Here is a 72,089-nt window from a genome sequence, read left to right as displayed (position 1 = left end):
CCAACTATACCAAAGGGTATCAGCACATATATTATCGTATTGTTTATTTATTTGTACTATTTATATTTTTGTCAAATATATTAGATGATTCTATTAAAGACAATATGATTCCTTAAATGGTAATAATACGCTTATTAATATATTATGATGATTATTGTATGTTGTTGTTTGGTTTAATAATGTGTTTCAACAAAAAAAAACTTAAATATATTAATCAAAGTGAGATATTTTAATAGGCGGTCAAATTTAAAACTATTTCAATTGCACACCGTCATTCGCTAAGGGTTTGTTCTCTTTGCCTTATAAAAATAATTTTTAGGTCTAATAAGTTCAGATTAGTTCAGATAAGTTATAATAATGTCCAATAAGTTACATAAGGTCTAATAAGTTACATTAAGTTAAATAAGGTCTAATAAATTTCAATAAGTTCTAATCAAGTCTAATAATAAGGTCTAATAATAAGTAGGAGTGTCCATTCGGTTTTTGGTTTGAATTTAGCCCAAATCCAATCCGATCCGAAATAAATTTCGATTTTCAATTATCAAATCCAACCTGATCTGAATTCCTCACCAAATCCAATCCGATTCAAACATATTTAAAATTCAGTTAGTTGGACTCGTTACGAGAGTGCAAATTAAAATACGTTGCATATATTTTGGGCCTAATGCGATAATAAGAATTAAAATACAATGATATAAAAAGTTATTTATTAAAAGTATAGTTGTACATGATTAATAGAAGTATTGAAAACGTAAATAGTTTACATGATAAATAGTAATAATTATAATAATAGTTTAGCATGATTATATTAACAATACTTATTTTTAAACTAACGATTTCATATTTAATTTATTTCGGTTATTTGGATTCAAACAAGGTCAATTCAATCCCATTCGAACGTCTGAATTTTCAAAAAAATTCAAACCGATCCGATCTGATCCGATTCGATTTGAAGTTTGGATCCGATCTGAATTAATAATTCAGTTTTGATTTGATCTAAAGTTCTGGTATAGTGAAGAATCGAACACGAATCACTTGTATACAATAGTCATGGGGTATCAACAAAGTCATGGGGTATCAACAAGTGCACTTATAAATATTAAATTTATATATGTTATCCATTACTAAGTAAGTTTCAATTTATTAAATTGAGTTTGAAATCATACATGTATATATTAAATTTATCATATTAAAAAGCATCCACTAAAATGAACTATTTATATATATAAGTTATTTGGGAATTAATATAATCGTTTTTGTATGTTTCGCATCATATCCATCAACATAGGTTACATTTATTGTAAGTTGGGTATTAAATGAAGTGGTTATCTTTTAAAATTTCTTAAATTTGAAAAATTGTTACTTAAAAAATACTTTTTTTTTAGAAAAATAAAATACTTATTTAAGAGCACTGTGTAGATTTGATTTACTAAAAAATAAAAAATAAAGATTATTTATAGGTCCTTTTTTATTATATATAGAGAGTTACACATAAAAGTATAACTTTATTCCCTTAAAAGAAATTTTACAAAAATCTGACTTTGTTATTTTGATATATTAAAAACAAATATGATTACGTAAAATTGGAAAGTTATCAAACCAATGTACTGTCATAGAGTTCGAACAAATATGTTGGTTAATTTCGATTTTTGTAAAACATAAATGATTCGTTCATTTCTTTTGTTAGTTATGATTCTATAAAACCAAAAATGATTACGTACTTAACATTTAAAATTTTACTGAAAATAAAATGAGGGAAGATTTTCGCTAAACTCCCATTCAATGAACTCTTAATGGTGGTAAAATTTCATGTGGCACTGACATTTAGCTTTGGAAATAGTAATTAGGAGAGAAAAAGTAATTTCCCTTTTCACCATTAGCGCATACTTAAAGTTTCTTCATCTCCTTCAATATAATAAAATTTGATATATTTATTCGTCTACTGATACTAAACATATTCAGTGAATACTTTTATTAGTAACTTGATACCAAGAAATATAATTTAAAAACAAGTCTATGGCACCACTTGACTCTGCATCTTGTTTCATTCAATATCGACTACATACATTAAAAATATAAATAAAATGAATGTATTGAATATTTGATCTCATGACCATTATAGTTTATAAGACTAACAATGCAGAATTTATTATATTGTTGTTTGGGGTAAAAATACCCTAAACACGTGGCCCAATGGCCTAGTGACACGTGGCATCCAGCCGTTGGTCAGCAGTGCTCCAATCCTCTGCTGACACGTGTCCTCTAAACCCTAAAAGGGAAACCATCCCTTCCCCACTATAAATAGTGGAAGGACCCTCATTAATGGGGGGCTGGAACATTTGTTGTTCACATTGAATACTCTTAAAAAAGAAAAACACTTACCCCGAGCAATATTAATTGCAGAATTCTCCCATTACGCGAGAAGTAACTTCCACATTACGTGCATTCTACCTCCCGTATCTTTACTAACTTGATCGTCTGAGGCGGAGCTCCTACCCCCAGGAGTCTTCGTGATTTTGCAGGCACAGGCGTCGAAGGGCATTCTTGGAATTGTAACTCTCCCGCAGGACACATCAAAAAACCCCGAAACATTTGGCGCCGTCTGTGGGGAGAGTACTTCTAAGATGACTTCTGATACTGTGTCACCGAATCAGGGCAAACGGCCTGTGGTCGAGCCTGAGGTCCAGACGGACCATGAAAGTGGCGACGAAATTGAAACATATGTGGCCCCGGATGGGTCTTTCAGAACGAAGCACCCTCGTGCTAAAGATAGAAGAGAACGGGAAATCAGCCAAGCTGCTCCCAACAACCCAGCCGGGCAACCGGCTGGAATTGCCCTAACGGTGGAGGGCTCAGCCCCCGTCACAAGAAACGAACTCATGTCTTTCATGAATAGTTTCAAGGGTGAGATCAAGAGCCTCATCCGGTCAGCTACTCCAAAGAAGGGTCAGCCGGCCAAGAAGCCTTCTGGAAAGAAGGCGGTCAAAGAACGAGTTCCTACCCCTCACCCAAAGCCAAAGGAGGGGGAGGGCCTAAGGTTTGACCCGAGCAGACTCCGTTTTCCTCAAGGGGAGCTGCGAAAGGCCATCCGGCACGTACAGCCGGATGGCTCCAAGAAAACATTCTCAGACGCCCGCACATTTCTCCAAGAGAAGCGAGGTCAGGCGTCTGCGTCGGCCTCAACGTCGACCTTCCCGGACAGTTTCCATGACGTCTCACACAGGCGTACGGGAACGAACCTTAGGAGCCAGACGGGCGAAGCTTCTGCCCGGTCTGGACCCAAAGTGTTCCAGCCTGGCCTATTCGGCACACCGAATAGGTTGGGTGGATCCCCTTTCATGTCACCGGGTCTGTTCGGTGGGCAAGCGCAGCAGCCGTTCCAACCCACGGATTGGCAGCTGCGCCTGCTAAATTTGGGGGAACAGCCAACGGCGTTCTCACCAGAGATAACCCAGGCGGCACAGCCGCCTAAGATCAAGAATGTTTTGGTGGGGGCCTATGATGGCACCACCAACCCAGAAGACCATCTAATGGCCTACTCTAACCTCATGTACCTCCAGGGGTTAGATGATGCCGTCTGGTGTCGATGCTTCCCGGCTACCCTCAAGGGCATAGCCCAGCGGTGGTTTGGTAACCTACCAGCCGGTTGCATCAACAGCTTTCGAACTTTGGCGTACTTGTTTACGTCAAATTTCTCAATGAATATTCCTGCCAAAAAGACTAGCCTCGACCTAGGGGCAATACAGCAGGGCGACCGGGAGGGCCTCCGGTCGTACGTCAGACGGTTCAATCTGATGAGAATTCAGATTCCAGGACTATCAGACGAAGTGGCCTATACAGACTTCTTTCGAGGTCTGAAGGATGGGTCGACCTTTAAGTTTGACCTCGTCCGGAAGAGGGTTGCTACCCTCCAAGAGGCGTTAATTGAAGCTGAAGCCTATATACAGGCGACGGAGCTTTGTGCTGTCAAGCAGCCGTCAGATTATAAAAAGTCTGACAAAAAAGAGAGCCGGCAACAGCATCAGCCGGCAAGAAAGGACGAAAAGAGAAAAGGGGTCTGGGCAGCTGACCGATCAGGACAGCCGGCCCAGAAGATCAGGCGGAAGTCAGAACCGTATGTCCCCAAATACGAGTTCACAAAAGATTGCTCCACCATCCTCCTGGAAATCAAAGACCGGATGTCTCTCGACAAACCGGCTGAAATGAAAAGCCCCGTGAATAAACGGGACAAGAGCAAGTATTGCCAATACCACGAGGATGTTGGCCACGACACCAATGGCTGCTATAGCCTCAGGCGGCTATTGGACCGTCTGGCAGATGAGGGGGCCCTAAAATCCTATCTACCCAAGGCTAAGGGTAATACCCAGGCCAAGAAAGGGCAGGCGGCAAAAACCGGCCCAGTAAACTCCGAGACGGATGAAGAGACCATCTTCACCATAGCAGGCGGTTTTGCCGGAGGGGGTCCCACCATCCGGGGCACCAAAGACAACATCAGGAAGCTGGTCAACTCAGTGGATGAGGGCCAGGCGTCGAAAGACATCTTCCCTGAGGTCCTTATTTCTGAAAAGGACCGGGGCAAGGTCAGGCGGCCTCATGATGACCCCATCGTCATCGAATGCAAGGTTGCCAACCAGAAGGTTGGCCGGATCCTAATAGACACCGGGAGCTCGTCTGACCTAATCAGTTATCAGTGCTTGACCAAGCTCAAGTACACATCCGGTAACATGCACCAGGCTCCTCACCCACTAGTCGGTTTTGGGGGTGGAGTAGTGCATCCGGTCGGAAGCATAGATCTTCCGATCCGGCTGGGTGAAAAGGGGCAAGGACGCCACATGATAGTCAAGTTTTTAGTTGTGGAGGAGCTGTCCGCCTACAACATGATATTTGGCCGTCCTACCCTCAACGCATCTAAGGCTGTCATCATCCCGTCCCTCATGTTGGTCAAATTTCAAAAGGATGATGGTACAGTCGGTGCCCTAAGCGGGGACCAGAAGACGGCAAGAGAGTGCTATCTCTCTGACGTCAAGACAACTATGGGTGCAGCCGGCCAGGGCGAGCCCATAGATATTGATCGCTGCGACCCAGCAGTCCCGGCTCCAAGGGCAGCCGGTATGAAAAGAAAGGCGGACCAACTGGCACCCGTCAAAAAGGAGAAATAGCAATCACTAGCCGGGGAAAGGTCAGATGACCAACGACCTCAGCCGGCTGGTGACTGCCTTGATGTCATCCTAGATGACAGCCGTCCTGAAAGAACAGTCAAGGTCGGGACGATAGCCTTCGAACGGTTGGGAGAAGGTTTGCTCCAGCTGCTGAAGGAATTCAAAGACATCTTTGCCTTTGAAGTGGAAGAGATGCCAGGCGTCAGCCCGGATCTTGCTGTCCACAAGCTAGCCGTAGATCCCAAAAAGCAGCCGGTAAGGCAGAAAAAGAGGGATCATGGTGGAGAAAGATCTCAAGCGGCAGCGGCTGAGGTCAAAAAGCTGTTGGATGCTGGGTTCATTAGGCAATGCTACTACCCGGACTGGGTGGCAAATGTCGTTCTAGTAAAGAAGCCGAACGGTACTTGGCGGATGTGTGTGGATTACACAGATCTGAACAAAGCATGCCCAAAAGATAGCTACCCGCTTCCAAAGGTTGACAGCCTAGTCGACTCAACAGTCGGCCATGCGTTAATGAGCTTTATGGATGCTTATTCCGGCTTTCATCAAATACCTCTCTGGAAGAAAGATCAGGAGAAGACGGCTTTTGTCACTGATCAGGGGTTATTCTGCTATACGGTGATGCCGTTTGGGTTAAAGAATGCACCGGCTACATTCCAGCGCATGATAAACACCGTTTTTATCAACCAGATTGGCAGGAATGTAGAGGCGTATATCGATGACATGATAGTCAAATCCAAGCTACAGACGGATCACCTAGCAGACCTGCGAGAAACCTTCACCACACTCAGGCGGCACCGGGTCATGCTTAACCCAAAGAAATGCGTATTTGGTGTTGAGTCTGGGAAGTTTCTCGGATTCTTGATTGACCAAAGAGGCATCGAAGCTAATCCGGAAAAAAATACAGGAGGTAATTGACATGAAGTCTCCCCGCACTGTAAAAGAAGTCCAGAAGTTGACCGGTTGTCTGGCGGCATTGGGGAGGTTCCTCAGCCGGTCAGGTGACAAGTGCCTCTATTTCTTTCAGGCAATCAGGAAGAGGTCAAGGTTTGAATGGGGTGAAGAAGCAGAGGCGGCATTCCAGAGGCTTAAGCAGCACTTGCATTCTTTGCCAAGGCTAGTGAGCCCCCTACCCCGGGAGGTTCTGTACATGTACCTAGCCGTCTCTGATCACGCCCTTAGTGCCGTTCTCCTCGCTGAGAGAGACGGCATTCAGCTGCCGGTGTACTTCATCAGCCATGTCTTAAAAAATGCTGAGCTCCGGTACCCCATGATCGAAAAATTTGGGTTGGCCTTATTCGTAGCAGTCAAGCGGTTGAAGCCTTATTTTTTGGCACATCCGGTTGTGGTATACACAGATCAGCCGCTCAAGCGTACGATGACTGCTATAGAGTCATCCGGTAGAATGATCAAGTGGGCTGTTGAAATACAAGGCCTTGAGATAACTTTTGAACCCAGGAGGGCAGTGAAAGGTCAGGCGTTTGCCGACTTTATTGTCGAGATGACTAGGCCGGTGCGCCCGGAAAACCCTGATCAGGTCTGGAAGTTATTTGTAGACGGCAGCTCTACGGTGAACGGCTGTGGTGCAGGTGTTATCTGTCATTCCCCGGAAGGGGATAAGTTTGAATATGCACTACGGTTTAAGTTCCAAGCCTCCAACAATGAGGCAGAGTATGAAGCCCTGCTAGCCGGATTGCGCATGTGTAAGGCAGCCGGTGCAAGAAAGGTCGACGCCTGCTCAGATTCACAGCTGATCGTTAGCCAATACCTCGGTGACTACGAAGCCACCCATCCGGCTATGATCAAATATTTGCAGGCGGTCAAAGAGGAGGCTGGGTCCTTCGATGAATTTCATCTGCGACAGGTGCCCCGGTCTGAAAACAATCAGGCGGATGCCCTCTCAAAGTTAGCATCATCAGCCTCCGGTGATGCTCCTAGGACGGTCTTTTGGGAAGTCATTGAAAAACGAAGTATTCAGAATGATCCCATTGGAGTCTTGGACAGAACTGCTACCTGGATGGATCCCATCCGGTCCTTTTTGACGAATGGTACCTTGCCGGATGACCCTTCAGAAGCATCAGCGCTCAAGAAGCGTGCTTCAAGTTTTGTTATGCATCAAGGGGAACTCCTCCGGAAGGGATACCTGCAGCCGTTTTTGAAATGTGTAACCCCGGATAGGGGGAGAGAAGTTTTGGAAGATCTGCACGCAGGGTTTTGTGCCTCGCATATTGGCGGCAGGTCCCTGGCCAGAAGAACCAGACGGCAAGGGTACTTCTGGCCCACTCTTGAAGCGGATGCCATGGATCTAGTAAGGAGATGCGACAAGTGCCAAAAATTCGCAAAGTTGATACATCAACCGGCAACAGAACTCACGGCAATCCATAGTCCGGTTCTGTTTGCTAAGTGGGGCATGGACATTTTGGGGCCTTATACGCCTGCGTCAGGCGGCCGCCGCTACATTCTTGTAGCAGTAGACTACTTCACCAAATGGGTTGAGGCAGAGGCGGTAAAAGGGATTAAAATGAAAGACGTGATTTCTTTTATCTGGAGAAACGTCATCACCCGGTTCGGGGTTCCAATGTCCATGGTTTTCGACAACGGACCGCAGTTCGAAACGCTTGTCCTGAAGACCTGGTTGGGAGACCAAGGAATTTCCCATTGTTTTGCATCCGTTGGCCGTCCTCAGTCAAACGGTCAAGTTGAGGCTTTTAACAAGTTGATCTCAGACGGGATAAAGAAGAAAGTAGAAAGAGCCGGTGGACTATGGGCAGAGGAATTATCTCATGTCCTTTGGGCTATCCGGACAACCGAAAAGGGGGCAACCGGTGAGACCCCATTTCTCATGACATACGGCACTGAAGCAGTTCTTCCCATTGAACATTATGAGCCTACTCTACGCATTATGTTATATGATGAGGAGGCTAACTGGGAAGCCATGCGGTTGGCATTAGACGCTCTTCCAGAGCGAAGGGGGAATGCTGCCTTGCGTCATGAGATCTACCGTCTGCGTATGACTAGAGCCTACAACAAGCGGGTTCGTAAAAGACCTTTGAAAGAAGGAGATTTTGTGCTTCGCAAAATGGAGGCAACCGGTAGGGCCAATGAACAAGGCAAATTAACCCCAAATTGGGAGGGACCCTACCGGATCTTTGAAGAAGTACGAGACGGCACTTACCGCCTGGAAACTCCAGACGGAAGAAAGTTGCCTAGAACGTGGAATGTAGATAACCTCAAAAAATACTACTTCTAAGCATTGTACATCTTTTGAAAATTTTCAAATGATTAATGAGAATTACATTCAATTTTGTATACAGCCGCCATGTCTTGTGCCTACCACAAGCGGCACCAGTAACTAATTTTTTCATCCGGTGACACCCATACGGGTGAATTCATCGAAGAGAACATCTCCCATTTGGGTGGTAAATTGTTCTAAGCGATCACACAGGCGGACAAATCCGCCTGACGATCCTTCGTACCAAAAAAGGGCAGGCTAGCAACCCCAAACTTGCAGCCGGCTCACTCTTTGGAAGGACAGCCGGTACTCAGTACCGCCGCCTGACTCTCTAAGAGCAGGCCTAAAAACATTTGGTCTAGGCCATAATTCATTCAGGGGTATGCTTGCAAAAGCCCAACCGGTGAATGGACATCCTAATTTGGCGTGATTCTTTTGTGAAGTCCCGACCGGTAATTCAGTATAAACCGACTGGCTCCCGAATCTAATGTTGGCACTTAGTGTATATTCGGGCTATATCATATGGATAGTCGCCTGGCTTGCAAAGACCCAGACCGCTATCCAGGGGCAATAACCCAGACGCCATCCGGTTTGGTTTTGGGTCGAAATTTCTTCGCCTAGTTTGCGAAGACCCAGACGGTAGTGTTACCGGTGGGGTCTTCTTGGCAACCCTTGTAAATTTCTTCGCCTAGTTTGCGAAGACCCAGACGGCAGTGTTACCGGTGGGGTCTTCTTGGCAACCCTTGCAAATTTCTTCGCCTAGTTTGCGAAGACCCAGACGGTAGTGTTACCGGTGGGGTCTTCTTGGCCTAGTTTGCAAATTTCTTCGCCTAGTTTGCGAAGACCCAGACGGCAGTGTTACCGGTGGGGTCTTCTTGGCAACCCTTGCAAATTTCTTCGCCTAGTTTGCGAAGACCCAGACGGCAGTGTTCCCGGTGGGGTCTTCTTGGCAACCCTAGTAAATTTCTTCGCCTAGTTGGCGAAGACCCAAGCGGTAGTGTTACCGGCGGGGTTCTTTTGGTTATCCTCGCAGAAATATGTAAAAAAAATAATAACAAGAATTCTAGTATTGAAGTGCAGAAACATAAAAAGCATTCAAAAGCCGACTCAGCCGGTGAAAATGTTAATATTCAAAAAAAAATTATTACAGCTTAGCCCATCTCATCCGGTGCTATTACAAGATAATACAAGGCGCGCAGGCCGGGAAGTAGTTGCTACTCCAGGCGAACAGTGAACTGGTCCTATTCCGGTTGGTTCTGGGTTGGATCAGGGTGAACGGCTGCGTCGGCTTCAGGAACGACTTCCTCCACTTCAGCAGCCTCCGCCTGCCGTCGCGCAATCTCCTCCTTAACCCAAGCGTCATAAGGTCCGGGCCCCGGCTCATTCGCCTCCTCGGCCAAAATGGCAAGATCAGAATATTTGAAGGCGAGTTCCCAGACGGTGAAGTCCGCCTCCGGGTGGATGAGGGAAAACGCCCGTTGCATCCGGTTTGCACAGTCATGCTCATTCTCTTCAATGAGCCTCTCCTGCTCCGACTCCAAGGTGGCCTTGAAGTTCTCATTGGCAGCAGCCGCCTCCTTGCGCAGGCGCTCATTCTCTTTGGCAAGGCGGCCATTTTCAGTCTCCGCCTTGCTCAGCCGTTGGAGGGGCTCTGTCTGTTCCTCCAACTTTTTATTGGCAACATCCAGGGACGCCTGCAGTTGATCAACTTGGTTTTTCAGCTGATCAATCTGCTGTTGGAGGGCCTTGGTCTTCTCCGCCTGTTCCATGCGTATAGATTTAGATTCTAAGCCATGCATGTACAAAGAGTAGTCAGCAACATTATGGGCGTCATCAACAGCCCGTTTTCTTCTCCTTACCTCCTCAGACTTGCGGGTATAAGCTCGTTTGAGCCCCTCTACGCGCAGCATAGCCTGCAAAAATACAGCCGGTTAATACTGCATATTTAAAAATGCACGTCAAGAAAATTACCGCATGGTTGTTGGAGCATACGTCGGCCAGGTCGACCAGCACCCGGTCGGCATTAAAAGAGTTGATCCCAGGGATCGCCTCCTTCTCGTCCCTGGGGACGGCTTTCAGCATGGCCCGGGCATATTGTGCCCCGTCCGGCCAGCGGGGAGAAATTATCTGCACCAGAAACAGACGGTGAGAAACTCGCATATGCTCTGCCTATAGATTGCCGGCTGATTGGAGAATCCCCCGGCTGCGATCGAGACTGTGAGTAAGACTTGACCCGCATGGGCAGATCAAGCAGTGTAAGGTCGAAGTTACCTTGGCGGCCCGAACGGCCTTCAGAGGGACCGGTTGCGGTCCTCAATGGGATGGCAGAAAGCACATCCGCAGATCCAGGCCCGTATGGGACCTTTATTGATTTGCCGCCGGTAGTTTGCCGGTCGGCTGTCTTCTGCACCTTGGATGCAGACTCTTGTTGGGTCGGCGGAGGCCTGACCTGTTTTTGAAGGGACCGGGGCATCTGCTTCCCGTCCTGTAAACGAGAAAAATATAAGTTATGGGATAAAAGGATTGAAATAAACGAGAAGGATCAGACGGTTATACCTTCTTCGCCGCCTGGGCAGCAAGTTTTTTCTCGAGATTGGCTTTCCGGATGTCGGCAGCCGACCTAGCCGGTGTCTTCTCGGTGGGCAGCATTTTCTTGGCTTCTTCTGCAGAGGAAGGCACACGGTTAGAATAATAACTAAGCAAGGAAATAAAAGCATCCGGTTCGAAAGAAACCGGCTGAGTTCCGAATACATACGTTTTTTAAACATGCTGCTTAGACCACAAGCGGACAAGAAGCATTCGTCCCTAAAAAAATTCATGTTTGGGCACCCAGTTTCTAGGTACCCTTACTACCTCTCCGGATGAGAGGGTGTCAGGAACTAACTCAAAAAACCCGGAGTCAAGGATGGTCTCTCTATCATCCTCCGGGACAGGGGGCAGGCAGCACTTGGTCCCCAAGAGTTCTGGTTTCCGGTTGTAGATCCGGAATTCTCTGTTCTCTGCCGTAGTTGGGGCCTTAACCAAGTAGAACCGGTGCTTCCAGTCCGACCATTTGGATGGCTTGTCCAAGGTCATAAGGTATTTGGGCTGGGTGGTCAAGGTTATACCAGGCTCTCCAGCCGCCTGGGCTCCTACTCAAGTAATGCATGTGGGCAAACGCCTCCCAGCCGGGGTTGAGGCCCTGCATCTCGCAGGCGGCGATATACCCTAAAATATTTACCCATGAGTTGGGGGTTAATTGCCAGAGACCTAGGCCATACCCCCTAAGTATGGCTTTTATTGTGTCGTGGAGAGGGAAGCGGACTCCGGCCACGAAGGCCGCCTCGTAGCACCCGAACCAAGCGTTCGCGTTCGGTTGTCCATCCTCCCACCATATTGTTCCCAGAGCAGCCGGGATTTTTATTGAATAGTCACCCCCAGCGGCCGCCGTTTGATAAAATCTGGCAGCGCAGCCCGCATGAGCTCGCGGTCCCTAGAGGAGACGGCGATCATGAGAGGATCGTTCCTATTGTCCCAAGAAGGCCTCTCCGCCTCCTCGCTATCCTCAGATTCGGTTAAGTAGCTGCTACTGCTACTTTGAACGTGACCGGCATCAGAGCCGGCTGGGGAGTTGGAGACCTCCTCATCAGAGCCTACCTGCTCTCTGGTCTCCTGGAGGGGAGCACTCTCTTAGTTTAAAATGCTATCACCCGGGGTGCTAGGAGCGCCCCCGGGTGAGCCTCTCTGCTCTACCTCTCCATGCTCTACTTCACCGCCTGAAGCTGGGACCTCAGGCGGCTGCTCATCTGAGCTCCCACTTCTGTAGTTGGGATCTCTGGCAGTAGACCGGATTCTGGCCATTGTGTCCTGCACAGACACAGAGTCGGTCGATATGGGTGTTGAAAAAGGGTTGTCCCAAAGAACAGAGGCGGCAGACCCAGTTCTAGACTCAGCCGTACTAATAAACCGGCTGAGTTCACAGCTAGGTTCCAGGTATGGGTATAAGGGGTCCATCTACTTATGGGACCAATGAACAAAAATGCGAGTAAAAGACTCAAACGGAAATACATGAAAAAGCTAGAAAGAATAGAGACGGTACCTAGAAGAAAATCTGGAAATTCTCTGGGATGCTTGCGAAGACGCAGGCGGTTCAAAATCCGGCTGGGTTTCTCTGATTACCCTCTCGAAAAACTTTGGCTAGCTTGCAACGACCCAGACGGTTTGTAGACCGGTTGCTCTCAACGAATCTCAACTCCGAATGCTCTCAACTCTCAAATTGCCGGCTGCTCTCAAATCTTCAGAAATTTGGCAAAGTTTGTAAATGAGAGCTCGGGGACATCTTCTCCTATTTATAGAATTTGTCCCAGAAGGTGAAAAGTCGTGACTCTTCGCCTTCTGCTTTTCTATCCTTCAAAAGGAATCTGAAAAAAAAAAAAAAAAAAAAAAACCTTTCACCGGCGCCACGTGGCACCCTGCCACGTCAGCACCAGTGAGGGGCAAATGTTTGGGGTAAAAATACCCTAAACACGTGGCCCAATGGCCTAGTGACACGTGGCATCCAGCCGTTGGTCAGCAGTGCTCCAATCCTCTGCTGACACGTGTCCTCTAAACCCTAAAAGGGAAACCATCCCTTCCCACTATAAATAGTGGAAGGACCCTCATTAATGGGGGGCTGGAACATTTGTTGTTCACATTGAATACTCTTAAAAAGAAAAACACTTACCCCGAGCAATATTAATTGCAGAATTCTCCCATTACGCGAGAAGTAACTTCCACATTACGTGCATTCTACCTCCCGTATCTTTACTAACTTGATCGTCTGAGGCGGAGCTCCTACCCCCAGGAGTCTTCGTGATTTTGCAGGCACAGGCGTCGAAGGGCATTCTTGGAATTGTAACTCTCCCGCAGGACACATCAAAAAACCCCGAAACAATTGTTATTTTAAAAACTAATATACTTGACTAGTATAAATATTTAATAATTCTTATTATAAGTAATATTAAAATAAGTCACGGTGGACTAAAAGTAAACTAGGAATAGCTGAAATAAAATTGAAAATTATACCAATGAAATTAATTAGGGCTCTATTGTCATAAAAATATTTAGATAATAAAATACAAAGCCTATTGTACGCACACTTTATTGTAAAGGAAGAAACAAAAGTTAAAATGGTAAGAGATATTAACATGAATTCATCATTATAAATACTCCGCATATAAGTCAAGAAGGGGTAAAAAATATAACATTAGTGAAGGGCTAAAAAGAATTGAAAAATGATGCTACTAAAATAAGAATTCATTTTCAAATTAGCCTAGAATATATACGAGAAATTGAAATATGATTTGATATTAATAAATGTGTTAGGATCCTAAATTTATTTTTCAATCTTAAATATATTAATCAAAGTGAGATATTTTGATAGCGGTCAAATTTAAAATTATTTTAATTGCACATCGTCATTCACTAAGGGCTTGTTCCCGTCACCTGATAAAAATAAGTTTTAGGTCTAATAAGTTAGATCAGTTATAATAAGGTCCAATAATAAGTTAAATAAGGTTTAATAAGTTACATTAAGTTAAATAAGGTCTAATAAATTTCAATAAGTTCTAATCAAGTCTAATAATAAGGTCTAATTAGTAGGGGTGTCCATTCGGTTTTTGGTTTGAATTTATCCCAAATCCAATCCGATCCGAAATAATTTTAATTTTCAATTATAAAATCCAACCCGGTCTGAATTCCTCACCAAATCCACTCTAATTCAAACCGATTTAAAATTCGGTTATTTGGATTCGATATGAGAGTGCAAATTAAAATACGTTTTAAATATTTTGGGCCTAATGCGAAAATAAAAATTAAAATACAATAATAAAAAAAATTAATTCTTAAAAGTATAGTTGTACACGATTAATAAAAGTATTGAAAATGTAAGTAGGTTACAAGATAAATAGTAATAATATATAATAATAGTTTAGCATGATTATATTAACAATACTTATTCATAAACTAACGATTTCATATTTAATTTATTTCAGTTTTTTTGGATTCAAATAAGGTCAATCCAATCCAATTCGAACGTCCGAATTTTCAAAAAAATTCAATCCAATCCAATTCGATTTAAAGTTCGAATCTGATCCGAATTAATAATTCAGTTTTGATTTGATTAAATTTCGAATTTTAATCCGAATGATGGATACTTGTACTAATAAGGTCCAATAAGGAACAATAAGTTCAAATTAGTTTAGTAAGGTCTGATAAGTTCAATAAGGTATAATAAGTTTGATAAGGTGTTACAAAGTTCCAATAAGTTTCATGACTTTGAAATACGGTGTAAGTTTTGATTTTACAAATACAAATATGATTCCTTTAAAATTAATATTAATTATTTTTGAGTTTTTAAATACCAAAATGATACTTAAAATGAAAATTTATAAAAAATAAAAGATCAAAACGTGTTTCTTTATACCTCCATAAGATTCGAACACAGGACGACTATCCATAGTCATTCAAGGGGTTTTTTATTACTAGACTAAGGGGTATCAGCACATACATTGGATGAAAACAAATTAATTTTCATAGTGTATCTATTAGACTAAATTTCCTGGCTTATGCCCATAAATAATTGATTGGACACATTATACAAATAATTTACGTGCAAAACATTTAAAAAAAAAAGAGTTTTTTATTTTTTTTTTCACTTTGAAATATGGTGTATGTTTTGACTTTATATATACAAATATGATTTCCTTAATATTATATTAATAACAATTAGTTATGATTTTTTAAATACAAAAATGATACTTAAAATGAAAATTTATAAAAAATAAAAAGCGAAATGTGTTTCTTTTGTACCTTCACAAGATTCGAACACAAGATGACTATCCATCATAACTCAACGGGTTTGTTTATTAGACCATTGGAAAATATTTTATTTTAGAAAAAAAAATAGTTATTAAAGATTAGTTATACATCTAAAAGTATATCTTTGTTCCCTTCAAAGAAATAAAAAAAATTATGTTTTGTTAACAACAAGGTGTTCTCCATCTTTGTACTTCAACTTAGGATAATATACAAGCCTCCCACCATGCCAGATTGTACACCTTATGGAATTTGAACATGCCATTTTGATCTTTAAAATGCATGTACTAAAAATGGATCTAAGAAAGAGAAAAAAAATGTGTAAAAGGGAAAAAAGGGCAAAGTGGATTGGGAGGTGATGGCGGTTGGAAGTCTGGTCCACATATTCCACAACACATACCATTAGTTTTATTAATTCATTTCAAACTATAGTGTGTACTAGCATTTTAAACATGTTATACGTAGATCTCATAGTGACACGTTTATCAAACAAGATTTTATTAAAAGAAGAATGATTCTTTAAAATAAAAAATGTTTTTAGGGGACAAAAAAAAAGATGATTTTATCATGGTCACAAGGGTTCGAACACTGAATGCATTTGAATAATACAACATTTTGATAATTTTCTTCGCCTAGTTGGCGAAGACCCAAGCGGTAGTGTTACCGGCGGGGTTCTTTTGGTTATCCTCGCAGAAATATGTAAAAAAAATAATAACAAGAATTCTAGTATTGAAGTGCAGAACATAAAAAGCATTCAAAAGCCGACTCAGCCGGTGAAAATGTTAATATTCAAAAAAAATTATTACAGCTTAGCCCATCTCATCCGGTGCTATTACAAGATAATACAAGGCGCGCAGGCCGGGAAGTAGTTGCTACTCCAGGCGAACAGTGAACTGGTCCTATTCCGGTTGGTTCTGGGTTGGATCAGGGTGAACGGCTGCGTCGGCTTCAGGAACGACTTCCTCCACTTCAGCAGCCTCCGCCTGCCGTCGCGCAATCTCCTCCTTAACCCAAGCGTCATAAGGTCCGGGCCCCGGCTCATTCGCCTCCTCGGCCAAAATGGCAAGATCAGAATATTTGAAGGCGAGTTCCCAGACGGTGAAGTCCGCCTCCGGGTGGATGAGGGAAAACGCCCGTTGCATCCGGTTTGCACAGTCATGCTCATTCTCTTCAATGAGCCTCTCCTGCTCCGACTCCAAGGTGGCCTTGAAGTTCTCATTGGCAGCAGCCGCCTCCTTGCGCAGGCGCTCATTCTCTTTGGCAAGGCGGCCATTTTCAGTCTCCGCCTTGCTCAGCCGTTGGAGGGGCTCTGTCTGTTCCTCCAACTTTTTATTGGCAACATCCAGGGACGCCTGCAGTTGATCAACTTGGTTTTTCAGCTGATCAATCTGCTGTTGGAGGGCCTTGGTCTTCTCCGCCTGTTCCATGCGTATAGATTTAGATTCTAAGCCATGCATGTACAAAGAGTAGTCAGCAACATTATGGGCGTCATCAACAGCCCGTTTTCTTCTCCTTACCTCCTCAGACTTGCGGGTATAAGCTCGTTTGAGCCCCTACGCGCAGCATAGCCTGCAAAAATACAGCCGGTTAATACTGCATATTTAAAAATGCACGTCAAGAAAATTACCGCATGGTTGTTGGAGCATACGTCGGCCAGGTCGACCAGCACCGGTCGGCATTAAAAGAGTTGATCCCAGGGATCGCCTCCTTCTCGTCCCTGGGGACGGCTTTCAGCATGGCCCGGGCATATTGTGCCCCGTCCGGCCAGCGGGGAGAATTATCTGCACCAGAAACAGACGGTGAGAAACTCGCATATGCTCTGCCTATAGATTGCCGGCTGATTGGAGAATCCCCGGCTGCGATCGAGACTGAGTAAGACTTGACCCGCATGGGCAGATCAAGCAGTGTAAGGTCGAAGTTACCTTGGCGGCCCGAACGGCCTTCAGAGGGACCGGTTGCGGTCCTCAATGGGATGGCAGAAAGCACATCCGCAGATCCAGGCCCGTATGGGACCTTTATTGATTTGCCGCCGGTAGTTTGCCGGTCGGCTGTCTTCTGCACCTTGGATGCAGACTCTTGTTGGGTCGGCGGAGGCCTGACCTGTTTTTGAAGGGACCGGGGCATCTGCTTCCCGTCCTGTAAACGAGAAAAATATAAGTTATGGGATAAAAGGATTGAAATAAACGAGAAGGATCAGACGGTTATACCTTCTTCGCCGCCTGGGCAGCAAGTTTTTTCTCGAGATTGGCTTTCCGGATGTCGGCAGACCTAGCCGGTGTCTCGGGGCAGCATTTTCTTGGCTTCTTCTGCAGAGGAAGGCACACGGTTAGAATAATAACTAAGCAAGGAAATAAAAGCATCCGGTTCGAAAGAAACCGGCTGAGTTCCGAATACATACGTTTTTTAAACATGCTGCTTAGACCACAAGCGGACAAGAAGCATTCGTCCCTAAAAAATTCATGTTTGGGCACCCAGTTTCTAGGTACCCTTACTACCTCTCCGGATGAGAGGGTGTCAGGAACTAACTCAAAAAACCCGGAGTCAAGGATGGTCTCTCTATCATCCTCCGGGACAGGGGGCAGGCAGCACTTGGTCCCCAAGAGTTCTGGTTTCCGGTTGTAGATCCGGAATTCTCTGTTCTCTGCCGTAGTTGGGGCCTTAACCAAGTAGAACCGGTGCTTCCAGTCCGACCATTTGGATGGCTTGTCCAAGGTCATAAGGTATTTGGGCTGGGTGGTCAAGGTATACCAGGCTCTCCAGCCGCCTGGGCTCCTACTCAAGTAATGCATGTGGGCAAACGCCTCCCAGCCGGGGTTGAGGCCCTGCATCTCGCAGGCGGCGATATACCCTAAAATATTTACCCATGAGTTGGGGGTTTGCCAGAGACCTAGGCCATACCCCCTAAGTATGGCTTTTATTGTGTCGTGGAGAGGGAAGCGGACTCCGGCCACGAAGGCCGCCTCGTAGCACCCGAACCAAGCGTTCGCGTTCGGTTGTCCATCCTCCCACCATATTGTTCCCAGAGCAGCCGGGATTTTTATTGAATAGTCACCCCCAGCGGCCGCCGTTTGATAAAATCTGGCAGCGCAGCCCGCATGAGCTCGCGGTCCCTAGAGGAGACGGCGATCATGAGAGGATCGTTCCTATTGTCCCAAGAAGGCCTCTCCGCCTCCTCGCTATCCTCAGATTCGGTTAAGTAGCTGCTACTGCTACTTTGAACGTGACCGGCATCAGAGCCGGCTGGGGGTTGGAGACCTCCTCATCAGAGCCTACCTGCTCTCTGGTCTCCTGGAGGGGAGCACTCTCTTCGTTTAAAATGCTATCACCCGGGGTGCTAGGAGCGCCCCCGGGTGAGCCTCTCTGCTACTCTCCATGCTCTACTTCACCGCTGAAGCTGGGACCTCAGGCGGCTGCTCATCTGAGCTCCCACTTCTGTAGTTGGGATCTCTGGCAGTAGACCGGATTCTGGCCATTGTGTCCTGCACAGACACAGAGTCGGTCGATATGGGTGTTGAAAAAGGGTTGTCCCAAAGAACAGAGGCGGCAGACCCAGTTCTAGACTCAGCCGTACTAATAAACCGGCTGAGTTCACAGCTAGCCAGGTATGGGTATAAGGGGTCCATCTACTTATGGGACCAATGAACAAAAATGCGAGTAAAAGACTCAAACGGAAATACATGAAAAAGCTAGAAAGAATAGAGACGGTACCTAGAAGAAAATCTGGAAATTCTCTGGGATGCTTGCGAAGACGCAGGCGGTTCAAAATCCGGCTGGGTTTCTCTGATTACCCTCTCGAAAAACTTTGGCTAGCTTGCAACGACCCAGACGGTTTGTAGACCGGTTGCTCTCAACGAATCTCAACTCCGAATGCTCTCAACTCTCAAATTGCCGGCTGCTCTCAAATCTTCAGAAATTTGGCAAAGTTTGTAAATGAGAGCTCGGGGGACATCTTCTCCTATTTATAGAATTTGTCCCAGAAGGTGAAAAGTCGTGACTCTTCGCCTTCTGCTTTTCTATCCTTCAAAAGGAATCTGAAAAAAAAAAAAAAAAAAAACCTTTCACCGGCGCCACGTGGCACCCTGCCACGTCAGCACCAGTGAGGGGCAAATGTTTGGGGTAAAAATACCCTAAACACGTGGCCCAATGGCCTAGTGACACGTGGCATCCAGCCGTTGGTCAGCAGTGCTCCAATCCTCTGCTGACACGTGTCCTCTAAACCCTAAAAGGGAAACCATCCTTCCCCACTATAAATAGTGGAAGGACCCTCATTAATGGGGGGCTGGAACATTTGTTGTTCACATTGAATACTCTTAAAAAAGAAAAACACTTACCCGAGCAATATTAATTGCAGAATTCTCCCATTACGCGAGAAGTAACTTCCACATTACGTGCATTCTACCTCCCGTATCTTTACTAACTTGATCGTCTGAGGCGAGCTCCTACCCCCAGGAGTCTTCGTGATTTTGCAGGCACAGGCGTCGAAGGGCATTCTTGGAATTGTAACTCTCCCGCAGGACACATCAAAAAAACCCGAAACAATTGTTATTTTAAAAACTAATATACTTGACTAGTATAAATATTTAATAATTCTTATTATAAGTAATATTAAAATAAGTCACGGTGGACTAAAAGTAAACTAGGAATAGCTGAAATAAAATTGAAAATTATACCAATGAAATTAATTAGGGCTCTATTGTCATAAAAATATTTAGATAATAAAATACAAAGCCTATTGTACGCACACTTTATTGTAAAGGAAGAAACAAAAGTTAAAATGGTAAGAGATATTAACATGAATTCATCATTATAAAATACTCCGCATATAAGTCAAGAAGGGGTAAAAATATAACATTAGTGAAGGGCTAAAAGAATTGAAAAATGATGCTACTAAAATAAGAATTCATTTTCAAATTATAGCCTAGAATATATACGAGAAATTGAAATATGATTTGATATTAATAAATGTGTTAGGATCCTAAATTTATTTTTCAATCTTAAATATATTAATCAAAGTGAGATATTTTGATAGCGGTCAAATTTAAAATTATTTTAATTGCACATCGTCATTCACTAAGGGCTTGTTCCGTCACCTGATAAAAATAAGTTTTTAGGTCTAATAAGTTAGATCAGTTATAATAAGGTCCAATAATAAGTTTAAATAAGGTTTAATAAGTTACATTAAGTTAAATAAGGTCTAATAAATTTCAATAAGTTCTAATCAAGTCTAATAATAAGGTCTAATTAGTAGGGGTGTCCATTCGGTTTTTGGTTTGAATTTATCCCAAATCCAATCCGATCCGAAATAATTTTAATTTTCAATTATAAAATCCACCCGGTCTGAATTCTCACCAAATCCACTCTAATTCAAACCGATTTAAAATTCGGTTATTTTGGATTCGATATGAGAGTGCAAATTAAAATACGTTTTAAATATTTTGGGCCTAATGCGAAAATAAAAATTAAAATACAATAATAAAAAAAATTAATTCTTAAAAGTATAGTTGTACACGATTAATAAAAGTATTGAAAATGTAAGTAGGTTACAAGATAAATAGTAATAATTATAATAATAGTTTTAGCATGATTATATTAACAATACTTATTCATAAACTAACGATTTCATATTTAATTTATTTCAGTTTTTTTGGATTCAAATAAGGTCAATCCAATCCAATTCGAACGTCGAATTTTCAAAAAAATTCAATCCAATCCAATTCGATTTAAAGTTCGAATCTGATCCGAATTAATAATTCAGTTTTGATTTGATTAAATTTCGAATTTTAATCCGAATGATGGATACTTGTACTAATAAGGTCAATAAGGAACAATAAGTTCAAATTAGTTTAGTAAGGTCTGATAAGTTCAATAAGGTATAATAAGTTTGATAAGGTGTTACAAAGTTCCAATAAGTTTCATGACTTTGAAATACGGTGTAAGTTTTGATTTTACAAATACAAATATGATTCCTTTAAAATTAATATTAATTATTTTTGAGTTTTTAAATACCAAAATGATACTTAAAATGAAAATTTATAAAAAATAAAGATCAAAACGTGTTTCTTTATACCTCCATAAGATTCGAACACAGGACGACTATCCATAGTCATTCAAGGGGTTTGTTTATTACTAGACTAAGGGGTATCAGCACATACATTGGATGAAAACAAATTAATTTTCATAGTGTATCTATTAGACTAAATTTCCTGGCTTATGCCCATAAATAATTGATTGGACACATTATACAAATAATTTACGTGCAAAACATTTAAAAAAAAAAGAGTTTTTTATTTTTTTTTTTCACTTTGAAATATGGTGTATGTTTTGACTTTATATATACAAATATGATTTCCTTAATATTATATTAATAACAATTAGTTATGATTTTTTAAATACAAAAATGATACTTAAAATGAAAATTTATAAAAATAAAAAGCGAAATGTGTTTCTTTTGTACCTTCACAAGATTCGAACACAAGATGACTATCCATCATAACTCAACGGGTTTGTTTATTAGACCATTGGAAAATATTTTATTTTAGAAAAAAAAATAGTTATTAAAGATTAGTTATACATCTAAAAGTATATCTTTGTTCCCTTCAAAGAAATAAAAAAAATTATGTTTTGTTAACAACAAGGTGTTCTCCATCTTTGTACTTCAACTTAGGATAATATACAAGCCTCCCACCATGCCAGATTGTACACCTTATGGAATTTGAACATGCCATTTTGATCTTTAAAATGCATGTACTAAAAAATGGATCTAAGAAAGAGAAAAAAAATGTGTAAAAGGGAAAAAAGGGCAAAGTGGATTGGGAGGTGATGGCGGTTGGAAGTCTGGTCCACATATTCCACAACACATACCATTAGTTTTATTAATTCATTTCAAACTATAGTGTGTACTAGCATTTTAAACATGTTATACGTAGATCTCATAGTGACACGTTTATCAAACAAGATTTTATTAAAAGAAGAATGATTCTTTAAAATAAAAAATGTTTTTAGGGGACAAAAAAAAAGATGATTTTATCATGGTCACAAGGTTCGAACACTGAATGCATTTGAATAATACAACATTTTGATAATATCAACACCATAGGACTAGGGGGGTATCAGCACATTCACTGGATTACATATTAATATGTATTATTAGTTGAATAGGTTCTCTTTTTATGTTTATCAAAGTAGTGAAAATTTTAACTTATTAACATACTTTTTGTTTTAAATAAAATAGTTTTTTTTTTAAATACTAATAAAATAGTTATTAAATATAAATAATTTATATCTAAACATATAACCTTGTCTCCTTCACTAACATCAAATAATTAAAAACTAAATAAAAGATATACATATAACATTGTTTCATTCACTAACTTTTATGTTATTCTGATATTTTTAAAATTAGATATGATTCTGTAAAGTTTAAAATAATTAAAAACCAGAAAAAAAAATACAATTTATGCCGTCACAGTGTTCGAACAGTGGTTTGATGTATGCACATGCAGCTTTCAGAGTTAACCATTGGATTAAGGGGTATCAGCACGTTCATTATGTGGGAAAAAAACTATATATTACAATGTTTGTATGAGCGTCCCAACAAATCGTTTTCTTGGAGTCGATTCAAATTCCGGATCGTTTGTTTTGGGTGAATTGTAAAACATAATCTTTAACCAATTTTACAGCTAATAATTCTAAATTTGTTTTTGTTTTTCATGCCTTCACCATACTTTCATTCAAATTAGTTTATTCTTCAAATATATAATCACTACAATTCATTTTATAATTGTAAGTCACACCACGACGGGCCGGAATATATATGAACATTACAAAAAATTCACCGACGCCGATAGGTTGTTCACCGGCAACACATTCACCCACGGCGTTCGCATTTTAACCAACACCTTATCGCACCGCCATCAATCTGTTTCACGCTGAAATTCAGAAAATCAGATTTGTATATTGTTCTTCATTTGTTATTTACACAGATACATTAGAAGGGAAACATTAGGGGAGAGAAATTAGAAAAAACGACATATGCATCCCATAAGAATCCTAAAAATTGAAATGTTAAGTTAAATCAAATATTTTATTTACATTTTATTCATTGTTCTTCATTTGTTATTTACACAGATACATTAGAGGGGAAACATTAGGAGAGAGAAATAAAATGAGGTCAAAAAATATGAATTTTTTTTTGGATTATATACTACATTAATTTGGGTAGGTGAAAGGATAGATAAATTTGAAATTCAAAAGTTGAAATTTAAAAAACAAGTTTGAAATTCAAATGAAAATGAAGGTGACCCACAAAAAAGGAATATTCTCAATCAACCAATAGGAAACTTGTGTACAAGATTCCTTTTGTACACTAAGTGTACCTTAAATTGCTCCCATAAATTTATATGCAAAAAATAAAACAATTATTATAGAGTAGTTAGGAATTTTTTGTAAAAACACTACTCGTACCCCGTATACTCTTATTCTTACTCATTTAATTGTAGATAAGATGGGTGATTTGGGAATATGAAATTTATCACTTAAAATGCTCTTCACTTTATATATTGGATATGACATAGGATATATTAAATGGTCTCACTCAAAATTTTCTTAAATTACAATGTCTCAAATATTATAGGACGCAGGAAGTAACATAATTAAATTGTACTCTTTCGTATTTTTATTCAATGTTTTTGTTTAAAATATCAAAAGTGTTCACGATTTAATGAAATCTTATAAGAAATACTACGGAGTACTATTTACATTACATACTTCATACTTGTATTACATATTACTCCATATAAAAACTTTTAAATGTTACACTGTATATATTACATAAAGTGTAACGGATAAAAGGAATAATAATGTTGAGATTATGCGCGTCATGTCAAGAATATAAGCGTTAGGTGTACAGTTTCCGAATAAATTTCTAACATATATTCCCTTTTTTTTTTCCTCCTTGCAAATGAATTTCTAGTTTTCTACCATTGCAAATTGCAATGAGCCAATGGCCAATAATGCATACGATTTAAATTCAAGTGGTTCACAGTTAACACTCTGAAGTCTGAAGATCACTAAATATTAATTGTACTCCTAGAGTCCCACTATAGATAAATCCTTCAAAACATGAGTAATTGTAGGGAAAAAAACAAACCATGAAATTAAATTTGGAAATTGAAAAAGAATTAAATTCAATGACTATTTAAAATTCACATTGTTTAGGCTTTGTTCTATTTAGTTTATGTTTGCTAAGGTTGGTTTATCGGATTTTGTTTGATCATTTGATTGAACTTTATGTTATACGGAGTACAAATTATGAGCGTATTTTACTTTATTTAATTTCAGACTATATTAGATTTTCTTAGCTATTGTTGCTTATTGCCACATGTCTTTAACTTCATATGTAAAAGTTATGAAAATTAAATACGAGTATTTGAAATATACACATGAGATGTACACAGTTGAACACACACAATAGGACTTTCGATACATAGGCTCACCAAATCACCAAGCTTCAAAGACATATGAGGGACCCGTCCCACACATAACGCATGTATTGTCCCAGCCGAATCGTTAGCTATGATACCACTTGTTAGGGCTGCCGCACACGTTCACTCACCCACTAGTATGACATTGTCCGCTTTGGATCGCTCAAGCCCGCATGGATTTGTTTTTGGGCACAACCCAAAAGACCTCATACTAATGTACTGAACATCTCATTAATAAGGAACTCTCCCTCTCCTTATTTATTCCATATGGAACTTGAGATGCATACTCCCGACAGATCAGATCAGGTCGGACTTTAGAAAATTCAACTTTGCCTTTAGGTAGTCACCCAACTTTTATTTCTTTAATCCCAACCTTCTTCAAGCAACCTTTTAGATGGTAAAGGCAAGCATTAATGTTCCATAGTCAAAATCTTGACATAAATTGATGATTTTTTTTTTCTTCTTGTTTGTCATTATTGCAATCCACCAAGTCAAGCTTTTAGTTATTTATAAATGATTATAACTATGAATTTCCAATGATAGGAACTCTTTTATTCTTCAATATTAATTTTCCTAGTAAAAAAAAAGGTTTTCAATTTGACTTTGTTAGTTCTTTGAAAACTTTATTTAATTTATTGTTATGAGTAATAGTAGTAAATTAATGATACATCATACATTCCTTTAATATATATATATATATATATATATATTATATATATATATGCAGCCTAAAAAACAAAAAAATTGTTAAGCAATGATTTGTATTTTACCTCTATGTACCCAATTAAATTCATAATTATTTCAAAACTAATACTCTTTATTTTTTTTTAAAAAAAATTAAAGTGATTCACTTTGACTTTTGCATTTTTCATACTTTATAGTCATTATTTGACCAATATTTATGATTCATACACAAGATTAAACAAAGTCATATACATTGGTACCTTTTAGAATTGTCTCATTATATAGGTTTTGGATATCAACTACTTGTTATTTATATTTATTTGTATTGCTAATTACAGATATTATTTGTCAAAAATAAAAGATACGAGTATTATTTGTCAAAATTTTGTGTTTGCAAATATGGAGATTTTTTTTTTAAATAATAGGAAAATGATATATTATAAGGAGCTAAAAATGGGAAAAAAACCAAATAAAAATTAATTCAGCATAACAGTAACCAAAAATAAAAACACTAAAACAAAGCCCCTTCACTTCACCTTATTTTTGTTGAACTGAAATTATTTTTGCTGAATTTAAATTATTTTATTGAACTAAAACTAATTTTTATTGAACTGAAATTATTTTTGCTTAATTGAAATTATTTTTACCAATTTCCTGTTATAATTCTTTAAATATACCGATTTTTATTAAATTGAAATTATTTTTATTAAAATGAAATTATTTTACCAAATATTATGGAGTATCTAGAGTTACAAACATTTAAACACCAAAATACATCAAAAACTCAACAAGAAAATGTTTTACAATGATATAGGAACTTGACTTACTAATCTCCCGGCAAGATTATGCATCCAAGTACTTCCATGGGTTCCCAAAGCCCCTTAGGAGTCATGAATAATGCTTTGAACACCATTTTTTTTAATTACGAAAAATTCTGGAAACATTAGATGCTGGTGCAATATACAATATACGGAGTAGTACGGAATACGAGATGTAATTAATCTAAACCACGTTGTCAAACAACACAAAATGCACCAAATCAACATTTCCAAGAATATTACCAAAAAATTGCCAATAATAAAAAACATAATAATAGAAATATCTGCATTAATTAAAGTATAATTCTCCGTACTTCGTATTTCTTTACTTGCTTTTTTTTTTTTTTTTTTTTTTTTTTTTTTTTTTAAAGGCAATTACTTGCTTGTTCTGCTCTGCTCTAAACCAGCTAAACCTCTGTCAAAGAAACTTTCCCCTGTTTTCCTTACTCTGAAGCCACCTTCCCATTCTCACTCTTCTCTTTCTTCCCCTCCAAATATTCAATGCACATTCATCTTTCTTTCAAACAAAAACCTCTTTTCTCTCTCTTTTGAATTTTAAAAGTACAAAAAGATGCTAAAAAACCAAGCTTTTTGAAGCTTCATCAATGGCGGAAACCAGTAAGAAAAACCCAGAAGAAATTGCAATTCCTATTTCACCTCTAACAAATGAGCAATCTCCCAAAAAGGGTTTTCAAAACAATGAAAATGAAGCAAAACCCACAAATCATTCCCCTCAATCTCAAGAAATTTCCAATTTTAGCCCTAGCCCTAGAAAACCCCCATTATACCCAACCCCAGAATCACCCTTAAGAAGAAGAATTACATTTAAGGAGAAAACCAGATTTGGGGAACCTTCAGTTCCTCTTGACTCACAAACCCTTGAAATTTTGGGGGGTTCTCCTCGATTTTCGAACCAACAATCTTTCTCAGAGAAGACTCCTAAAGCTTCAGAAGCTTCTGGAAGGAAGGAGAAGGAGAAACAGAAGGATGTGGGCCCAGATGAGAGGGAAATTTACAAGAGGGTAACTGCTCAGCTAAGTGCTAAAAAGAGTTGGAGGATGACTATAAAATTGGTACTTGAAATGATTGTTTTCTTGTTGATCTTGGGTTGTTTGATTTGTAGTTTAATTGTTGATAAATTTAAGGGTAAATTATTTTGTGGGTTAGAAGTTTGGAAATGGTTTGCACTTTTAATGGCTATATTTTCTGGTATGTTGGTAACTGGATGGTTTGTGCATTGCATTGTGTTTTTGATTGAATGGAAGTTTTTATTGAAGAAGAATGTGGTGTATTTTACTCATGGGTTACAGGATACTGTTGTGGTTGTTATTTGGATTGCTGTGGTTCTTGTTACTTGGGTTGTGTTGTTTAAGCATGATTCCGATTCTGCCCCAAAATTGACCGCGAAAACAAAGAGAAAACTCGATTTCATTACTTGGACTTTAGCTTCATTGCTAATTGGGTCGGTTTTGTGGTTGGTTAAGACTACATTGATAAAGATATTAGCATCATCTTTTCATTTGAATAGGTTTTTTGATAGGATTCAGGAGGCTGTGTTTCATCATTATGTGCTACAAACTCTCTCAGGGCGTCCTGTGGTTGAGTTGGCTAGTAATTTTAGTAGGTCGGATAGTCGTGGTACTCAGGTGAGCTTTAGGGCGCATACGGGTAATCATATGGAGAATAAGGTAGTTGATTGGGAGAAGATTCATCAAATGAAGAGGGAGAAAGTGCCTTCTTGGACTATGAAGTTGTTGGTTGATGTGATATCCAATTCAGGGTTATCGACGATGTCTGGTATTTTCAAACAAGATGTGGTTGAAGGAGGGGTTGAATTGGATGATGATGAAATTACGTGCGAGGAGGAGGCTATAGCAACTGCTGTTAGGATATTCTACAATGTGATTGGTGACAAGACTGACAACAATGATTTGTAAGATGATTTGTGATTATTTCAAGTTTAGTTGTGAATAGTCATGTCTTGTGAACTTGCCTAAGAAACACTATGGTCTTCTCTGTTAACATGTTTTACGTTTGTCTTTTCAGCTACATTGATAGAGGTGACCTCCACAGGTTCATGATTTGGGAAGAGGTGGATGTCGTTTATCCATTATTTGAAGTTAATGAAAAAAAACAGATTGATATGAAGGCTTTTTCTAAGTGGGTGGTAAGGAAGCTATCTTGTTTCTTGATGATATATGTTAATATTCCTTGATTCTGTCTTGAAGGTATCTTCATAATGGGAATTATGTACTGCATACAGTTGATGTACTTCGCAATTTATTTATTGTATCCTGCTTACTTTGTGTGATGTTTAATTTGTTGCTATTTAAGGCTAAAAAATGTAGCTTACGTCAATTTGTAAATAATTTTGGTTCTTAAATCAGACTCAGGTACTTGTCTTAGACATGGTTATGTGTTTGATGTCACTCGGCTGATTATTGAAGACATTGGTCCATATGAAGCGCCAAGTGTATAAGCTGTTTTATTTTGTGCTTTCAGTGTCTAAATTGCCAGATTTTAGGAGTTACACTGTGACTATATTTATGGAACTTGTGCAAAATCACCAATCTTCAACTTTGCCTCTAAAACATTATGGACTTTATTAGATATTTACTGCACCAAATGTAATTGAAAGAAGCTTCTGTCTGTGCTTAAATGGAAAGAGTTGCATGATAATTAGTCTGGACTCAACTATATTGTATTTCACTTGTATATTCTTATCTCATGGTGTGTTAAATTTCATGAATTAAATGTTTTAGACTGAAATTTAGCTGGGAGCCCCCTCCCTCTTTTTCTAAAATCTGTTTTTATCTTTCTACATTTGCAGGTAAATGTCTTCAAAGATCGACAGGCACTCAAACATGCTTTGAATGACAACAAGACTGCTGTGGATGAGTTCAATAAGCTACTAAATGGACTTCTGATTATTATAATCACTGTACTCTGGCTTCTCCTGACAGAGGTCCTTACGACAAAGATACTTCTCTTCTTCTCTTCCCAGCTTCTCGTAGCAGTTTTTGTGTTCGGGAACACTTGCAAGACTGTTTTTGAGGCACTTATATTTGTTTTTGTTATGCATCCATTTGATGTTGGGGATCGCTGTGTCATTGATGGAACACTGGTAATACTTCCTGCTGTAATACTTCGTTTGAAAATAATCAATAACTATTTTTAAATTTTTTTTTTTACATTATATAATAATTCATTTCCTTTCATGTTGTAACAGATGATTGTTGAAGAGATGAATATCTTAACAACGGTATTCTTGAAATTGGACAGGGAAAAGGTATATTATCCAAATGCACTTTTATCTACTAAATCCATTGGCAACTATTACAGGAGTCCAGATCAGGGAGATACTTTGGAGTTTGCAATCGATTATAGAACACCACTGCCAAAGATTGCAGAACTGAAAGAAAGAATTAAGCAGTAAGTTAACTTATGTCTAACCACCTCAGAATTTCTTGGAGAATATAGCATTTGTTTGGATGGTTCAGCTGACTTCTTAATATGGCAAAATTATGGTTTTGATTGTTGTTCTCATAGAATTTGTTGTTATCTACTACTATTACGTATCATATACAAATATCTCTTAATTGTTTACCAATGATCGATTGATGGTACTCATGGTAGTAGTCGAATAGAGTTTTGTTATAAATATAGAATGATCAAAACTAAAAATCTACATGAATCAGTGAATTTTGTTGGTGAACTAAAAGAGCATGTAAAATATTCAAAGTGGACTGTTTAAAATAGATTGGTCAGCTGCGTGAAGCATACTGTTTTGCATGAATCGTATGCTAAATGAGGTGCTGGAATGCTGGTGAATTGGTAGTTTGTACTTCATAGTATATAACATGTGAATTAGATAACTTTCCAAATATAGCAAAGGAAAAGGAACAAGTGCTGACTGTGCTGAACTAGTCCTGTCTTTTTTCTTTGCTCTTTTTTTTAGTGTAGAGCTGTATTTCTGCTAGCCCCTTATTGATCTTGAAAAAAAGAAAAAGAAAATGTGTATTGTATTATCTATGATGGTTGAGGGCCAAGGGCCAACCTTTTCCATCGACTTTAATATTTGATGCACAGCCATAGGAGATAGCTTAATGACTAGTAACTTTTAACTATGGGCACTTAAACAAGTAAGATTACTACAAGAACCATTGGTAAAGGCTAGAAGTTTTGTATTTTGTAATATATTTTGCTTCCTGTTAAGATTGAAATAAGTTTTTGCTTATTCAATTAATTAAACATTTACTAAATTGCCCAAACTTTGCTCCTCTTGCAGGTATGTGGAGAAAACTTCGCACTATTGGCACCCTGAACACAGTATGGTTGTTAAAGAGATCGAGAATATAAATAAGATAAAGATGGCTGTCTATGTGACTCATACAATGAACTTTCAAGACATTGTTGAGAAGAGCAAACGAAGAACTGAATTTTTCTTGGAAATGAAGAGCATATTTGACGACCTTGAAATATCTTACCAATTATTGCCTCAAGAGATTCATCTTACTAAAGCAGTCCAAAATATCTAATTTGGTAGGTGAAGACTCAAGGAGTTCATTTGGCCGTCTGTACTGCAAGTAAGTGTTATCTTTCCAGGATTCGCGTAGTTTTTTTTGTACATAAATCTCCATTTGGTACATATTGTTTGGTAGTCATATTTCATTCTGATGGGTGATATTTAACCTAGAAATACTGATAACGAGTTCATTTTCACTTGTTTGGTAGGCTGTTATGAATGGCGATAATAGTAACGGGTTTAATTATACACAATAATTATGCTTAGAAGGTTCATGATAATGTTTACTTGCTTCATAAATTTGCATAACTAGCTCCAGGCTCTAGAGATATAAATTGGTAATGAAAATTAATATCGAACTAATGTAGAAGAGATAAATTTGCGCTGTCATGGACTTTGGTGTGATAATTTCTTGCAAACATACATACCAATCCATTCCCATCATCATCATTTATAATCGCCTAACGAATAGGCCGCTAGTAGTTTAGAACATGCTAACTTAATTGGTTTCATGTCAGGACCATGGTTCATGGGTGTTCAATATCACAACAGAAGCTTCTGTGTTCGTTCGAGAAAGCTGCTGTCAAGTGACCCTGGTGCATTATCAACACATTGTTTAGTGTTTATGCCCTTATGGGTGTCTAATTATCAAAATTGCAACTTTGCAGCTAAAAAAAATTGGAGGTAGTATAATTCTTATTGCTCTGCTCTCCCTCGGCTTTCCCTTTTCGATTATGTGATGGGGTTGTGCATGTGGATTTACGAATAAACTCGATGCTAATCTAGGAAATCAGATGTAAATTGTTTCTCCTGCTCTAAGTTTCATCATTTAATAATGTGATTCAATTTGTAAAACTGCTTTGTGATGTTACCTTAAAAGGCAAAAGTACACTTATTATATACTTTTGCACCACGTTAATAGACAAATGTAATGTAACTCTTTATTCAGAGTGAAGACTTGATCTTAAAAAAGAGGGCAAGGATCTAGCAAGGCTCTTTATGATAATATATAAATGATAATCCATGATCTTTGGGTTCCTTACTTCTTTTGATAAACTTTGCAATTTTCAGCTTTGTTTGAGCACACGTCATATATAAACAAAGATACTGTGTGTATGCGCACTTACTATACTATAAATAACATCTGTACACTCCTTTCTCATTGGTTAGAAGAAAATCTTATCATAAATTATTGTAAAAATTAAAATTGTCAATGTTGTTTTTTTTTTTTTTCTTTTTTTTTTTTGGTAATTAGAATTACGGGCAATGACTCAAAATGGGTAGAAGAATTAGGAGAGAGAAACGACTCAAAGGAGGGTTTTAAATCCTAATTTTCTTAGTTTGTTACTGTATTACGTCTAATTTATTGCATTTTTGAATGTCTTAGAACTTTAGAAGTGTATGGGGATATCATTTTTCAAGGCTGCATGAAGAATAATATTATGAATCTTGGTTTGAAGAGATTGTGTAATGAAGCTAAGTATAATAAAAACATTTGAGTATCAAAGATATAGATTGGGTATATGATTAACTCAAGAAAAACAATATAAGAAGAATAGAACCAATGCAACAACACTCGTAGGTAGATAAGCCAGATAATGGAATTTAAAGGAAAAAATCCAAAGAATAAAAGATTGGTAAAATCTACGGAGTAACATTTTCAGTTAAGTTCAGTTCTAATCAGTTCAGTTCACTTCTGTTCAGTTCAGCACCTAATTTTCTTCTCTTATAAAATATTCATTTCAGTTCAGTTCAGTTCAATTCAGCTCTAATCAGTTCAGTTAAGTTCAGTTCAGCTTAGCTCAATTAAGTCAATGATAACAAGCCCTAAGAGGGAAAATCACTATAACTTCTCTTGTAAATCTAATTAACTTGTAAATCAAGGATTCAAGGTTATTTTTTTTTTCAAAAATCATCTTTAAAATCTTTATTTTTGTGAAAAAACCGGTTTATTTTTAAAAAACTGTTGTAATTAACCACCCAAGTATTATTTATTTATTTATTATTTTATTTTTAATTTTTAATTTTATTTTATTTTATTTTTTTATTTTTTTTGTATTTCACCACCAACAACAGAAAAAATGACGATTGAATTGTTAGTAGTCAAAAATCATTTTCTTACAAAATATGATGGATTACAATTTAAATTAGATGGCTATTCACAACAATTTTTAAAAGGTGTAATTTTTTTTTTTCACAAAATATAAGGATTTTAAAGGTGAAATTTCCATAAAGCAATTAAAATTGTCTAATACTCCATACTCCCTCTGTGTTTTTTTTAAGTGTTTCACTTTTCATTTCCGGCCGTGTTTTTTTAAGTGTTACACTTCCTTTTTTTTGGCAAAAAGCTACATTAAAAAAATTATATCTCTCTCCTCTCATGGTCCCACCCAAACCCACTACTACTACTTTTTTATCATATATTTCCTCTCACATTTATTATTTTTCAATAAACTATTAACCCCACTATTCTTTCTTTTATAATTTTTTAATATTCAAACTATCCCACCTTTCTCTTATTTTATTTAAGTTAATTAAATTGCCTACAACTATATGCCGGTCAAACTGTAACACTTAAAAAAACAGGAGTACAAAATTGTGTGCACAACTCCACATATTATGAAATTGGCCATTATAAAAGGATTGGGTAGCCCAAAAGTTGTGGGCTTTGTGAATTGTGAGTTGTGGGCTGGTGGCACACGACATGAATTGATCAGATGCTCAAATAGACAAATACTCCCAATTTGTTCTTAGTATTTTCTCTCTCCTTCATTTTTTTTTACTTTCGCCTAAATTTTTACCAACAATGTCCATGAAAATTCCTTTTAATGCAATACAAATCAACAGTCATTACGGTTATTTATGATTTATCCTTAATTTTTTGTTTTATTTCTTGTTAGAAAGTTGAATTTAAACTTTTTCACAAGATTTAAAACTCAAAATTTTCCTAGGTTATCATCGATGCAAATGATTTAAGACTTGATTAAGGTATGATATTCTTACTTAAATTTTCACTCTTTTATCTTATTGCCCTTTACCATTTCTAGGAATAATTATAAATTTATAAATTTATTTAAGGGGTTGTTGATTTGTTGTCATTAATATTTAATTGTACTTTAATTAACGAATCTGAAACCTCTAATTGTACATTAATTAAGGTAATCTGCTGAGTTGAATAGCTAATGAATTTTCAAAACCCTCTTCACCAAACACTTAAACTAGGTCACAAATTAATTTGTAACTCCAAGGTCAAAGTAATTATCTTTCAATCTTTCGTACTTGTTTGTTTAGTTGTTTGGCTGTAAGCCTGTTACTTAGCACTAAGAAATTAAAAAAATGTAAAGAAGCAATCATATGAAAATGAAATCATGATTATACTATAATTGATGGGTACTTTCCCGTTGACTAGTAGTTTAAATAAAGAAGATATTACTCCCTGAATTTCATTTTACTCATCACATTTGTCCAATTTTTGTGAGAGCTTTTGGTTTAAACGGGGCAAGTAAAATGAGCCGAGGGGCATATAATGTGGTGTTGGGGTGATTTAAGTAGAGCTATCTCGATCCTTTATTAGCTTCGAAGCATGAGTAATACTCCCTCTGTCCCTTTTGCATCATATGACTCGTAAAGCTCTCACATTAAATGGGCACATGGTGCAAACAAAAGGGGTCAGAGGGAGTATCAATTAATGTCACAGTGATTAGGTTAATTGACAATAGACTTGAATATGACTTGATTGTTTTCAGCTTACGCGAGTAGCCCAAAACAAATAACTCATCACTCGAATGTAATATAAACCAAAATCAATCCAATTGACTAATTGTCATGTGACTCATGTCTAATGATCTAATTTTGTGATAATAATTAGGGAGGGAGCTGGCATGTACAATGAATCTTTGATCTAGCTGGGAAGAAATATCAACATATGATCAATGAATCAATGATAAACTAAACCTTGAGGGATAACTACTTCCTAATTTTTTCGATTTTTTAATTTAGGCTTTATGTTAAGCTGTTAGTTTATGCTTTTGAGCTACATTTCGTTCTCGGAATAAAACTTGATATCTTGAATAGAAATTGTATAAGAAATGACAATGAAGTAGGCTTAAGGCAATTTGAGATTAAGATTTGGCATTATTATAGTAGTTGCTGAAATAGGAATTAAATCATATGAGTTAGATTTATTTCTAAGAGAATAAGAAAGTTTCCTTATTTTAGAAAAAAATCCAAATACTTGAACACGACCTTAAGTTATTTTGCCATATAACAGCAGTAATCAATGACCAGTCTAGTGTATTTTGCTATTATACTTCATTTAGCTATTAGGGACTATTCTAGAGTATTTATCAGTTTAGGGACGTTAGGGTTGATTGATTTTTTAAACGGAAATTGGATGTATACAGATATACTTAACAAAAAATGAAACGAAAGGAGTATTAGTGTTTATTTAACATAAGGAACCCCCTTAAGTCAAACTCCGGCCATTGAGCCATTTAAATAATTCTTAATAATATATTTCAATGATAGAGACTATTTTTTTTTATAATTGTTGTTGTTACGATGCACGAAAACAATAACAAAACAACAAACATTTCTAAATACATCAAATCAAATAAAAGAGAAAAAAAAGAAAAATGCATTAAACAACAATACTTGCTCTGTTTTCTGATTACTTCCTCTGGTTTTTTCTTCCACCAAAGTCACCTTCAATCAATCTTCCTTTCAAATAATGCAAACTCATCTCCCTCCCAAACAAATTTTTAGATTCTGAGTTGATAAAACATGCTAAAAAAACTAAGCTTTTGAAAGGCTTCATCAATGGCGGCAAACCCAGAAGAATTTTCAATTCCAATCCCACCTCTAAAACTTGAGAAATCTCCCAAAAAGGGTTTGCAAAACAATGAATTTGAAGAAAAACCCACAAATTATTCCTCTCAATCTACAGAAAATTCCACATTTTGCTCAAGCCCAAATAAACCCCTCATTAGAAGAAGAAATACTTTCAAGAAAGAATCCAGATTTGGGGGGCCCTCAGTTCCTCTTGACACACAGACCTTGCATAATTTAGCTGCAACACCTCGATTTTCAAACCACTCTCCCTTTTCAGGGAGCACACCTCGGGTGGGCACACCTAGGGCGGCAGAAGCTTCTGGAAGGTCAAAGGGAAAGGAGAAGGAGAAGGAGAAGGAAGGACCAGATGAAAAAGAAATATATGAGAGGGTAACTGCTCAGCTAAGTGTTAGAAATACTTGGCGAATGACGATAAAATTGTTACTTGAGTTGATTGTTTTCTTGTTGATATTGGCTTGTTTGATTTGTAGCTTAAAAGTTGAGCGTTTTAAGGGTAAATTTTTTTGGGGATTAGATGTTTGGAAATGGTTTACACTATTAATGGCTATATTTTCTGGTGTGTTGATAACTAGATGGGTTGTGCATTGCATTGTGTTTTTGATTGAATGGAAGTTTTTATTGAAGAAGAATGTGGTGTACTTTACTCATGGGTTGCAGACTAATGTTGTGGTGTTTATTTGGATTGGTTTGGTTCTTATCACTTGGGTTGTGTTGTTTAAGCATGATTCCGACTCCGCCCCGAAAATGACTGCAAAAACAAAGAGAAAACTCGATTTTATTACTTGGACTATAGCTTCGTTGCTAATTGGGTCATTTTTGTGGTTGGTTAAGACTACATTGATAAAGATATTAGCATCTTCTTTTCATTTGAATAGGTTTTTTAATAGGATTCAGGAAGCTGTGTTTCATCATTATGTGCTCCAAACTCTCTCGGGGAAACCCGTGGTTGAGTTGGCCCGTAAACTTAGTAGGGAGGACAGTCACGAATCTCGGGTAAGTTTTATGGAGCACATAGGTAGTCACAAGGAGAATAAGGTGGTTGATTGGGAAAAGCTTCACCAAATGAAGAAGGAGAAAGTGCCTTCTTGGACTATGCAGTTGTTGGTTGATGTGGTATCTAATTCAGGTTTATCGACTATGTCTGGTATTCTCAACCAAAACGTAGTTGAAGGAGGGGTTAGATTGGATGATGATGAAATTACTTGTGAGGAGGAGGCTATAACAACTGCTGTTAGGATATTCTACAACGTGATTGGTAATGAAAAGAATGGACTCCATTTACTTAGTGATATGCAGGATATCAATCAACTGTAAGATGATTTGTGTTATGCGTCTTTTCTTGTGAATTAATTTAATAATCACGATTTTCGTGTGATTTTCTCGTGATTTTCTCTAATCAACATGTTTACCTCTGTCTTCTCAGTTACATTGATGGAGCTGACCTCCATAGGTTCATGATTTGGGAAGAGGTGGAACTTATTTTTCCATTATTCGAAGTCAACGAAAACAAACAGATTGATTGGAAATCTTTTTCTAAGTGGGTGGTAAGGATTATAACTTATTTATTAATCATGCATTCATATGGCCTAATTGAAGTGCTTATCCTGTGTTGGTTTATTCAATATGCATGTTACTGCATATGTGCGTAATTGCGTACCATACTGCTGATGTAATTCATATTTATTGAATGTAACCTGCTTGAGAAGATTACATTTATTACTTTTAAAGGCTTGATAATATAAAGGTTGTTGATTTAGTGAACAATTTTGGTTCCTAGTTCTATTACTTGTGTTGTGACACACCGAGTATGTGTCTAATTGTCAGACCCGGCTATTTTATGAAATATTCCATGTTTCTGGTACAAAATAAACTTGTTTGAAAGAAGCTTTTGTCTGCTTAATTGGCCAGAGATACAGGATATAAGCCTCTTATTAGGACGAACTGAAAATGCCTTGTATTTGCGTTTTTTTTTTTTTTTTTTTTTAAAATGTTCAATTAGATTTCATGAATTAAATGCTTGCTGAATATTGATCCTTATCTGGGAAGCTCGCTTTAATTCCATTATCTTTATCTTTTTTCGTTTGCAGGTACAAGTCTTCAAAGATCGGCAGGCACTCAAACATGCTTTAAATGACAATAAAACTGCTGTGGATGACCTCAATAAATTACTGAGTGGAATCCTGATTATTATAATCCTAGTGCTTTGGCTTCTTATGACAGAAGTTCTTACATCTAAAATGCTTCTATTCTTATCTTCTCAACTTCTGGTGGCAGTTTTTGTTTTTGGAAACAGCTGTAAGACTGTTTTTGAAGCAATTATATTTGTTTTTGTTATGCATCCATTTGATGTTGGTGATCGCTGTGTTGTTGATGGAAAACTGGTAATATATCCTGCTGTGATGCTTCCTGTGAAATTTTGAGTTAGTTTTTTTTGGGTCTTTACAACACAGTTTCTTGATGTTGTAACAGATGATTGTGGAAGAGATGAATATCTTAACAACAGTATTCTTGAAATTGGACAAGGAAAAGGTATACTATCCAAATGCGGTGTTAGCTACTAAACCCATTGGAAACTATTACAGAAGTCCAGATCAGGCAGATACTATGGAGTTTGGAATAGATTATAAAACACCGCTGCCAAAGATTGCGGAGCTAAAAGATCGAATAAAGAAGTAAGTTAGCATATGTCAATACCTCAGCATTATCATTTGTTTTGATGGTTCAGGTGTTAGATTTGTCTTAGTTTATTTAGCCAAAGTGTCGGTTGGTGGGGGTGGTGTTGGTGTTGTGACTGTTGTCATAGGATCCCTAGATATCTCTTGTTACCTACTTCGTGCTAATCTACTAGTATTACATATCTCCTAACTGTTTTCAAAAGATCAATAGATGGTAGAAAGTTTAGTCAAGAGAAATGAGTAATAAAAACCTAGATATGGAACTTTGTGAGAGCAAATGAATATTTCTATCAATAGATTCATATTATTAGGACGTTAAATGTACTAAGAAAAGGGAAATTCTCTATTTCTCATATTGAGACTCAAAGGGCATTTTCGTGAATAAATCAACAACTTTTTCATTGTTGTGGGCTCCACAATTGAATAAAGTTGTTGGTTTATTTACGAAAATGTCATGTGAGAAACAAATTTTGTTTCTCACTATGAGAAACCGGGGCATTCCCGAAAAAGAAAACCCAAAGATTGGTGTGCTCTATACTGCGTATATTGCTAAGGCAACATCGGATGTTGATCTTGAAATATTGTAATGGATACACAAGACTAGGAATAGTAAAAGAAAGTAATGTGCGAAGATTTGGTTTACTACACTCTTTAGCTCTGGGGTTGCATTAGGCTTCTCCTTTAGATTCTTTTGAGGGTGGGGAGTATAATAACTGGAATCTGATTGAGTGAATTTCGTTGGTGTTGGAAAGGAACAAGTATATTCAAAAAAGTTAGAGAGGAAAGGTGATACTTCATAATAGATTGTTGGTCAGCTGATTGAAGCATGCTGCTTTGCAATAAAGCGTATGCTAATTCATGTTGGTGTTAGATGAGATTATATTTATCATATGAGTTAGAAATCTTTCTTAATACGGGGTATAATTGAGCACATGTGGTATTATAACTTGTTCTGTCATCTTTCTTTGCTCTTGACCTCTGGTGTAGAGAGGCTATTACTGTTTTTTCTGCTAGACCTGGACTTTTTGCTTCATTGTATTGATTACTGTTATTGATAACTGCTGAAACCGGAACAAGTAAGACCAGTTAAAGAACCGTAGGTAAAAGGAAAATAGCTAGGAGTTTTGTATGCTTATTATGTTGGCTTATACTGAGATTATACATGAGACTTTTTTGGCCTAGTCTTTTACAGTTTACTTATCTACTTAATATATTTTTCTTTCCTACTGAAATTTCTTTGGAAAATATCTACTAGTATAATAGTTCATTGTCAATGCATGATTTCAATAAAAGCCCTTTGTTATATTAGTACGTATCTCACCATCTCTCCCGCTACTTATTCCAGATGGGGTTGTCATGAAAATTCAATATTCATGATTATTATTTCCTGACATTGGAAGTTTGACACTGTCAATAAATTCCCTAAAATTTTTGTTCTCTTGCAGATATGTGGATCAAGCTTCCCACTTGTGGCACCCAGAGCACATATTGGTTGTTAAAGAGATTGAGAACGTAAACAAGATAAAAATGGTTCTCGTTTTCAATCATACTATGAACTATCAGGACATTGTTGAGAGGAACAGGCGGAGATCTGAATTTGTCTTGCAAATGAAGAGCATATTTGATGACCTCGAAATTTCTTACCATCTACTTCCTCAGGAAATTCATCTTACCAAAATGGCTCAAAATTATCTTGGTTGATTGCTGAAGAGTTCATTCGCCTATCTGCATCTGCAAGTAAGTCACCTGACTCACCTCTTTGTCCAGGTTACTCAGATTTTTTGGGGATAAAATTCATTTTGTTTGCTACTCGTTGGGCATCAAAATAAAATTGTCATATTTTCTTATTTTTGGGCTTGTGACACTACAAATACACATGTTTGTTACGACTTGTTTGGTAGGTTGTAATATTAGAGTTTATATGTACTTTTGTGAGGAAATCTCATGATATTATGCTTCATAAGTTTGTATTACCACTTATTACCATCTATAGAAGATTATAATGAGTGGTAATGAAAATTTATTTACAAAAGTTTTACTTGGGCTATAGCCACATTACCATGAGTCTTTCTTGCAAGAACATGTACAACTTCATTATCATTACGAATTTACAACCGTATATTATTGTCTGCCAAACAGGCTACTAGCAATTTATATGTATATATAAAGTTGTAATATTACTGGCTTTAAGCCAGAATTAAGCTCCATGGAGCCTGATGAATGATAATTTTTTGCCGGAGAAGCTCCGTTGTACGTTTGAGAAAGCTGATTGCCTTATGAGTACATTGTTTATAGCTTGTTATGGCTATAGTATTATTGCAGATGTCTAATTTTTGAAACAAATCATGAACTGTAAAGTTTATGGTTTTGGTTTTCAAAAGGAGCATGAAAATTCTTTTTATTGGCTTGAATATTTGTTATTCTTTGCTGCAGGACAACATTAATTAATTAAGCGAGCCAATATGACTATATTATACAACTATAAACCGTGCACAAAGTAATTGATAGTTTGATTCTCAAGCTCGGAGAGAAGGGGGTGATTTTAGAAAAATCTCCCCTTGGTAAGGTTCGATCTTTGGTTTCACGTCTGTTTGTCGGAGAGCTAGTCAAATACGCTGCGTCCATAATGGATGATGCCTAAAACATTTTGTTTAACCAAATGTACTGTGTAGACTTGCAGATACATTTTAAGTGGCCTTCTTTAGAGTGAATAAGCTTGAGAAAGTAATGAATGAGCTGGGTCAAGGGCCCAAAATAAGGGTTCAAGTCTCTGTATTTCTAAGAGTATAGCCAATGGTTGTCCATTTTGGGTGGATATGAAGAGAGAGAAAAATAAAAAAAAGCTTAAAAAATGAAAAAGTTGTACTTTTGGTGAGGAATGGTTCATGACCAGGTCATGGCCATGACCATTTGTTAAGTGTGGGCATTTAGTGGTATTTCGCCATTTGTCCAACAAAGAGAGGAGGTTTAGTTTTTTTTTTTTTTTTTCAATTGATGAAGACTCACATGGGAATGGAAGGAAAGGAGAATCAATGCCCACAAATTTGGAGGGCAACCAATGTGAGTGTATGGGCATGGGAGTTGGGCATAAATGAGGTGGAAGAGAGAGAAAGTAATAAAAAAATATGATGACCACCATTAACTTAGGCATCCATTGGCTATGCTTTAAGCTCAAGCCTTGCACAATACACATTGTAATATTACTAAAGCCTCAAAGAGAACAAAGAAAGTGAAAATTAAGAGAGATCGTTAATTAATTTAACCTTGTGAGTATTTTCAATTTGTGTAATCCTTAATTAATCAGAAATTCTTATCAAAATGGTAAAAATAATAAAGGCATTTTTGAGATTAACTAAGCTTAACTATTGAGATAGAATTTTGGAGGAATACCTCATTTTTCATTTATAAAATAAAGCTAAAGACAAGGTTTACTTTTTTTTTTCTTTTTCATTTCAGCTACTAATATAGTTTCTACAACAGCAACAGATTAAAAACATTCTTCTCCTATAAGAAACCCTAGTTATATATATTAATTTTATTTAGGTCTCTTAAGCTACTACTATTAATTTATATTCAACAACATGCCCTTCATTTCAGTTGATGCTGGATTTACTGCTCCAATTCCCCTTATAGACGATTCATTATCAGCCCATGACCATGCAGAAACCTTGCACTTTCTTCAGTATAGACATGAGTTTCTTGCTTCAACCTGCCCAATTTAAGGGAAGATGAACACACAATTAAAATTATTATACAATTAATTATCGCGGTGACCTTGACCATATTATTATAAGAGAAGGAACGGTAGATTTAAACCATAACATATTTATTTAGGAATTATGATCATCTCTTGAGATTGTCCAAACTGTCTCCGTTGTAAACTTTTAGTGATCGAACCAAATTCATATGAGCATGAGACTTCAATTTGAAATGACACGACCTAGCTTTACATGATCCGAACCTGGCCTACTCACCCGACTTAACATCTCTACATATTTTAGACTAGGCACCCTTCCCTCTTGTGATTTTCTTGCAATAAATATTTAGAATGGTCTAAAAGGAATTGATTGGGCCTCTAGAACTCGGGAGATGAAAATGCAGCCCAGTTATTTACAAGAATCCATTTAATGCAAGCACATGTTTTGAATAAACTTGGTTGTAAAACTCAAATGTGGCCTATTCAATTTTTAATACTACCTCTGTTTCATATTATTTGGAACGATTTGACATAGAGTAGAGAGGAAAAATGTCTAATCGTTGCAAATAATATGAAACGGAGGTAGTAACACCTTTAAAAATTGAAGATAATATATACTTCGTACTATCAAAGCCAAGCCATGGGTAAAAATAGAAGGATTTGCTTACGATTGAGATATGGTTTTGTTAAGGGAGGTTGAGGAAAGCATGGCAGCTCCATTGAGGTAGAGCAACTCTCCATCAATTCGGTCTTGGATCTTCACATCAAGATCCTTGGCATCGAGAAGAATTGGATGGTCCGAAGCCTAATTAGATATAATAATTAGTTGATATGTGCATTCATATAAAAAAAAATATCCACAAAAAATTATACGAATAATAGTTATGTAGTCCATACCATAACCCATCCCCAGGTATCAGCATACGATGGCACGTGAGCAGTGAATGGTACAACATCTACACAACAAAAACAAAGAGAGGTTAAAATTTAGTCAAAATAAAACGACTAATAAAACACGGAGGAAGTATGTAAGTTTGATATACTTAGCCCTAGTCGGCTTTATGTATGGATAGATCAACTTACATTTGAAGACTTGTTTGATGGTATTGTAAATGGAAGAGAAGACCTCCTTGTGGGTGTAAATACCAGCAGGCCCAGCCTATATTAAAAATTTTAGATGGATTAATTAGTGTGAAATTTTGAAAATGAAATTATTAATCAAGCATTTAATTTTTCATGTAACATTAAATTCTATGATAATATAATTAATATGAGTGAAAATATAGAGTAATAATGTAACCTGAGTGATAAAGATGCCATTTTCAGTAAGTCTAGGTTTGAGAATATTCTCATAGAAAGATTTGGTGTAGAGTTGGTAACAAGGTCCTCCCTCAACTGGATCAGCCAAATCTCCTACAATTATATCAAATTTCTCCTTCCTTCCTTCCAATTCAGCCCTACAAATAATAACAACAATGTACATTCAGTTTCGAGTAAAGTTAATTAAGTACGCGCATTTGGTTGGATATAGGAAGTTACACTTATACGGTTAGGTAATTTTTTTTCTTTTTCTTATGGATAGTGTCAAAACTTACTTTGCATCATTGATCATAAGCTCAAGCTTGCTATTGTTGAAGGCTTCTTGGTTGATAGTCAAGTGTTTATGGCAGAAATCCACCACTTCCTGCATGAATTAAGAAATTTAGCACGTTATGTTGGATTGTTTGTGAATTGAATCCACTAGTCAATTCTTGTAAGTTGAACATCCTTTCTTGTCACGTTAAATGTCGATCTCAAACTCATTTTATAATTTCTATAATCAAGATATAACGGAAATTTAGTCATCACCCCGGACAGTGATAAAGGGTGTGGTTGATATGGATTATGTACATACAGCTTATTATATGTGATCAAAATTGAATTTATAATTAATGCATTATACTACCTCCATTAATTATTATGTGCAACAAAGGGCATTTTTTGTGAGACATAAAATATTCCTTTGTTGCACATAATAATTAACGGAGGTAGTATTTTTCCTCAAATAAAGATCACAAGATGTATACATTTTTTTTTGGTAATATTTTTGTTCAATAAAAAAGTTCTTAAGTCCGTCATTAATATAATCAAGACGATATATCTTACCTTATCAATGTCACACATGACCACTTTCTCAATGGACTTGTGCTTAAAGGCTTCTCTAGCAGCAGAACCTTCACCACCACCCATTATGAACATAGTTTTGGGGCTGTTATCATCATTAATCCACAAAACTTTGTTATTAATTAATTAAACATGCATAATCATACTCACTAATAAATCAAAACCAATGATATCATGACACGTGTTATCGAAATATTGTAATTATATTGAACGCCCACATAATCAGTATATTACTCAAATACATTATTCATGTAAATAATTGCGCGCATGCAAGTTATAGCTTATGAGCTTATTCATATATGCGAATGAGACAGGCGACAAAATGCCACATTATTATTACTGTGTCTAAAGTTTTATGTTATCATCAAGTATAGTTGATTTCTACCAACCACAACTATGACCAACTATTTAGTACTTTGATTTTATTTTTATGGGTTAGTTTTAGGTAATTAATGAAATTAATATACTATGTATAATTGTTAATAACCTTGATTAAATATATAATACTTTTATTTTCCACCGTCTACCTTAGTTGTAAAAATTATCTTCTCTACATTTGTCCAAATTAAAAGTAGTTTTCTTTAAAAATAATAAAATAAAAGTAGTTGTCACATTTAACATTTTTCTTTATTCATAAAAAAGTTGTCACCTTTCTTGATATAGGGAATCTGTCTATCTGAATATCTGATGACTCATAATTATCGTATATGTGTGTCATATTGACTATGCTATTGCATGAATTATTGATGCTATGGTGATCCTAAATTTCAAAGAGATTACATTATTAAATGATTTTAAGTAAATTTTACCATAAAAGTAACAAAATTTATATTTTAAATTACTATTTGAAAATTTCTTTATATTTGTAACTACTTAATAAAGTGTAAATACAATTTAATTGAGTATAATTAGGAGTTGAACTCACTTTGCATGACAAAGGAGGGCAGGGTGAATCAAGCATTCATGGTAAATAAATTCATCAGCCTCAGCGCTTTGCATCTTTCCATCAAGCACCAACACCTATACATATATTCACATACCCAAAAAAAATCAAAATCACATAATAGTAGCATTAAACAAAATGTTTAATAAATTAGAATGTATGCTAACGAAAAAAAATAAAATTCATGCATGGTCCGTAACCAATTCTATTATGCCGAGATAATTTATCTTTTATTAAAATTATAAAAATTACCTATCCAAACGAAGCGTAAATTATTAAATTTTATAATTCAACTGACGTATTTAATTTGATTAGAGATGTACAAACCTTTCCAAACTTCTTAGTGTCGAGTAGCACAATGTCCTGGTATTCGCTAGTCGCTTTTTGCAGCACGCTGAGAGACAAGAATAACAAATCAATTGTAGAAAATCATTTACAAAAATCAAGAACCAAGAATCATTATTTTTGTCAATGAAATTTTAATTTCGTGCGACAATTCTGTTTTACAATATACATTTTAAATTAAAATATTATTCCTCTAAATATTTTTAAGTAAATGATTATTTTCCAATTAAAAAAAAAATCATTTTTTTTAATCCCAATGCAAACATTTTACGTAGTAGTTCATAGCTCCATACCATTCTCTCAACAACTTAGGAATTGACATGCAACTATTTTTTGAAACATGCATGCATGATAGCAAAAGATTAGATTTAATTTGATGAGTTGTCACAATTCTCAAACAAATTTATCTACCATGCATGTTACATTGCTACATGCTACCTATGCATTACTTGTGAACCAGGATTCGTTCACAAGTGTATATGATGACTAGGCAGCATGGTGTTTACACTACTGATGATCTTATAATTAAATTTTTTTGTCAAATAAAAAAAAAAGCACACATATTAAATGATGGGAAAATGTAGTTAGATTGTTGTAAATAATTAAGAAGAAGAGATTAGAACATACCTATTCAAAGCAAAGGACCATTTGAGGTCATCATCAATTTCTTCCTCATACCAAAACTCATTTTTTTCTTGATTGAGACAATTGTTAGGATTATCAAAAACCCCTGTTAGAGCACTTGAATTGATGATCGAAATAGCCTCAGTGCCCATTTTTCTAAGTAGCTAGGAGTGAGAAAGAAAAAACAATTAGAGAGAGAAAGAAATGGATAATTTTAGTTGTTTTAAGTTGTGTGAAAATGAGAAGACCACAAAGTGGGTATTTATAGATGAAAAAAAGCACCCAATAATATTTTTTTAAAATTGGAAAAAATAATTATAATAAAGATGGATTAGAAGGATTAATGGTTCTTAAGGATTCCATTGGATAGAAATATGATGCCACTCATTACCAAACTATTTAACTTTAACCCTTTTTTCAGGATATAGAAGAAAAAGATCGAAATGTGATGGGTCGCATTCAAAATGCCTCAAAACTCATGTGTTTAGTCCTCTAAACGACCTCTAATATCGGTTTTTCATTTTATGTGTTGAGGTGGTGTTTTCTCAACGTGATCGAATCATCATACAGTTATGTTCCGATTTTAATAAGGTCTGATAATACTTTCTTCGTTTTAATTAATTGTAACAACTGGATTTTTAATACTATCATATTACAATTTGTGGTGATTTTTATCAACTCATATAAGGAAAATTAATTAAGAATGGAGAAAGTATAATTTAGTCTTAATCTTTTTTGCCATTGTGTGTACTTGGTCTTACTCTTATCTAGTGTAGTGATATGATTAAACTTTGTTTGTAATTTTACATTATTGTAAAAGAAAGAATTTTACAAATTAAAGTATCAAATTAGATTACATTTGTTAATTTGAAGAGAAAAAGGTTTTAATAATGTATAAGAAAAACATAATTAAAGTAGATCATGTTAAAATTTGCCTCAATGTACGTGACTTTTGATCAAACAAGTAAAGTTTCATATCATATGTATGATTTTCGAGCTATATTTATTAATTATACTATCATTATACTTGTATGCAATATATATAGTTTATAATCTGGTCTAGCTTGATATTCTCACCTTACAAAAACAAGTTTCATAATGTTCAAATATTAGCTAGATAAGTTCTAGCTAGTCTTCAAAAGTTCAACGTATTTCATTACCATTTCCGCTTTTTTAATTATGGCTTTTCATTTATCCTCTACATCCTTGTTTATTTAAATCCCCGAGTTTGCAAGTTATCCTTTGTCATATATACCAGCGGCTTACTCCTTCTGTCCACTATTTTTGAAATGAAGCTCAAAAGGTCATGTGTTTAAGGCGCATTTTCCTGTTTATGCACGAATTTTAGTTAAAAATATTGTGTGTGTCTTACGCTAACTAATCAACAATGTTCAATCATTAAAAAAATTGACATTCTCTATTTTTGATATGTATTTAGAAACTCAAAACACCCACGTGATTCCACGATTGATTATCTTATAAATGTCACTTATTAATGATATAGTTCAGCGAAAGGGTATCTCATAAATGTTGATAAATATCTTGGTAAATTGGATTCGAAAAAAAACAAAATAACGACAATAGTGCCAATGGTTATAGACCTAGACACGAAAAAGATATAGTTCCCCTCAAATATCGGGATTTGGTGCCCACATCAAAGGTGAATGTAAAGGAGAAATTTAAGCTTCACAATCATTCGAATATATCGTGGAGAGAGAGAGAGACTTAAATCTCGGGATTAGATGCCACTTCGAAGGTGGCTTTTAAAGGAGGTGTTTCGGGTGAAAACAATGGGACCTTGTCGAAGGTCCGATGAAGTGGAGAAGACTAGATTCGATCCAAGTAATGTTGGGCCGAAGGTTTCCTGCACAGTAAACACACGTAAACTAGCCTCGGGGGTGTTGCCGAGGAAGGCCCCTCCGATGCTAAAGTCAGTACAGTGCGTAGAAAGAGAACACTATGCAAGAGAATTTGTTGCTTGAGGCTTTTCTTGAATGAATCTACAAATGTAATATTGATGGCTTTTATACCTCTGCATACATGGAGAAGTTGGGCCTTAGCCCCATTGGCTTGCCTTGAGGACTGATATTTGACTTTAGCACAATTGGAGAGATGAATCATGACCTTGGGCTTTTAATTGGATCATTTAATGCCTAAGCCCAATTGGACTAAATTGGACCCAAACAACTTGCCCCCCAGACCCGATTTGGAAGGATGACGGGTCGGGTTTGATTTAATCAGAAAAGGAGGGAAGTGAATGATTTAATTAATCCAAAAATTTGAATTTAAACCGTAATTAATGAGATAACAACAGTTAAGGCGGATAATTGTGGAAGTTGGACGGATAATGGGCAGTTTAATCGCAAGGTCGTGTGTTTAACGGTTATATTTAAGAGAAATTGAAACGCGGACTCCCCGTATTCCCATTTCTGGAGATATAATCAGAGGCGCGTCATCTCTCCTCACTTATTCACCAACACAAACCCAGAATCCTCGAGAGAACCCAAGAACCCGCATCAAAACTTCGCAAATTCCCCGAGCATTAAGCTTAGAAACTGAGACTTGCCACTACCAATTCGTAAATCGGCAACTTTCGCTTCAGATTAAGGTAAATTCCTTTTATTTTAGTTTATTTTTCTTCGAATTTGAACTCCTTCCCTTTTTTTTCGACTTTTTTCTTCGAAATTATCAATGGCAAGAGGAGTTAGGGGTAGAGCCCGTGCTCCAAGAAGAGCAAGGCCAATTCCCGATCCCAGGAACAGGATTGGGACCTGGAATGGACGAAGAGCAGAGTCTGACCCTGCTGAAGGGATCAGGGCGACTCCAGTTTCCTCGGCTCCTCCTCAGAGAACGGAGGGGCCGAGCGCTTCTGGGCGGGACGATGAAGTTCCCGCTGTCCTTTGGGATATACTTCCCGGGTTTTCAGAGTGGGAGGATGCCGAAGTAGCTTCGGCCATGATAAAGAACCGCCCCTACTCATGGTGGGTGGAGAATGCCGAACAGTATCGGTTTGCCGAACAAATTGAGTTGCATTACGGCATCCTTGAAGCTGATGGGTATTGGTGTCGAATGCCCGTGGCATCCGATAGAATCCATCGTCCACCCCCGGGGTATGTGGGGGTGTACACAAGACAACTTCAGTATGGGCTGAGGTTCCCTTTGGACGTATTCGTCCGAGACTTGCTGATCCATTACAATATTTCCCTATGTCAGCTAACTCCTACTAGCATCCGAAGGGTGATGACATACTTATGGGTCTGCAAGTTCTTCAGGTATGTGCCGAACCTGCACTGCTTCAAAAAGCTTCATCGGCTAGTGCCAAATATTCAAAGTGGGCACGGAAGTCATGGTTCTGGGTGGTACCGGATTGAGTCTCGGCCCCAGTACCTAACCATGTGGCCGAACGACTCTTCAGACAAGGACTGGAGAGGTCAATGGATTTGGGTTAGGGCACCCACGGACCCGGGCCACCCTTGCGTCTTCAACGCTCCCCGGTACCTTGCTGAGCCTGATCCCGACATGGGAAGTTTAGGTCCCCCCGCAGATAACGGCCCAGATCCAAACCTTAATCAACAGAATATCTTCGGCAAGCTGCCGAACCGGGGGGGCAGCGGCCGAATGCAGCATATCCCGGAGACTTGGCTCCCCGATACGCATTATGTTTTCCAAGAGAACATGCTAGCAGCTGTCGGCCTCAGCCGAAAGTTTAAGGATGGTAAGCTTCTTCGGCTGGGGCCGAGGCTTTTTAATTATCTCTTTTTCTCCTCTCACTTCGCTTTTTTATGCTGTGCCAACCTAACTGAACTGACCTTTCCCCTTTTCTTTTTCAGAGCGGGACGAGACCAACGTCGGCATTAACTACGCTCGTCTTGGCGTCAACCGAGAACGATTTGTAACTGATCGGGCCCCCTCTATCACTGAACCGCGGCATAGAGAGGTTCATCTAGACTCTTCCCACTTCCAAATTGAGGTTGTTGCTCTGTATCAAAGGCAGAAGCCTTGGTGGAAGAAGAGAGATCCCTGGTTTCAGCTGCTGGACGAAGAAGCTGAAGCTGCCCGTACGGCCGAAGAGGTTGCACGGGTTATTGAAGCTTGTGAAGGAGGAGAAGGGTCCTCCAGGGCTGCTGAAGAAGAAGCTGCAGCTAGGGCAGCTGAAGAAGACGAGGCTTTGCTGAAGACCTCGGTGAGCTTTCAGACTTAATTTTGTCTGTTTCTATTTGTTGTTTTGTTTTTACTCACATTCTTCCTCCCCCCTTGTCTTTTACAGTCTGAAGAGAGTAATAGACACAGAGAAGGGAAAGCCCCTATTCGTCCCGAAGACCAGATACAAGAAGAGTCCTCAGACTCAGACATGGACGAGCAGCCGCTTCAGAAAAGGCGCCGAAGAATGGCCATCATCGGCCCCCATGACTTTCAGCGGAGGCCGATGACCATCGGCGTCGAAATAAAGGAACCCGAGGAAGGCAATGGATCGCCGAGGGTTCCCCGACCACCACCTCAATCACCTCCAAAGACCCCTCTGCCACCTCCCGAGATGGAGGTGGATCAGAAAACTCCCGAACCTAAGGGAGGGGTCCAAGAAGAAGTTCAAGAGAGTGCTGCTGAGCACAAGAATGAGGATGCCGTGATGCCCAATGCTGAGGGTTTCACGGCAGACATTGCAAGAGAGGTTGAGGCTTTCGTCCTCACCCCTGAAGAAGAAGAGGTCATAATAATTTACTCTTCTGAGAAGGAGGATGCTGAGCCATCCAAAGTTAAAGAAGCTCCGTCGTCATCCTTTCCTTCCTTCCAGACTCTGCAATCTGGAGAAATGGGTTTCTCGGCCCCCCGAATTCCAATCCCAGATCACATCTGGGACCTCATATGGGGTCAGAACCGAGAAGGTGCTGCAGCCTACTTCGGCGATTTTGCTGGCACGTCCGAAGTAGATAGGGCAAGAATCTGGTCGCTGAAGGCCACTGCTGGGATGGGCGAATCTAGCAGATCAGTTCCTGACCCAGCCAGGTCTAACCAACTGCTGATGATGCAGGTGATTTTCCTTGCCTTTATCTCCTCTAAAATTCAGCTCTATTTTTTATTTTAACTTGTGCTCCTGTTTTCAGTTCGTGCACAATCAGACTCTCACTGTAGAGCTGATAGATACCCTACAAGATAGGGTAGACGCCGCCGAGCACGACAAAAAGGTAGCCGAAGAGGAGTTAAAGCTTGCTAAGCTGAAGCAAGCAGCAGCTGAAGAGAAGCAGCAGAAGGGTGAAGAATACGAGAAAAAAGCTGTTGAAGCCTTCAAAACCTTCTGCGATGCTATGGAGAAGGAAGTTTTTCCCCCACTGATGGAAGGGGAAAAATTCCTCCAAGAGCACATGGGAGTGGACATCTCCAAATTGAAGGCTACTATTGAGAGCCGAATCTAGGAAGGAGCTGCTGCACAAGCTGAAGTGCAGCAACGGCTAGAAGCTCTTGAAGCCAGCAGAATGGCTGCTGAAGAGATGCTCCAAGCCAGGGATGTCCAACTCTCAGAGGCTGCTGCTGCCGCTGAAGCTCAGAGAGCTAAGCTCCAAGAAGCTGAGGATCAGCTGATGGCCAAAAAGGAAGAAGTGGCCCAGGCCCAGACAGAGGCTTCCCAAGTTCAGCAGCAGCTGAATGAGCTAAAAGGTTCCTCCTTCAAGCTCGCCGATGAGCTGAAGAAATCCAAGGAAGACTTGGAGGAGACCCAGAAGAAGTTGGCTGATGCTGAGGCTCTACTCAAAGTCCGTGTCTATACCTAGGAAGAATATGAAACGGGTTTCAAAAACGGGTTCAGAGTGTGCCGAAGAGTATGCCTTCATGCTGAGCCGAAGTTGGACTGGTCCAAATGTGCTGAATGGGTCCAGAATCCCGAAGACCCTCATATGAAGTATGCAACTCCAGTCGAAGCTGAAATCCTTAAGGCTGAGGAAGCCGAAGAAGAAGCTGAGAGAATGGAGTTGGAGGCTGAACAGAGGGAAAGGGAGGCTCGGCAGAGTGCAAAGCCTGCTTCTTCTGCTGCTGGGGCTGAGACCACCATGAGACCCAACAATGCTGACCAGTCTGATCCTCGGGCTGAAGCATAGGAACTCGGGCAGTCGTCTTCAGAATCTTGCGGTTCATCATGCGCTCAACTTTAGACTTGCCGCTTTCTGAATTTTTTGCCTTGTTTGTTTTTTGCTTCAGCTTGCCTTGTTGTACAAAACAGTTTATTTTTTTGCTTCTGTACGTATTTCGGCAGCTGTTATTTTCCGCTTATGGGCGGCTGCCGATATAGTTTCTTAACTTATTTGAACTTGTAGCTCAATTTCTGAGCATAAATTATTAATTTGATGTTCTTTTCTTCAGCTGCTTTGTTTTTGAGTGCCTTACTGTTTCTTCAATTCTGCTGAACATAAACTTGCACTGGTAGTGCTTCCTGCCCCCCCAGAAATTGAAGTATGGCTTCAGCTGAATAAACAATTTCTTTATCTCTTAAAAATGGGTATTCGAAACACAGGGCCAACTGAAGGCAATGCTTCGGATAATGGCTTTCTGGGATAGGCAATATCCCAGAATTGTCCATGGACTCATGCCTTTGGAGAACAAATCTTACTGAAGCTTGACTTCAGCTGAAAGACTAGAGTTCTTTAAAAAGACGAGTTTGCCAGCAATCAGAAACCCAGTTACCCGAAGGCGAAGGTTTCAGACGAGGCTGAATAAACAATTTCCAACAGTTGCTGTTATCCTTGATTTTCTGTCTATCATTGAAAAATGGATATCCGAAACACAGGGCCAACTGAAGGCAATGTTTCGGATAATGGCTTTCTGGGATACAAGGCTCAGTTAAGGCAATATCCCAGAATTGTCCATGGACTCATGTCTTTGGAGAACAAGTCTTACTAAAGTTTGACTTCAGCTGAAAGACCAGTGTTCTTTAAAAAGACGAGTTTTGTCAGCAATCTGAAACCCAGTTACCCGAAGGCGAAGGTTTCAGACGAGGCTGAATAAAAAACCCTTAAAGAGTAGATAGAACCAAGAAAACTTTGAAAGGATAAAAAGTTGCAAACATTTATATAAATGGTGGCTCCAAGGCCTTTCATTAGTTCAAAATGTACTTACAAAGATTGTCCTGCCCCAAAGGGTTTACACATGATATTTTTTCAGTACATCAGCGTTCTAGTGATTTTTCAACTCAGTTCCATCCAACTGCCGAAGTCGGTATATCCCTGGCTGAAGCTCATCACAGATTTCATAAGGCCCTTCCCATGCAGCTGAGAGTTTCCCATGGATTCGGCCTTTCTGAACTGCAGCAGCATTCCGAAGGACAAGGTCTCCACTTTTAAGAGGCCTTGCATGGACCCTTCGGTTATAAAATTTGCTAATTCTCTGCTTATAAGCGGCCATCCTGTCTCGGGCTGAGTCTCTTACTTCGTCGAGGAAATCGAGAGATTCCCTCATCAGTCGCTCATTCTCAGCCGAGAAGTGGTGCACTCGTAGGCTCTCAGAGGCAATTTCCACTGGAAGAACGGCTTCGGCACCATACACCAGTTCAAAAGGTGAATAGCCCGTTGCCTCCTTTTCAGTTGTCCGAAGGGACCAAAGGGTTCCAGGGAGCTCCTCCAGCCACTTGGACTTTTGATCTTCCACCCTCTTCTTGAGGGCATTTAGGATCTGTTTATTTGCAGCTTCGGCTTGTCCGTTACTTTGCGGGTGGCATACCGCTGAATATGTCAGTTTGATGCCGAACTGATCTGTATACCGCTTCAACGGTAAGTTATCAAATTGCCTCCCATGATCGAAGACAAATACTCTCGGGATGCCAAAACGAGTGATGATATTCTGCCAGATAAATTTTCTGACAGTTTGCTCTGTAATGTTCGAGGTTGCTTCGGCCTCGATCCATTTACTGAAGTAGTCAACACCAACTATCAGCCATTTTTTCTGGAACACAGCCTCTGGAAATGGTCCTAGTATATCCAGTCCCCATTGGGCAAACGGGAGTGGATTAAGGATCGGCTGAAGATCCCTTGCTGGCTGGTGGATAACTGGAGCGTATTTTTGACATTTTTCGCATTTCCGGACCAGCTCCTTAGCATCTGCAATCATGGTGGGCCAGTAATATCCAGCCCTCAATGCCTTGTGGGCTAAGGTCCTTCCCCCAATGTGGTTCCCACAGATGCCGAGGTGAATCTCCCGTAGGATATAATCTGCATCTGTTGGTCCCACGCATTTCAGCAATGGGGCTGAGAAGGACTTTTTCAGAAGTTCCCCCCTGAAGACAATGAACCTTGAGCTGGTTCTCTTCATCTTGGAGGCCAAAGCTTTATCTTCGGGAGTTTCTCCCCGAAGCTTGAAAGCTAGGATGGGGTCCATCCAACTAGGCTCTGGGTCAGCGCAGCACACTTCAGGTGCTTCGTCGACACTTCTCTCTCGACGCACTTCTATATATACAGATCTGTTCAGCTCGGTAAGAGATGAACTGGCAAGTTTGGAGAGTGCATCGGCTTGAGTATTCTGACCCCTTAGGATCAGCTGAACCTCAAAAGTTTTCAGCTCTGCAATGACTGACTTGGTCTTGGCAAGATAAGCTATCATGGAGGGCTCTTTGGCCTCGTAGCTGCCGCTAATCTGATATGCAACTAGCTGAGAGTCTGTTTTCAGGCAGACATGATCGGCTTCCAGGGAGATGCACAATTCTAGGCCGGCGATTGCTGCCTCATATTCGGCTTCGTTGTTCGAGGCCTTAAAAGAAAATTTTAGTGCATACTCAAAGGATTTGCCTTCGGGAGAAGTTATCACTACTCCTGCCCCCGAACCGTTTTCGGTGGAAGATCCATCCGTAAACACGGTCCAGACTTTCTTTTCATTGTCTAGCGCTTCTTGGTATGAGCATTCGGCCAAGAAATCCGCTAGAGCTTGAGCCTTAATGGCAGCCCTCGGACGGTAGCTGATGCTGAATTCGGTGAGCTCAAAAGCCCACTTGGCTAGCCTACCAGATTTTTCAACCTTGCCGAGAACTTTTTCCAACGACTGATCAGTTAAGACCACTATCTGATGGCAATCAAAATAGGGCCTCAGCTTCCGGGCAGCTACTACTACCGCGAAAGCGACTTTCTCGAGTAGAGGGTAGCGAGTCTCGGCATCCGTCAGTGTATGACTGACAAAGTAGATCGGTTGCTGACTTTTACTTTCTTCCTTCAGCAGTACTGCACTGATGGTGGCTGGGCTAACGGCCACATAAAGGTACAAAGTTTCTCCTTCTGCTGGGCTAGCCAGCGTTGGGAGTTGAGCCAGATGCTCCCGAAGCTGTTTAAAGGCGTCTTTTTGCTCTTCCTCCCAAACGAGCTCTTTTGTTTTCGGGAGTTTCAGGGCTTTGAAGAAAGGTAACCCCTTATCCGAAGCTCTGGAAATGAACCTCGAGAGGGCTGCCATTCTTCCGGTGAGCCGCTGAACATCCCGCTTTGTTTTTGGCTCAGGAAGGTCGAGCGCTGCTTTGACTTTGGAGGGATTGGCATCAATCCCCCTTTTGCTGACTATGAACCCAAGGAATTTCCCTGACTTCACGCCGAAGACACACTTCTTCGGATTCAGCTTCATTTGATGCTTTCTTAAGGTGGCGAAAGTTTCAGCCAGGTCCTTAACATGGTCCTCAGGTTTTTTGCTTTTGACGATCGAATCGTTGACATAGACTTCCATGTTTCGGCCCTTTTGATCGGCAAAAACTTGATCCACCAGCCTTTGATAGGTTGCCCCCGCATTTTTCAATCCGAAGGGCATCATTTTGTAATTGTACACCCCAGCGTTCGTGACGAATGCTGTCTTTGCTCGATCGTCGGGGTGCATGAAGATCTGATGATACCCCGAGAATGCGTCCATGAAACTAAGCAAGGCATGGCCACTTGTCGAATCGACTAGCTGATCGATCCTCGGCAAGGGATAGAAATCCTTCGGACAAGCCTTATTTAGGTCCGTGAAGTCAACGCACATCCTCCAGGTACCATTGGCCTTCTGAACCATCACCACATTTGCCAGCCATTCTGGATATTGGCAAGGTTCGATGAAGCCTGCCTCCAGCAATTTTTTGACCTCGGCTGCGATGTCTCGGTTCTTATTAGCGGAGTAATTCCGCTTCTTTTGCTTAATTGGTCGACACGTTGGGTCAACATTAAGCTTATGGGAGATGAGGTCTGGACTTATCCCGGGCATATCAGCTGCCGAGAAAGCAAACACATCTCTGTAGTCCCGAAGGAGCTGAATAAGTTCACAACGGGTATTCGGATCAAGGTCCATCCCGATTGTTACACATTTCTCAACGTCTCCTTCGGCCAACTCAACTGTTTCAGTCTGTTGGTCCATGTCCATTGCTGATGGACTGGACTCTTCATAATCTGGCCTGCTGCCTATGTCAGCAGGTGTCCCAGTCTTTTTGTTCTTCGGCTGGCTCTCTGAGTCTTGCTGTTCAGCTGAAGAGCTAGCCTTTTCCCTTTCGGGCCCTTTACCTCTGGGTACAGATCCTTGGGCCGAAGCACTTAGGCCTTTCGGCTTTTTTGTGCTTGGCTCTCTTTGTTTTTCTTTCTCCTCCTCATCCTTGTCGTCATCTGGGCGACTACTGGATGGCTTGAGGTAGTTGCACCTTCGGGCGTCCTTTTGGTTGCCCTGTATCCTTTCGGGGAAGCCAGCGTCTGAGACGTAAATCATCAGCTGATGATAAGTTGAGACGACCCCTTGGATCTCATGAATTATGGGTCTCCCCAAAATCACGTTGTACACTGAAGGAGCGTCAATGACCAAAAATTCAATCATGACGTTCCTGGCTGCCTCATCGCAACCGATGGTGATAGGAAGTGTCACCTTCCCATCTGGATAAGTTGAAGCCCCGTTGAACCCGGATACCGGGTAGGGTACCGGCGTAAGGTGCTTGGGCTTCAGCTTGATTTGATTGTAGGCCTTTCGGAACAGAATGTTTGCTCCGCTGCCACCGTCAACAAGGACCTTACTGACGTCGTGGTTGGCCACCGTGGCGATGATCACCAACGGATCCTCGTGAGGGAACGTTATCCCCCGGCAGTCGGCGGCTGTGAAAGTCATGTTCGGCACCGGCGATTGGGGAGACTGAATGTCAGCGTTGTTCACCTGGTGAGTCAAAGCCCTAAGGTGTCGCTTGTGCTCCCTCCGAGAGCATATTCCTCCCGAGATAACATTAATCGGAGAGAATTTCCCCTCCGGTTTTTACTGTTCTTCCGGGGGAAGTCGAGGTCTTGCCGAGAGTCCTTTGCTGACTTCTCGGACTCTTTTTTCTCGCGGTGATCCGCGATGTATTTTTTCAAGTATCCCTTCCGGACCATGTCCTCTATCTGGTCCTTCAGTTGGATACACTCCTCAGTGTTGTGTCCCGGAGACTCGTGGAACTCGCACCACTGATTTTTATTTTTTCGCTGATACCACTCTGGGAGTGGTCTCGACTTTCGGTAACTCTGCTCCTCCTTCGTCACGCTGTAAATTTTGGCGCGTGGAAGAGAGAGCGGAGTGTAGGACTCGTATCTGCCTGTGTATGAGGCAGATTTTTCCTTCTTTGGGTCGCTGGCCGAAGATTGCTCCGAGGCCTTTGACTTTCCCTTTGCCTTATGGCCTTGGCCTTCAGACAAGGGTATTTGTCTTTGTTTCCCTCCCCCAAATTGAGGTTGGGTTTTCGCTTTGTTCCATTCTTCGGCTCGGATGAACTTATCCGAGGCATTTAGAGCTTCCTCCAAGGTCTGCGGGGTATGCATGACCATGAAGTCTAGGAACTTCCCGGGCTGAAGGCCATTCTGCATTGCAAAAACGGCTAGCCCCTGGTCCAGCTGAGAGACGCTGGATGACTCGTTACTGAAACGCGTCAGATAGTCTCGGAGGCTTTCGGTTTCCCCCTGTTGCAGACTCATGAGTTCTGCAGTAGTCTTCTCTCGGCGGTTTGCCGTGGAAAACTTGCTCCTAAACTTGGAGGACAGATCATCCCACCTTGTTATGGAGCCCTGCTTTACTCCCTTGGAGATCCACGCTTGCGCGACCCCCTTGAGAGTGGTTGGGAAATATTTGCACCAAGTCGCTTCGGATCTGGGGCAAAGATGCATATGAGTCTCATACGAGGCCACGTGATCCTTCAGATCCGAGGTCCCGTCATATGTGATGTGCGACGGTATTTTAACCGTGGGCACGTGCTCTTCCAGTATCCATTGCTCGAATGGCGAACTGGCGGGTAGCATAACGACCTTGCCCTTGTTCCTGGCCGAAGGGACCGCGCTCCGCCCTCTTAGAGAGGTAGGAGTGGTTTTCGTCCCTGGCTGGGAAGTTTGGGCCTCGGCCGCAGGGAACGAGAGGCGACTGTGCACGCTCGGTTCCTTGCCGCCGAGTCGGTCGAGGACGCTTCGGCGAACAGTCTCAGGTTGTTCTCGGTGAGTGGATTCTGGCCGAGAAGCTGAGCTGCTGCTCTTATGCGTTTCTGGTCGAGAGGATGAGGATCCTTTGAAAAATTGAGGGTTCTTTTTCCTCTCTTTTTCATTTTTCCAGGTATCCTCTTCCCACTCTTCCAGTTCCCGGAAGGAAGGAAGCTTCCCACCATCATGGTCTAGCTTCCTCCGTTGATGCCGAGTATACGGAGGAGTTCGATCACGAGGTGGTGGCATATTTTGTGCCCACATTGCCTCCATGAGCACTGCCAGCGCTCTTGCCACCTCCTCCGAGCTGGGCCCCGTCAAAGGGGTCCTCGGCCGAGTATGGGAATGAGGGCGCACAGTCGATGGTTGGCTTTGGGGCACTGCATGTGTCCTATGATCGGACTCACCCCTGCTAGACCGAGAGTGACTCGGCCTATGATGAGAGTTATGAATTACGGAAGAAAGGGAATCCTCCCTGTATGATCCTCCTCCCGAGCTGGCACCCTTGGGAGAGTTCCGGTCCGGCGAGGGTGATGGTGTAGGGGTTTTAGGCTTTTCGCCCGCTCCTTGACGGAGGCCTTTGCTCTTGCGGTTCTTAGCCATTGCTACTAAGATAATTGCAAGATGATCTTGGTTAGAAATTTGGCTTAAAGATTTTTGAAAGTCCTCCCCACAGACGGCGCCAAATTGTTTCGGGTGAAAACAATGGGACCTTGTCGAAGGTCCGATGAAGTGGAGAAGACTAGATTCGATCCAAGTAATGTTGGGCCGAAGGTTTCCTGCACAGTAAACACACGTAAACTAGCCTCGGGGGTGTTGCCGAGGAAGGCCCCTCCGATGCTAAAGTCAGTACAGTGCGTAGAAAGAGAACACTATGCAAGAGAATTTGTTGCTTGAGGCTTTTCTTGAATGAATCTACAAATGTAATATTGATGGCTTTTATACCTCTGCATACATGGAGAAGTTGGGCCTTAGCCCCATTGGCTTGCCTTGAGGACTGATCTTTGACTTTAGCACAATTGGAGAGATGAACCTTGACCTTGGGCTTTTAATTGGATCATTTAATGCCTAAGCCCAATTGGACTAAATTGGACCCAAACAGGAGGCGTTTAAGCTGAATAATCATTTGAAGATTGATGCCCTAAATCTCCCGATCAATGTGCCTTAGTTATGTCGTTTTTTCTCTCGCTTGTTATCCTAACTACCATATTAATTGGTTTATACCTTTTCTGAGTTAGACTTAAACACGACACATTTAAAAAGTCAAATTGTTACCACTATAAAAAAAACGGAGGAAGTATATATATATATATATATATATATATGTATATATATATATAGAGAGAGAGATCCCCTCAAATAACAAGATTAGGTTCCACGTCAGAGATGGCTTTGTAAAAAAAAATAAAAAAAAAATTAAGCAAAAAAAAATTAAGTTTAATAATCATTCGAATTGAAGACATCTTGCCATCGTCTCTCATGTATGTCGTTATTTCTCTCGGTTGTTATCCTGACTATTTTATTTCCCATTTATATCCGAGAAATGACATTGAATACTCGAATGTGTCAACAAAATTTTTTTTAGCAATATGTAATTAGCAACATAATTAATTAGTCTGTATTATTAGAATGCTTGATTTAAAGCGTATGTATCATACATTTAATTAGATTTTGCATGTTTAATCTTTCTATGGAAATAAGTCATTAAATTATTAGAGTATATGACTATATGTCTATTATTAGAGTATATAGCTGTTTAATTTTATGATATATGAAATCTTGTTTAAACTTAGTGAGTTAGTGTAATGTAGGCGTGACATACACAAATGATATCAAAGCCAAAGCTTGCAAGTTTATATGAGTGGGGAACATTTTTTGGGTCATAATAATGGAAGATGCTAAGACGTGAAAGAATAGTTTGTGCTTGGGTAATGTGAAACCGTATGACTTGAGATAGATAGAGAGGATTTGGAGAGTAACATGATTAAAGAGGTTTAGAAAGAAGAAAGCCATAATTTCAATACTATAATAAACATTGAAGTACTCTAAAGATCATATACCATAATTCTAAATTTAGAGAAAGTTGAGACAAAATTATAATATCCTTTTTAGCACAAAATTATGTTTTATTATCTTTATTCAAGTTTAACTATCAACGTATCACATTACTCCATCATCGTTCATTTCACCCAATTTTACGTGAGAGGTTACTTCTTACTTTATTGAATAAAATGAGTTATAGTGATTGAAGCAAAATCATTGTTTATTAAACTATTCATACATCCTCTTTTGATTGTCTTTTGTAAATTATATTTAAGGAAAAACTTATTTATGTGAAATCTTGTTAAGACCATCGCAATAAGTACAATCATTATATATAATTTTTATAATTTTACTTATGTAAAATTAAAGCTATTGATTATTAGTTTTGCATCGACAAGCGTTATACATACATGAAACAAATAGTAAAAAAGAAAGGAGAAAGTGTTAATATTTTGAGAATTTTGCATATTCAAATTTCTAAATCAATGTAACTATAAGTTACAAAATAAAATTTTGTAACGAATAAAAATTATAATCAACAAAAGAGTTATGTTGCTGCTTGTAAGAATTTTTTTAATAGATAGTTTTTTAATATCAAATTTTTATAATTTACACTTATTGCTAATTGAAGATTTTTCGGTAAAAATTTTGCAATTGCAAATATACTGGCCAAAACAAGGCACTTAAGAGAGATCATAGTATATCTTTCTTCTCATAGTCCCTAATTTTCACTACTCTTACATTACTGTTATATTTTAATAATTTTTATTAACTACCGGTTAACAAACCTTACTTAGCTTGCATTGTAAAATACATTAAACACATTATTTTAGTAAGCTTTTTGATTAATCAAAGTGTAACAATTAAAAAAACGGAGAAATCAGATCAGATAGTAGGTGGAGGGGATATGATTTATGTATAGATATAGTGGTCACGCATTGCATGCGAGCCAGGTAGCCATGATCTAAATGTGGTAGTGAAAACCATGATTTGTTTTGATGTCATAATAAGTACGTACAACTAACGGACGATTTGAGTTGGCAAAAAAAGAGAAAAATAGTGAACATTTTTTATTTTTAGTTGAAGAAAATTAAAAAAAGGCAATTATTTCTGAAGAAGCATGCGCATGTTATGGTAATAGCTAGACTCATAGAGTGTGGATATACAAGTATTAAGGTTGTCATTGCATGACCTCATCCTTACTCTCGCCTTAAAATCCTCTTTTCCATCCAACTTTGTAACAAACTACTTGTTTATATAATTTTATAAGATTAAAACGGTTGCAATTTAGAAATTGGTAAGTTGGTTTTATGTTGCTTTTTCTTAAAAGTTTGAAATATAGTTTAATTTGATTTTGAATTGTTGAATATATACATAGAATAGAATTTGAGATGTGTCCACGAATGCTGAGAAGTGGAGACGTTGTTGAATACACTAATCTACTACGTGTAGAGTTGTCAAAAGCTGACCCGACTCGAAAAATTAACCCGAACTCGATTATTAACCAATTTGTTTGAAACCGGAAAAATGGTGACCCGAATTTGTATATGACTCGGCCTAACACCAACTCTACACTTGAGTTAACTCGAGAATTTGAGACCCAAACCTGAACATGAACCGACCTAGAGATGACTCGACCCGAATATACCTCGTAAATTATTAACCTGAATAGAACTTGAACTGAACCGAGATTGACCCAACCCATTTTGACAAGTCAAAACCCGAATTTAACCCGATCTGTTACTAATTTGACCCGAATTTAACCCGATCTGTTATCAAACCGACCCGAATTTCACCCGACCTATTACTAACTTTACCCAAAATCCAACCCGATATGTTACTAACCCGACCTGAAATCAACATGACTTGTTATTAACCCAACCCAAATTTAACCCGAATTGTTCTTGTCCCATTTCGAACTCAACCTAGCATGTTATTGACTAGACCCGATTTCAAATCACATTAAATTCAATTTAGACCACCTTATTAATATTAATCAAAGTATAATTATATAGTTACGTTGTCACTTATTATGTATATCTTATCTAAACTAATTTGAACCAATTAGCTCGAACTTAAACTTATCTGAAACTATTTATCTTACATAAATGAAATAATTGAGAAAATACTAGTTTATCAATGGCAAACTGTAAATAAATCAACAACTTTTTATTAAAAATTGACCCCACACTAGTTGATTAATTTACAATATGCCATGATGACTAGAAAATGGACCTCTTAATAGTTGATTTATTTACAAATATATCATGATGACTATGCAAAATTGTTGAATTATCAAGGAGATAAACTGGGACTTGCTCCAAGAAATTGATGATGATTAAATGTGAACGTCATTACGACATGAACTATTAACAAACCGGCCCAAAAAATGTACTTGAACCCGATATGATCCGAACCCGTACATGACCCGACTTGGAATTTACCCGACTTAATTGTCACTCGCAAATTATTGACTTGAACTCGAGAATGACCCGACTTGGAAATGACCCGACCTGATTTTAACCCGCAAATTGTTGACTTGAACCAAACTCGAGAAATTATAACTAGCAAATTATTAACTTGAACCGAACCCGACTTGAACCTGAGAATGACCCTAACTCGTTTTTAACCTAGGAAAACCCGAATTAAACCTGACCTTTTATGTACCCGACCCGAATGTAACCAAACCTGTTATTGATCCAACCTAAACCTGACCCAAACCCGATAAGTTGTATGACCCGACTAAAGCATGACCCATTCTAAACCTGACCCGCATAGGTTACGACATTAACTCGAATTGACCCGACTCGAGTTTACCCGACCCAAACCCGAGTTTATATATATAATGGGGCAACTTGAAACAACTGTAAGCAGTGCAGGTTTTAATTTTAATCTTTACTACTGTGTCATTAGACTCTATTTTGTTCAACTTATTTTTTCTAAGTTTTTATAGCAAAACTTTTTTACATTGTGGCATGACTTATTTTCACTACAACAAAATTTATTATAGGAATAATAAACTTTATAAATTTCAATTATGAGCGATTTACTTCTAATAATCCCAACTAAAGTTTTTTTTATTATTATTATTATTATTATTATTATTTTAATAATCCTAACTTTGCCACTAGTAGTCTCAACCAGTCATCAACCTAATATAACAGGTTATTTTGACACGTGGTACCATGTGAGTGGCTCAAAAAATATATATATTTTAAAATCAAACTGAAATTTTTTATTTCTTCAAAAAAAAAAAAAAAAAGCCCTCTCCTCCCTACCAGTCACCCCCTCCTCCCAGCCCAGTCGGGATCTGTCGTTACCTCGCTGGAAACCTTAACAATCATTCGAGTATATCTTGAATCTCCTTCAACATCCCTCATCTATGTTGCTTTTTCTCTCAGATCGTTATCTTAACTACCAAATTTTTCATGTAGTAAATCCGAGACATGATACTAATTATATGTATCTAGCTACCTTTTTTGAACATTATGTAATTAGCAATATAGTTAATCACTTAATCTATATTGTTACTACCTCAATTTCTTATTATGTGCAACAAAGGAATATTTTATGTCTCACAAATAATACCCTTTGTTGCATATAATAAGAAACGGAGGTAGTACATATATATTCGCATGACAGTGTCTTTCCTAATCTAACCTAAGCTACACATTGTGTTAACCAAAGTTTTCAAATATAAGTATGTGATCAATGAATACCAAAGGGTCCAATTAAGAAAATTAATATGGTATGCCCTTTTTGCCGATTGCAAGTTCTTATGTCAATAAAATCCTCCATTATTTTTACTTGGTAAATTTCTTACTAGAGGCCTGAGATTCAAATCCTACAATGTAAGAACCTGTTCACATTTACTGAATTAACTTAAACTGAACTGAACTAAATAGAGATAAAATGAATATTTTATGAGAGAAGAAAATTAGGAGTTGAACTGAACTGAACTAATATAAAATTAAGCTAAAGTGAACAAGCCATGAAAGTGTTTGTGGTGGAGATATCTTAATTAGTTCATACATAGCTAGCTTCATTAAAGTTATGATTTGGTTGAAAGTGATTTTTTCATAAGGACGTTTTATTGATAGTTGATAATGTAGTTTCTATTGTTTTGTACAAGAAGTATGTTACATCATCCTTAAAAGTGCGTCACTATTTTCTTTTGCACCAAGGGTATAAGACAAGTAGTTATTATTACAAATTCACAAACCCTTTTTACAAAACAAATTCTATCTTAGCTTCCACCATATATTTGTATAACACATTTTAACTTTTGATTTTTGAGTGTATATGTGAATTTTTTTTTTTTATTATTATTATTTAATGAATTATTCTTTTAGAGCGAACTTTTACATGTCAATTCGGCCAAGTTTGAGGACTAGGCACTATATAAGTTGGGGGGGGGGAGCACTAAGAAAATATCCGTCTCTATTCTTAAAGTGCCCCCCCCCCCCCAAGTAGTAATTGAAACTTCAACATTAAGGCTGGAAGACTCAATTCTTATAACTAACAAGAGTTACTACTAGATCGAGACTCAATTCTTACATATGTATTCATACTAAAGTACTCCATGAAAATAAAGACCAGAGGTTAACATATTAGACTATGTGCGAAAATTAACTTAACTTATTTTTGCTAAATTTATTATTCAATGTTCGTTTATGCTATGTTTTGTTGCATTTAACCCTTCATTTTCTTAGGGCATGTTCACATTTACTGAACTGAGCTGAACTGAACTGATTGGAGCTAGAGCTGTCAATTCGGGTAAACGGGTCGGGTTTGAGTCGGGTCATCTCAGGTCGGGTCAATACGGGTTAATGTCATACCATATGCGGGTCGGGTTTGGGTTGGGTCATGCTTGAGTCGGGTCACGTCGGGTCATACATCTTATCGGGTTTGATTGGGTCGGTTTAGTAAAAGGTCGGGTTATATTTGGGTCGGGTGAAAAATAGGGCGGGTTAAATCCGGGTCTTTACGGGTTTAAACGAGTTAGGGTCATTTTCGGGTTCGAGTCGGGTTTGGTTCAAGTCAATTATTTACGGGTTATAATCAGGTCAGGTCATTCTCGGGTTCAAGTCGGGTTTGGTTTAAGTCAATAATTTGCGGGTTATAATCAAGTCGGGTTATTTCCATGTCGGGTCATTCTCGGGTTCGAGTCAGGTTCGGTTCAAGTCAATAATTTGCGAAAACATATTTCGTCCCTGAAATTCGTCCCTAAAAACATGTTGTGAAACTAACATCTTAAAATTCAAAGTGAAATATTGAAGGAGTAGAGTTAGGATTCAATTTCCGTTCCAATACCAACTTGAGATAACGACCTATACATATTGATTTAATAACAAGTCGGGTTGAATTTGGGTCTGGTCAATAACAAGTCGGGTTGATTCGGGTCAGGTTTGTTATAGGTCAGGTTGAAATTCGAGTCGGGTTTGTAGCAGGTCGGGTTACATTCGAGTCGGGTTAGGAACAGGTCAGGTTGAATTCGGGTCGGGTTAGGAACAATTCAGGTTGAATTCGAGTTTTGACGGGTTAAAACGGGTTTGGGTCAATTTCGGTTTAGGTCGGGTTCAGTTCAGGTCAATAATTTACGGGTTAAATTCGGGTCGGGTCGTCTCTACATCGGTTAATGTTCAGGTTCGGGTCTCAAATAATCAGGTCTAGGGTTAGTTTCAGGTCGGGTTCAGGTCACCATTTTTTCGGGTTCAGACGGGTCAGTTAATAGGTCGGGTTAGGGTCGATATTTCGGGTGGGGTCAGCTTTTGACAACTCTAATTGGAGCTGAACTGAACTGAACTGATTGGAGCTAAACTGAGTTGAAATGAAATGAACTGAACTTTAACGCTAGTTTGCAGGTATCGGCGTTACAAGAATGATTTAGGATCGCAGAACGTTCTAAATCATTCTCCGTCCCTATCGATACTTTGACTTTTGTTTTCGAAACTTGCGTTTCTCCAAACTCAGTCAAAGTGGGGGCTTCTGTAGACACCCATTTGTGTCTCCCCAAAACCAAACCCGGTGATGAGTACCTTTCATGTCGAATCATAATCGAATGAAGTGAAAGTGTGGAAATTCTAGTGTTGCGGATAGCTTTTAATTCTTTTCTTTCTTTTTGTTTTTGAAATCCTATTTTAAGAAAACAACCAATCCAGTTTGGTTTGGTTCATATCAAGGGTCCAATAAGGGTGTAGTTGGATGGGGTTCGAAAAGAGATTTCCAACGATATATTATAAGCTCAATTCCGATGAATAATGAGGAAGTTATGACCAAATTACTAATCTAGGCCCGGTTTGATCTTTATATGCGGCCCATTGATCTAGAGGAGGGCCTAATATTGATTTATCATTCCTAATGCAATTAGAATTGATTTTAGTCTTCTAGATTCTTCTAGAAGATTCTTTTCATTCCTAATTCAATTAACATTGATAAATTGACTTTGGTTGACTTTTTAGAGTTTTAATCAAAATAAAAGAAGTGTTTTTGAGGAAAATACGATTTTGCCCTTCTGTACGACTAAATTTATCAAAATTAAGAAAACGCGTGAAACTGATTATTAGTGCCTGACGACAAGCATTAGCGCCTGGCGCTAATGTCTAGCGTCTGGCGCCAATGCTGTTTTATTCTTTTTGAAACTCTGATTTGTTTTTCTATCCATCCAGCTGATTTTCTCTATAAATAGCCTCCTAAAACCTCCGTTTTCCATCATAAAAAATCATCAATTCTCATCAACTCTCTAATTCTCTCTCACCAACTCTCATCAAGAAATTCTTGATTACTCTCTCTCTCTTTTCTAAACCAACCCTTTTGCATACAAAATTTCGCATTCACAAGATCTAGAAACACCTAGTCAAGTTCGAAGTTGCCTTCGCCCTAGACGTGAAAGGTTTTAATTTCTGAGGGTTTAATTTGGTCCCAATTCTCTATTTCAAATATTTAATTTAATTGTTCGATATTATTATTTCCCTTGAAGTTACTAACGTGTGTATTTTGTTATTAGAAAGAGATACGAGGCATCCAAGTAAGTGCTTTAATTGTTTGCATTGTTATTATGATATAAAAATCATGTTTAGATTGTTATTATGATTCCTAGTATCATGTTAGGATGCTTGATGTTTTGAATGAAAACAATGATTCCTAGTATTATGTTTAGGGGAAAAGTTATAATATCAAATATGACAATTGTGATTCCTGCGATGCTTCCTACTTTGTTTCCTAATATCATGTTAGTATCATGTTAGGGTTAAAGCTTTGATTTTATTGCTTAGTGACATGTTAGGGTTTGTAATTAATCTTGTTAGTATCATGCCTAGGATCTTGCTATTATTATGCTTTAACATTATTATTATTATTATGATTATTATGTTGCTTGATGCTTATTATTATTGTTATTGCTTGATCACACCTTTTATGTATGTTTAAAGGGAATTGGTACTTGTAATCATGCTTAATAAGATAATTAATAATCTTGTTTAAGGTTAATTTGATTATAACTTAAGTGATCGTCAATAATAGTTTTGTTTGTGCATTAATATTCAACCAACATAGATAAACAGGTTTAGGGTTAAACCTATTGATTGCATGTTAGTCAGAAAACGCACATGAATACGATCAGAATAAAGTAGAGGCCTATTATTAGGGCAGGTTCAATCTCTTTTAGGTTGGATTTGTACCTTCATCCCCGAACTACCAGTTGTTTAGGGTAATTTTACCCCGCCACGTGGTCCAATCAGAGGATGACACGTGTCAGCCTCAGGATGGCCCAAAGTGGACCAATCCCTGCTTGACACGTGTCACTCCAGAAATTAAGGGAAAAAGGCGGCCTTCAGGCCCAAATCCCGAGAAAGCCGCAAAGCGGCGCAGCCCACCAATGATAAGGGTTCAGTGACCTAATCAGGGGCACAAAACCTAAAGACCCTATAAATAGGGAGATGTCCCTCTTTTTGAGGACACGTTTTACCATTTATTACACATTTTACTCTTTGATAGAGACATCCGAAGCTTGGAATCCGAGCAGATCCCCACCTAAATTTCCGCACCTTTTTTCTCCCTTCAAGTTTCTAACTTGTGCGTCGGAGGCGGAGCACCACCCAACCGGTGTCTCCGTTTGTTTTGCAGGTACAGCTCACTCCGGATCAGTCTTCGTGTTGTAACTCTCCCGAGGGACAAAAACACCCAAAAAATTTGGCGCCGTCTGTGGGGAAGAGTACCTCGAAGATGGTTCAAGAGTCTGTGCCACCCCCTAACCGTCTGGGCGAAGACCCAGAAGTCTTTACAGACCATGAGGATGAAGATCCTCAAGTCGAAACCTTTACAGCAGAAGACGGCTCTCTCAGAATCAAGCGCATCCGGCTCAGAGAGACTCTGGAGCGGGGTGCCTCCCAGGCGGGTGCAAGTAGACCCCCTGGGCAGCCGGAAGGGAAAACCCATATGGCAGCTGGATCAGCGCCTGTCACCCGAGACGAGCTCATGAGATTCATGACAAGTTTCAAGGGTGAAATTAAAGAGCTAATCACCCAGAGCCGGGCTGGCCCAAGTAGAGGTCAGTCGGCCAAGAAGACTCCTCTGGAAAAGGGGAAGTTAGTCAAAGATCGGCAGCCCACTCCTCATCCAAAGGAGAAGGCAGCCGGGACCATTGATTGGTCCAAAATTATTTTTCCTAAGGGGAATAACAATAACTCCCGCCGGACTCAACAGCCGGTGAGAAGTAAGAAGTCATCTATTGATGCCCGGGAGATCATCAACCGGAAGAGAAATCAGCAGCTGTCTGAGTCGGCTTCCACGTCGAACTTTCCTGACAGCTTTAACAATACTTCTGCAGGGAATGCATCTTCCTTGCATGAGAGTCAGACAGGCGGTAATACCGTCCATTCTGGCCCTCATATGATTAGAGCTGTACCGTATGTGCGTACTCAGGTTTACGGCCAGTATCCCCCTCATTTCATGCAGTCGGCCCTCTTTGGAGGTCAGGCGGCATACCAAAATGTCCAACCACTGGACTGGAAGCTTCGTCTGCTCCTCTTGGGTGAACAACCTTCTGCGTTCACCCGGGAGATAACCGAGGCGGCACAGCCGTCCAAGGTTAAGAATGTGTTGGTTGGTACCTATGACGGTATCACCAATCCGGAAGACCATCTCATGGCTTATACCAACCTCATGTATTTGCAGGGGTTGGATGATGCCACCTGGTGTCGTTGCTTTCCGGCTACATTGAAGGGCATCGCCCAACAATGGTTTGGTAACCTGCCAGCTGGGTGCATTGACAGTTTTAGGAAGCTCTCCTTCCTATTTGATTCCAACTTCTCAATGAACATCCTTGCTAAGAAAACAAGCTTGGACTTGAGCACCATTAAGCACCAACAAGCTTGAACATTCAAGCTACCGACCTCTGCTCGCCTGGCAACCAGTCGGACTCAAAGAGGTCCGACAAGCAGAAGGACAGCCGGCCAAAAAGAAAGAAGACAGCAAGAAGAGAAAAGAAATCTGGGCGGTTAGTGATTCTGACCAGCCGTCCCAGAAGAAGAATAAAGAGTTTAAACCGTACGTCCCCAAGTACGAGTTTAACAAGGACTGCAATTCCATCCTCATGGAAATTAAGGACCAGTTGTCCTTAGAGAAGCCGAATCCAATGAAAAGTTCCATTCAATTAAGGAACAAAAATAATTTTTTCCAATACCATGAGGAAGTTGGCCATGACACCAACGACTGCTTCAGCCTTCAAAGAGCATTGGACCGTCTGGCTGACAAAGGAATGCTGAAGTCCTACATTTCCAAGTCCCCAGCCGGGGCAAAGAAGAAGAATAAGAGTCAGTCCTCCAAGACTACCCCCCAGCCTGCTAGTAGCTCGGATACCGACAAGGAGCCGGTCTACACAATAGCAGGCGGGTTCTCATGTGGTAGCCCTACCATCCGGGGCACCAAGAGTCATCTTCGAAAGATGGACAAGGATGATGATGAGCAGGCGTCTGCAAGCACCTCCTTCCCAGATGTCTTTATCACTGAGAAGGACAGGGGCAGTGTACGCCGTCCGCATGATGACCCGGTCGTCATTGAATGTAAGGTTGCCAACCAACTGGTTGGACGGATTCTTATTGACATCGGCAGCTCATCAGGCATCATCAGCCTCCGGTGCCTGCAAAAGATGAAATACAATGTCAGCAACATGCATCCGGTCACCTACCCCTTGGTTGGTTTTGGGGGTGGGATGGTCTACCCAGCCGGAAGAATTGACTTGCCCATCCGGATGGGAGAGAAAAGCCAGGGAAGACATATTGCCGTCAGATTCTTGGTCGTTGAGGAGTTAACCGCGTACAACATTATCCTTGGTCGGCTGACCCTCAACGTAGCCAAGGCAGTAATCATCCCGTCCCTCATGCTCATCAAGTATGAGAGGGATGACGGCACTGTTGGTTCCCTAAATGGGGATCAGAAGACGGCCCGAGAGTGCTATCTCTCAGCCGTCAGAGATATTGTGGCCCTAGGCGGCCAGGAACCAATAGACCTTGACAATGTCAAGGATGCCGACCCAGCGCCTGCCCCACCAGCATCCGGGAAGAAAAGAAAGGCACCTCTGCTGGTGGAGGTAAAGAAAGAGAAGAAATAGCAATCACTGACCGGTGAACGGTCAGATGAGCTCCGTCCCAAACCGGCTGGTGAACATATTGATATACCTCTGGACGACTGATAGGCCGTCGTCGAGCCTAAAAAAGATAAAAACCTAACTTGGTCTCTCTAATGGGTAGAAAGGGTAAGTAAGGGTCGATTCCACAAGGACTAAGGGGAGCACTAACAAATATCGATTTGTGATAAGCTAAGTCAAGTCTTTTTTGGTTATGAGTTATGAAGAAAAACTACAAACAATAATAAAGAGGATATTGGGAAGGTATCCACCAATTAAGTCATTTACAAACTACAATTTAACATACAAGACATAGCAATTTGGGGATAAATTAGGGGAAGTCATCTAAGGCACCCAACTACTCTCTCAAGCTAGAGGGATTACTTGAATCATGAATACAACCTACTCTCGTGGTTACAAAGCATAAAACAAGTGTTAAAGCATAATCATGATGACATAAACATTCCCTTGATCGGAAATTCCTATTCTCATGGCATTACGGGTCAATCAAGCATAAGGGAGCTAACTCAAGTTCATCTCTCGATCCTTCGTTGAGAAAGCTTAGATAAATAGTTCTAGAAATGGCCACTTACAAGAACTAACAATGAAACCACTTAAGCTCAACTAATTAACATCCCACATTAGCTAAATCAACACATACAAACAAGTATTTGTGAATTCATCAATGATTTCAACAATCCCAAGTAAAAGAACTACTCACAAATCATAATAAATTGCAAAACTAAAGGAATTAACAACTAAGAACATGAAATCAAACACTAATCTAACATAAACAAGTAATTAAGGATGAAAAGATACAAAATTAGGTAAATAGAATAACAAAATAGGAGAGAGAGTAAGAAATTCTCATTGATATTGCAAGGAGTATCCAAATCTTCAAGTCTCCTTTCTTCAATTCTTTATATTCCAAGCTTTCAATAAGATTTTCTCACTTTCTCTCTCTAGAAAATGAGAGTTTCTCTCTCTAAAAA

The 72,089-nt window shown here is 39.0% G+C and overlaps 3 protein-coding genes across 3 annotated transcripts; 2 read left to right on the top strand and 1 right to left on the bottom strand.

Moving 5' to 3' along the window:
- The first annotated feature begins 26,267 nt into the window (after window positions 1-26,267).
- On the top strand, window positions 26,268-31,647 carry LOC110705388 (mechanosensitive ion channel protein 10-like). Its single transcript, XM_021883237.1, has 6 exons — window positions 26,268-28,142; window positions 28,256-28,376; window positions 29,040-29,333; window positions 29,439-29,641; window positions 30,498-30,795; window positions 31,253-31,647. Exons 1-5 carry the CDS (start codon window positions 26,815-26,817, stop codon window positions 30,745-30,747), a joined length of 2,196 nt encoding a protein of 731 aa, XP_021738929.1. The 5' UTR covers window positions 26,268-26,814; the 3' UTR covers window positions 30,748-30,795; window positions 31,253-31,647.
- A 3,481-nt stretch (window positions 31,648-35,128) lies between these two features.
- Window positions 35,129-40,524, top strand: LOC110705386 (mechanosensitive ion channel protein 10-like). Its single transcript, XM_021883235.1, has 5 exons — window positions 35,129-36,895; window positions 37,009-37,129; window positions 37,673-37,966; window positions 38,055-38,257; window positions 39,706-40,524. The coding sequence occupies exons 1-5, from the start codon at window positions 35,553-35,555 to the stop codon at window positions 39,959-39,961; spliced, it is 2,217 nt and encodes a 738-aa protein (XP_021738927.1). The 5' UTR covers window positions 35,129-35,552; the 3' UTR covers window positions 39,962-40,524.
- A 1,101-nt stretch (window positions 40,525-41,625) lies between these two features.
- LOC110705387 (thermospermine synthase ACAULIS5-like) lies at window positions 41,626-46,281 on the bottom strand. Its single transcript, XM_021883236.1, has 10 exons — window positions 46,036-46,281; window positions 45,391-45,457; window positions 45,046-45,140; window positions 44,103-44,205; window positions 43,553-43,641; window positions 43,258-43,414; window positions 43,041-43,116; window positions 42,855-42,913; window positions 42,626-42,762; window positions 41,626-41,969 (listed from the first exon to the last, which is right to left on the bottom strand). The coding sequence occupies exons 1-10, from the start codon at window positions 46,182-46,184 to the stop codon at window positions 41,888-41,890; spliced, it is 1,014 nt and encodes a 337-aa protein (XP_021738928.1). The 5' UTR covers window positions 46,185-46,281; the 3' UTR covers window positions 41,626-41,887.
- Window positions 46,282-72,089: the final 25,808 nt, after the last annotated feature.

Source organism: Chenopodium quinoa, unplaced genomic scaffold (genome assembly GCF_001683475.1).
Source record: "Chenopodium quinoa cultivar QQ74 unplaced genomic scaffold, ASM168347v1, whole genome shotgun sequence".
NCBI classification, from domain to species: domain Eukaryota; kingdom Viridiplantae; phylum Streptophyta; class Magnoliopsida; order Caryophyllales; family Amaranthaceae; genus Chenopodium; species Chenopodium quinoa.
The sequence above is the reverse complement of the archived record's forward strand: the minus strand, read 5'-3'. Positions and strand labels throughout refer to the sequence as shown.

What these genes read in the sequence shown, in the direction of transcription:
- LOC110705387 (XM_021883236.1), bottom strand. Translation starts at nt 46,184, where the DNA reads ATGGGCACTGAGGCTATTTCGATCATCAATTCAAGTGCTCTAACAGGG. An exon ending in CTTATGATCAATGATGCAAA is followed by an intron (nt 43,415 to 43,552) that starts GTAAGTTTTGAC and finishes TATTATTTGTAG; the next exon opens with GGCTGAATTGGAAGGAAGGA. An exon ending in CATCAAACAAGTCTTCAAAT is followed by an intron (nt 42,914 to 43,040) that starts GTAAGTTGATCT and finishes TTTGTTGTGTAG; the next exon opens with ATGTTGTACCATTCACTGCT.
- LOC110705388 (XM_021883237.1), top strand. Translation starts at nt 26,815, where the DNA reads ATGGCGGAAACCAGTAAGAAAAACCCAGAAGAAATTGCAATTCCTATT. An exon ending in AAGACTGACAACAATGATTT is followed by an intron (nt 28,143 to 28,255) that starts GTAAGATGATTT and finishes TTGTCTTTTCAG; the next exon opens with CTACATTGATAGAGGTGACC. An exon ending in GTGTCATTGATGGAACACTG is followed by an intron (nt 29,334 to 29,438) that starts GTAATACTTCCT and finishes ATGTTGTAACAG; the next exon opens with ATGATTGTTGAAGAGATGAA.
- LOC110705386 (XM_021883235.1), top strand. Translation starts at nt 35,553, where the DNA reads ATGGCGGCAAACCCAGAAGAATTTTCAATTCCAATCCCACCTCTAAAA. An exon ending in ATGCAGGATATCAATCAACT is followed by an intron (nt 36,896 to 37,008) that starts GTAAGATGATTT and finishes CTGTCTTCTCAG; the next exon opens with TTACATTGATGGAGCTGACC. An exon ending in CTAAAAGATCGAATAAAGAA is followed by an intron (nt 38,258 to 39,705) that starts GTAAGTTAGCAT and finishes GTTCTCTTGCAG; the next exon opens with ATATGTGGATCAAGCTTCCC.